The sequence below is a fragment of the Seriola lalandi genome, unplaced genomic scaffold (assembly GCF_002814215.2).
Source record: "Seriola lalandi dorsalis isolate HSWRI2012SDOR001 ecotype SW California unplaced genomic scaffold, Sedor1 jcf7180002054923, whole genome shotgun sequence".
NCBI classification, from domain to species: domain Eukaryota; kingdom Metazoa; phylum Chordata; class Actinopteri; order Carangiformes; family Carangidae; genus Seriola; species Seriola lalandi.
This window is the reverse complement of record NW_019525475.1, coordinates 1,082,584-1,154,672: the sequence shown is the minus strand read 5'-3', so window position 1 is coordinate 1,154,672 and position 72,089 is coordinate 1,082,584. Positions and strand designations below refer to the sequence as shown.

The 72,089-nt window shown below is 42.2% G+C and overlaps 2 protein-coding genes across 2 annotated transcripts; both read left to right on the top strand.

Annotated features, from left to right (window-relative positions):
- The first annotated feature begins 5,536 nt into the window (after window positions 1–5,536).
- On the top strand, window positions 5,537–11,008 carry LOC111673628 (patched domain-containing protein 3). Its single transcript, XM_023431459.2, has 4 exons — window positions 5,537–6,262; window positions 7,558–7,679; window positions 8,669–8,814; window positions 8,989–11,008. Exons 1-4 carry the CDS (start codon window positions 5,543–5,545, stop codon window positions 10,557–10,559), a joined length of 2,559 nt encoding a protein of 852 aa, XP_023287227.1. The 5' UTR covers window positions 5,537–5,542; the 3' UTR covers window positions 10,560–11,008.
- A 3,728-nt stretch (window positions 11,009–14,736) lies between these two features.
- On the top strand, window positions 14,737–70,534 carry gpr158a (G protein-coupled receptor 158a). Its single transcript, XM_023431504.2, has 11 exons — window positions 14,737–15,880; window positions 28,014–28,119; window positions 43,498–43,600; window positions 46,491–46,717; window positions 48,373–48,441; window positions 58,243–58,352; window positions 59,928–60,166; window positions 61,876–62,014; window positions 64,457–64,562; window positions 65,319–65,465; window positions 66,127–70,534. The coding sequence occupies exons 1-11, from the start codon at window positions 15,003–15,005 to the stop codon at window positions 68,005–68,007; spliced, it is 4,005 nt and encodes a 1,334-aa protein (XP_023287272.1). The 5' UTR covers window positions 14,737–15,002; the 3' UTR covers window positions 68,008–70,534.
- The last annotated feature ends 1,555 nt before the right edge of the window (window positions 70,535–72,089 follow it).

The following is a 72,089-nucleotide window of genomic DNA, read 5'->3' as shown; positions in this document are numbered from 1 at the left end:
GCGCCATCCATAACAAGAGTCCAGGAATGAATTCTGTCTCTGCAGCCATCAGTCGAGTCATTTAAATCCAGGTGCTGCCTCAGCAGCCGCGAGGAGAGCAGGGAGGAAGATAAGTTTTCATAGATCTCCAGGATTGCTTATGACTGCAGTTGTGAAAATAGATGGAAAGTCGGGCCAGATTTGACAAAGCACTTCGGTAGCATGCCCTCTGATCTGGATCACTGTCTCTCTGTGCCTTTGCCAGAGCTGAGGAAGAAAAGGAGTTTGTCATTACTCACACCCATATGGCATAGTTTAACATCTCATTCCAAAAACCATGGGATTAAAAACCATGGGTTCTTCTGTGAAGGCTTTCCATGAGAGTTTGGCTTGCTGACTTCTTTGGTTGATCAACTTCTCCTGCACCAAACTTATTGCACAATATTGTCTAAAATAGAGGTTTCCAGGTTCAGTCTGAGGGGCTGGGAGAAAAGGATACAGGATATAAAATGGTATTGGCCTAAATTATCATTTTACTGTTGAAACCCCAGCCCAGAAGAGTCTACAAACTTTTGGCCATTCTGTATATACGCCATCTTTCATCTCGTATCTTATATCACAGACAGTAGAAACTGAATTCCAAAAGAAAAAGAAAAAGTCAAGCTAAACCATTAACATCTACCGACAGATCTATTTCCAAAGCCTCATATTAAGACAAAGTGTCAAAAGTAGGATGTATGTTTGAGAGGTGAGTGCACCACGAAGTCCCGACTCTTGTCCTGTCAGTGTTCGTGCGAAGATGAGGGAGCAGCGGCGAGAATGCAGCCTCTGTGGTTTGAAGCGATCCATCGCTCTTGACAGAATCAAAGACCTGAGCTCTGGTGTTATTGGGCCTGTGGCAAACAGATAGAGAGAAAGAGAAAGGTGCCGCGGGACATGGAGATAAATTATGACTTTGGCTGCTTTTTCTTTTATTATCTTTGAATCACTGCAATATTTTACAGTCACCCCTCTGACTGTACTTTTAATTTGTTTGTGCACGTTTTTCCACGCTGACAGGATAACTGATCACTTTTTTTTTGCTGTGCATGAATATATTACATAGTGCATGGTCGCATGCGTTGAGTTCTTTGTTCCAACTCTGCGCTTGTTCTTTCCTTCTCTCCCTTCCTCCCCTCTGTGTCTGTGGTTTGCTTCGGCTGTGAGCGTTGGCCTTATTAATCAAGCTGCTTGGCAGGTGAATGTGAGGAATGGGTGGGTAAGTGTCTGAAGGAGGAGGAGGGTAGCAGCGTGCAGGTGCATGTATATATGTGTGTGTGTGTGTTTGAGTGAGAGAGAGAGAGGGAGAGAGCCAGCTGTTGCTCAGCGCCTCGCGGCCCACGGCTGGGTGAGCAAGGATAATTGCAGGTACCAGCCTGTTCCCATCTCTTTAATGTGAACCTGTGGCATAATGGAAACCGTTCTCTCACAGAGGAGGGAAATAGAAAGGAGAGAGGAGGAAATTAACGCATCGGAGGAGTTTGGAAAGAAGATCCGGTGAACCGGATTGATTTGAGGTTCTGCTCCCAGGAACACTGACTCTATAGATTCTTCTCCTTTTTGTCTCTGCTTGTTGAGACTCCGACGTGTTTGGCAAAGGCATAACTTTAGTACACAAATGTGGCTTTTCAGGGTTTCACAGTAAAAAGGAAAACTTTAAATGATGATGATGATGTTTATAACTTATATAAACACATCAGTATATTTTACTACTTTTTCTACGATTTCAACAGGGTCTCCAACCAGATATTGCAGGGGTTTGTATCCACCATGTTTTCTGCAGTGGCTGAAAGGTGAAGACACACTTCAGTATGATGCAATTCAAAGCAGCTATAGTGAATATTTGTTATAATAGCACTGTATGAAATATTAATGTGAAAGGAGCTGCTTGTTTCACATTCTCAGCTCAGCACTGAACAGCGGCTAGGCACAGTTAGCGATTAGCTGGTGAACATAGCGCAGCATTTAGCAGCTAAAGAGTCAGATATTTCTCCAAATGAATGATAGTCTCGCTCTGTAAGAGAATTCCCCATATCAACTTAAAAGGTGATGATAGGCCAAGTTTGTTTCTGCTGCCTAGCCTGTAGCTATAGCCATGCATGGGCTGTGTAAAGTGTAAAACTTGCATTGAAGTTTTATTGTATTTGTATAGTGTATTTATTATTTGGTTTCACAATAATTTGTTTTGGGAGTGGCTTTTTTTCTAAATGGCCCCATTGACTGAATGGGAATGAATTGGATCATCCAGCTTCATTTATCCTTAAAGAAAGTAATTTGCATTGGTTTCAGAGTAATTTTACTGTTCTTTTATGGTTTAAGCAAATGCTATTTCTGAGGCTTTTCCATCCTGCCAAGAATAAAACCCACAGGGGGAACACAGAATCCTTGTCCATCTTGGCACAGAAAACAGTCACATTTAGAAATGTTAAAAATGTTGGCATGAAATACTGGCACTAAATATTGGTGCTGAAGTAGAGGTAAAACACTCCCCCACCACTGCAAAGACCCGAGTTAAATTGTTGGTACTTGGCAGCAGTTGCTTCTGCCTTGGCCGGATGTTCTGACAAAACACCATTTGCCAGTGTTCAGGTGGGAAGCCAGTGAGGGAGCATTTTTTGGTTCAGTTCACATGACTGCACCCTCACAAGTTCCCAGAGGGGTGAGCCATGGCAGGGACTGTGGCACGCTGGGGAACTGGCAAAAACATAGGTGGGAAGAGTATGAAGGAAGCACTGAAGATATCTGTCGCTGTATTATTACAGTCTCATATTATATTAAGGGGTTGAACATAAACATTGTGCAGCTTCAAGGGTTTACGTCTCTATTTTGAGCCAGGCACTAATTAAACCACTAACTAACAGCATTCTAATATTTTTATAAAATACAACATATCTTTATCTATCAACAATTTATGCACCATTTGTTTTTGTATTTTCATTAGATTCGCAGGTTTTTATTACATTAGGAGGAACTTATTGGTACATTTTGCTGTGACTTGATGCTCTTTTTTTAATGATTTTATCAGCTGCTACAGGATCTGCTTCATCTTGTCTAAATTTTAATATTAATATTTTCAGAGGAAGGTAAGAGTTTCACACATAAGACCACTGTCAGCACAACTGCCTGCACATTAAACTCTGCTTATATAAAAGCCTGGGGCTTGTGCCAAATTTTTTTTTTTTGTCATTAAAATTGTCCAGAAATGAAAGGAGCTTCACGTCTGTAGAAAGTTAAAAGAGAAACGTATTTCTCTCTCTTGTCTGTCTTAATTTCCTCCCAGTGTCTTCAAACTCCATACTCATTTTTGTCAGATTAAGGTACACTGATATGACCTTATGTACTGACAAACAAAAAGAAGATATAAACATAGTGTACTGTAAAACTTTAGAGCCTCCTACTTTACGACCGTCTGACCTTTCGTTATGAATTGAGCTTGTCCGGAAGGAAGCTGGCTCCTCAACACCAAAGCAACTAATTGAATCTGATCTGACAACACAGTGTAAAGAGTGTGCGTGTATCTGTGTGTGCAGATTCTTGTGTAGCTTTTTTTAGACTGCTTTCTTATCAAGAGTATTATTGCATAGTGAAGTGTTTTTCTCCATTGATCAATGGTTTCTTTCTGGGAGCAAGTGCAGAACAATCAGCCAACACATCTCAACATCATGTTCACCCGAGGCTTCCAAGCTAATTACCTAAGACATTGATTTGCACCCCAACATACCTCTGTGAAGTGTGAGGAGGAGGAGGAGAGAAAAGGAGATCTAATGAAGGTGTCATCCGGAGCTCGCCACCACGCGATGATTGTTATTGGAGTACAGATTGAGCTCATTTACATTTTAATGCGAACTCAGAGAAGAACAATGTGCATCTGTATCTATCTGCTGTTGACAGTCTTTGATAAGAGACAAAAAGCACTGATTCAATTCAAGGTGAACAAAATAACCCAAGGGTCCTGAAACAGATTACATGTAACTGACGCCTCCATCAGGCTTCTGGCGACCGTCTGCCAGGATCTTCTTCTCCTCTCCGTGATGAAGGAAAAAGAATCCATTTCTTACTCGCAGAATGAGAAATCAATGACCACAAGATGGATCTGTGTGAAATGAGATATGAGCTTTGTCTCGGAGGACTCGCCAGGGCTCAGATTGACAGCTGACTGACAGGGGTTAACTGCCAGAGAAGGGCTGACTGGCTTGGAGGTGTAAAACTGACCCTCTCGGACTCTCACTCCAAATATATAGTGGAAGTAAAGGTTAAAATGCTGCATGTTGAGGGCAGGGTTGATCCACCGAGGCCGGCCGTTGCTGAATTCCCAAGATATTCTTGTAATTGACCGTTCGCTCAGAGACCTCACTGTCGCTAACCCTGACAAGCTTTCTGTTCTCCTACAGCACATGTGCATTTTACAGTGGAAATGGCAGCTAATTTTACACTAAATGTTATTTTCAGTCAAAGGTAGACAAAACATGACTCATTATTTGGCTAAAATGACAACTGTTGCTGGCTGCATATTTGATCAGCTGCGGCTAGCTAGCTTTTTAAAGCTAATGTTAGCACAATGAAGCAATCTTAAATATGTACTTGATGGCTGCATAAATGATATGCTAAAAAAAACGAGGGTATAAGGCTGTAGGTACCCCACAAACCAAACATGTGCTCTTGGCCTTGGTTACTGTGTTTAGCCGGAATTGCTAACAGGTGCACCATATCTTTGACCTGATAAAAACATTTAATCCAACTTTTGCACTGGTGTTTTTGCTAAAATACACCTCACCCCAGCCTCTTAATGCAAAGCTGAACAGACCTGCCAGGCCAAGTTATGGTTGCTAAATTGAAAGGGTTTATAAATCAGTTCCCAGAGTATTCCTATGATTCCTAATTCCAGAAATCTCCAGTGAGTACTTCATCAAATCATCAAATTAACTGTAGTGTTTAAAAATTAGTGTTTGTAACTTAACGTATACAGTAGTTGAACTTCATCCCCAACAAACATGTTTTGTAAGATTGTCAATATTTTATTACCCTGCATAGTTATGTTGTCTTCATAAGCAATGCCAATCGAATGGCAAACTTATTTAGTTACATAGTTACTTATGTTATGACACACCTGTGAATGCTTGTATCATAAAGCTATAAAATGTCACATCTTTGCCAGTGATTTTCTGTAAATTATAATAAAGTCACGTTTTTTTTTTTTGCTTCATATCTCTGTTTAAGACTTTGAATTATCTCCTACAAGTTTGAGTTATCTCCAAGTTTTATCATTTTACAGCCACTGAGAAGCATGAGATCACCTCTAACACCAAACAGGCGTACTTCTCCATGTTGTTTTTCTTCCAGGTATAAGGGTAATAAAGGAGCATCGCATTGGCTAATGAGACTTCAAAGGAGATCACTGTATCTGCACCCTACGGCCTTTCAAAAAAAAAAAAAAAAAAGGTATGTAGAGAGTGTTGTAATCTGCATAGCCTTTAAAAGGATGCAATCTCTTCAAATCTGTACTATCTGTCCTGCACGTCTGAAGATGGGCTGCAGACGCACAGACTGCCTCGCCAAGCCTCTGTCAGGCCTTTTTGAAAAACTCGGATCACTTGTAGGCTCCTGTCCTTTTTATTTTTTCGTAATTCCTGTTCTCCTCTCAGCAGCACTCAGCGGAGGCTTCATTTTTCTCAAAGACAGGGAGGACAATGACCTTGAGCAGCAATTCACACCCACAAAAGGACCCTCAAAGGCAACAAGAGCTTTTATCAGGGAAAACTTCCCCTACAATGACTCCATGTTTTCAGGTGACAGGCTGTACGACAAGGGCAACTTTGCATCCCTCATTGCAGTGTCGACCGACAATTCAAATGTCCTGGCGAACCCTGCGTTTGAGGACATCATCAGACTCAACAATAAGATCCTCAATATCACTGTGGACGATGGGAGACTGGGATTCAATGAGTTGTGCGCAAAAGCCAACGGAGAATGTGTCTCAAACGTCATCCTGGAGATCGTTGGCGCTAACGAAGCCAATCAAACCAGCATCAACTACCCTGTATCTACATTCAGATCCAGCTCAGTGTGTATGGGTTCTGTTCTCGGTGGGGTCATCACAGATGCCAGCGACTCAGTCATTAGTGCTCGGGCTGTAAAACTCTTTTACTACTTGGAGAATCAGGGAAGTGCATCTGAAGCCTCCAAATCATGGCTGAGAGGCTTTAAAGCACTCTTATCGGACGAGACGGACAGCAAACACACTGATGTATGTATCATTCTGCTACTAATATACTGTATTTTCTTCTTGCTGAAACATCCTGGGATTTCTTCTGCATGTGCTATAAGCTAAAAGTGCATCTACTACTGTACTGTAAGTGATGGTGTAATGGCCTTTTCAGTGCCCTCTCCACACACCACATATTTTATTTAGGTTAGGTTGTAGATTTAGAAAACGTCCCATGAGGCTTTGACACTGTACCGGTGGCTCAGACTCACTGGAACATGTTTCAGCTTGTCAGAGGAAGCCCATTAAGTTACAGATGCTCCGGGAAAATATGACTAACAAGGACAAACGATTGGACTTTAGCTCTCTCATTTAAAAGCACCGCATAGTTAATAGATGTTGACGCTTCACTAACGTAAGTGACCTTGACCTTCAAGGAAAAATCCACCTTGACACGAATCCAAGGCTTTAAAAACTTGCAATTCTCTCCAATGGGTATGGAAACTTCTGTAAAGGAGGTTAGCTATTAAAACACCACAGTGCTGATTCTTGCATGCTTCTCCTCTTGGCAGCTTGACCTGGTTTTGGAAGGAAAGAAAATCCACCTTTAATCAATCGGGGCTGTACAAGGACAAATATCAAAATGGAAAATATTAGCAAATATCAGCATTTATCCTCATTATACCACAATGCAATGCAGCCACAAGGCATTTGGATAGTTGTTTTGACCTGAAAACTCCTCTTGCTCTGTTTTATGTCCCATGTCTGTATCTACAGAATGAGCCTGTTTTATGTCTTTTTTTCTTGCTCTATGCATCTGCGTGTAAAATCTATAACCAGCACAATATAGTCATTGACCTAGTTTATGTCTTCTTCTGTACTGCTTCTGGGAATGTGGTGGGGTTTTATCCACCTAAGGGGGAGTTTATATTCAACAAACACACACTCCCTTATCCAAACACAATATGTTCAGGTGTGTGGAAAGTCTTTAGGGGAATTGGAGAAAATAACCAACTGAGGTAGATGAGATTAAAAAAAGATAACACGTTGATTATATTTACACCACAAAAATGGACAATATTAGCTGAGTCTCTATAATAAATAGAGTGTGACAAAATGATACAAATGCATTTTCTATACATATTAGTTACGGCCTTCCTGCTCCCGCTGGGTCTTTACACTTCCTTTTTGAGATAATGTTGCTGGCAAGGTTGCAAGCACATTGCTTTGTCCTGAAATCCAAGCTGTGTCACGCTGGTTTTATTGCGGTCATGACATCCATGTGTAAACACTGTTCTCTGACTCAAGTGCTCACGTTGGGCGTCTCTCTATTGTAGGTGTCTTACTACACCTCCAAATCCAAGCAGGAGGAGATTGACAGTCACACCACAGATGGCTTCCCTTTATTCCTCATCACTTATGCCAGTGCTATCACCTTCTCGGTGATTTCCTGCCTGAGGTAAGAAGTGATCAGTGGCTGTCAGACAGTGAGCGATTTCCTGACTGCAGGCCAAGTCCGGGACACAGATAGCTGTTGTTTATCAGTGCGACTTGATTCCGGAAAGCCACATACACGTTACACATGTAGTGATATACCAATTTTTAGCATGAGCACAATTATTCCAACTTAAAAATTCTCCATTTTAATTTAAAATTTAAAGTAGATTTAGAGGTTTCGGTTTATATTTTGTTTTCTGTAAGGTGTAGATTAAAGCGTTTCATATACAGTTTGTCTGCAACAGCTCGACTGTGAACATATCATAAACTACAGAGTTGTGCAATAACTTGAACATTAAGTTTCGCACACGGTAGGTAGTTTTAATGACACTATTAAACTGGATTACAGGTCTTGCTGTTATTTTGCTCCCAGAAGTCTTGTTTTTATTACTGTAAATTAAAGATTTGATGGTGGGTTTTAAAACTATTTTACTCTATGAAGAACAAATGGCACATTAAACCCTCTTGCAAATGAAAAGTTAAATTCATAAGAAAACAAAATGTGCTCTTGCTCTATTCAATACACTCAGGAGTTTTACTTGATATAGTGTTCGCTAACATTAGCAAACTTTACACAGAGGTTGCTGTGTAACTCACAGTCTTTATTTTATGTTGTTGATTGTTTGGCTATCAGTGCGTTTTACCATTAAAAGCAAAAGTTAACCTTCTCACTGTTCAGTGGTGATGTATAAGTGTACTCTGCACAAGGTGCGTCAGGACGCTGTGACATCACTGTTGGGTGTGGTTAAAGGTGCAACAGAGCACACCTCTGACCACAGCCGACCACACATCAAGTTCGTTCATTTGTGATGCTTTTGATGCAAATATCCAAAAATGAGTTGAGATGACATTCTGGAAAAATAGTCCATTGGTTACTGTATGCTGTTATCTTTATTATGTACGTGCACGTGTCTGTTTACGAACACCATCCTATCTTTACTTCCTTGACAGATTGGACAATGTGAGGAACAAGGTGTGGGTGGCTGTCTTCGGCGTCTTCTCCTCTGGGCTGGCTGTACTTTCCTCCTTTGGCTTGTTGCTTTACATCGGAGTGCCATTTGTTATTACAGTCGCAAACTCTCCTTTCCTAATACTCGGTGAGAAAAACCGGCCTTGGCCTTTTTTGTTTCATAATGTAGTTTGAGGTTGCAGATTGGACGGCAACATCCATCAAGTAAATTAAGTGCACACGAAATGCCTCAGTGGTCTTTTGTAGAACTTTAAATTGTTAACCACTAACTTTTAGCTTAACTCTTTTACAATTTTTCCAGGAATTGGCCTCAACAACATGTTCATAATGGTGTCCGACTGGCAGCACACCAACGTGGAAGACCCAGTGCCGAAGCGGATGGCTCACACTTACAAAGAAGCTATCATGTCCATCACCATCACAGCCGTGACCGATGTCCTCAAGTTCTCCATAGGCGTCAAGTCCGACTTCCCATCAGTGCAGTCGTTCTGCCTGTACACCAGCGCCTCCATCATGTTTTGTTACGTCTACACAATCACCTTCTTCGGAGCCTTCCTGGCTCTGAACGGGAGGCGGGAAGCCAGCAACAGACACTGGCTGACCTGCGTGAAAATACCATCAGACAATCCTGATGATTGTTCTGAGATGTATAACATCTGCTGCGTGGGAGGCGACTATGATAAGAACACTGGAGCAGAAAAAAAACAACCGGCGAGTAATTTCTTCAAGGATTACTACGGCCCATTTTTGATCAAACCTTGGGTCAAGGCAGCTGTAATCTTCCTTTATTTGGTATATTTAACCATAAGTATTTATGGGTGTTTCCACGTACAGCAGGGGATTGAGCTTAACGATCTGGCAGCTGATAAGTCCCACGTTACAATATTCAATAAGAAGGATAGGCAGCATTTTTCTGATTACGGTCCATCTGTGATGGTTATTGTAAGTGAGGAATTCCCATACTGGGACGAGACCAAGAGGTTCCAACTCCATGGATGCATAGAGGACTTCACACGGCTTCACTTTGTAGATAAAGATGTCTACACATCCTGGCTGGACTCTTATTTGTCATATGGACAAGAAAGATATTTAAACCTTGATGATAAAGATGAATTTCTGAAAAATCTTTTTCATTTTTTTGATTTATATCCTTTTTTAAAGCAAGATGTGAACCTCACCGGAGACGCCATCTTCGCATCCCGCTTCTTCATCCAGACTGTTGATATTACCAATGCCAGCATGGAAATGGAAATGCTTCACGTTCTTAGAACAACTGCAAGCAGATGCCGTGCAGCGTCTTTATCAGTCTATAACCAAAAATTCATCTTCATGGACCAGTACGACGTAGTGGTGAGTAGCACGATTAAGAACGTCGGCGTGATCACAGCTGTGATGCTGGTCGTCTCTCTCCTGCTGATTCCCAACCCCATCTGCTCATTATGGGTGACTTGTTCGATTGGTTCAGTGACTGCGGGGGTGACTGGTTTTATGGTGCTGTGGGATGTCAGTCTTGATTCCATATCCATGATCATTTTTACCGTCTGCATCGGCTTCACTGTCGATTTCTCAGCTCACATCTCCTATGCCTTCGTCTCCAGTAACAAACAGAGTCCCGATGACAAGGCTGTGGACGCTCTCTCCAATCTAGGCTATCCCATACTCCAAGGCGCCTTGTCCACCATTTTAGGGGTGTCAGTGTTGGCTACGTCCAAGTTTCACACATTCAGAACGTTCTTTAAGCTCTTCTTTCTTGTCATGTTAATTGGGATGGTTCACGGCCTCGTTTTCATCCCAATATTTCTGACATCAATCTCGTGCTGCTCAGATAAAGACGAAAGCGAAGACAAGAAATTGAAAATAAGCAAATTATAACAACAATTATGTTTTAGTAGTCAGGCATTTTAGTAGGTAGTTACTTGCAGATCCCATAATAAAAAATTTTCTCGAAATGACACTTGATTAGAAAGCTATTGAGAAGTGAGTATAAATAGGTTTTAAAGTATAAAACATATTACAGTTTTTGAACGTTAGAAATCTGAATTTAATACCAAAGAACTCAAATTAAATTAAGCCGTTAGTTAAAATATTTATAGTAGATGAAGATGTATAGTATAATGCAAGTTATCCTTTTTTATATACATTTTCTTGTCTTTCTCTTTATTGATGAGCTGAATGGAATGAGAAGCAGTAAAAGGCTATTTACTTATTTGGTGCTGTGTATTTCAATCATAGTTAATTGTAGGTTATGTCATAATAAACCTACGGTTCAATGGAGCTCTTAGTGTTTTATATATGACAATAAAGTTTTGTTTTATACTGAATTGTGTGACTACTTTGTGTGCTCTTTCTAAGCTTATAGTATGAAACTGGCATTTCAATTCATCAAATCAATTCAATCAAACCAATTTTGCATTAACATGTGTTTACTTACTAGTCTAGAGGAAACATTGCGAGTTCAGCATCAAACTTCATTCCTTTTGTTGATGATTTTGTTTCTATCACTTCTTTTTCTTCTTCTCGAGTTAGCATGCTAACCAGCTAGCCCTGGCCCATTTAGCCCGTTTTGTCACTTTCCAATACCGAGTCACTGTAGCGTCCAGTCTGCCCTGAAGAAGTAGTGCTGCTCAGAGGGCGTATTATAACCTCTTATTTTTTAAACACAACAATGGCTGAAGCTCTTGGTAAGATTGGTAGGTAAACAGCTGTTAATGCTAACGCTGGCTATGTAGCAATAGCAAAACTTACTAATAGTTCCTTTAATATACTGTTCAACTCCCAAAAACCTGCAATCATAATAAAATGGGCAATTTTTATGAGTAATGGTATTTTATTTTTATCGGCAGCAGTGTGAACAATTGATCACTGATGATTATGGAGATGACTCATAAAGTCATACTGTGAAGTCAATTACTCTTTGAACTGTTCATTAAATGATTATAATGACAACATGAGCATGAGCATTAACAATAAAATGTGTGAATGGGTTGCATCAAAGGAAATCTCTCAGATTATTTTAATACAAAATGCAAGTTAATGTACCAATAACGAACTTGAATCTGTCCTTTTTTTAAGAATATTATTTATATTTTATATGAACTCATCCAGATAATGTGTATCCGTGAAGATCAGATCTCCCACAATAATCACTAATCAAAACTTTTATAAACTTGTGGCAATAATAATCTAATAGTCTCTTCCGGTTATTTTCAAACTGTGTGTAATTAAGCTGCATCACAATTTATCAATTTCAGGAACTAGTCATGATTACACATTCGTCATAGTCTCCAACTGGCAGCGTATTAACATCAAGAACCGACTGTCCCTGCAGATGGTTCACACCTCAAAAGAAGGTGCTATATCTACCTTCATCACCATCATCATCATCACCATCATCATCATCATCATCATCATCATCATCATCATCCTGACTTAGTGATTATTTAGGATTTCACAGGGGTTTAATTTTTGTTCTCTGAGTCATTTTGACAGGAATGATCGCAATATTGTATTTCCTACACAATATTTGGAGCTTTTCTTGATGGAAAATGCAGGAAATAAATGGATCATGTCATATTTAACCTTACAACGCATAAGCACACATGCTCACCGACAACAGGCGTGTATAGGCACAAGATTAATGAGACATGAACAGCAATGACAATGAGAGACAGGAATAAGAATGCAGTGGTGGATCAAAATCAGCAACAGAGAGAGCCACTTTAAATTCACACATGCATATTTAATTATTAATAAGCTCCAATTCATAATGTCTGCAAACATGCACATATGAGTTTGATGCTTCTGATGTCTACTGATGCAGAGCTCTGCGCTGACTGACCAAAATTGAAAGCAGCCACTTTTATTTCTTCCACAATGCAGCCCACTCCTTCCGCACCGCGAGCAATCTGACTTATGAATGCTGTCAGACAGGCACGGACAGAAGTGCAGAGTCAATTTCAAAGTTTTCCCAATTATTTTCTTCAGAGTGTTGCAAGTAGAGCAACTGTTGGGTTTCCTGGCCGTTTGCTTGCACATATCAAGGTTTCAATATAAGACAAGCACACAGCGTCTGATGCGGCCGTAGGTTGGTCAAGAAATCCAGGAGGTCTTCAAGTTCCAACTTCGCAGCTTCCCCCGACGGCCCATGCAGCGTGCAGGCCGACTCCCAGCTCTGTCACCCTTCGTCACGCCTGTCTTCCCTCACCCTGCTTCCAGGACGAGATGCCTCAAGCCCACACAGCGTGACGTGACATGCCCCTACACCCAGGAGAGAAAGAGAGAGAGAGAGAGAGAGAGGAAGAGAGAAAGAGAGAAAGAGAACAACCCAAGAGCTTGAACTAACAAGAACGAGAGAGAGAGAGAGAAAGACTCTTGATAGCTCAGTGACAAAGTAAAGAAATAGATCACCTTGCCATCGGGATATGGATGTTTGGTTGCCTACAAAGACTACTTTGCTAGTACCATGATTAAGGATTGGTATGTTATAGTTTGCTTGGTGGTTAACTCTTTTTGTTACACAGCATTTGATGAAACAGAAAGTATCAAACTCTGTAGACACCTGAACATTACAAACATATAAAAATCTCCACTGCTCTGTTGTTTCTCTTCAGCTTGATTTGGTTTGCTCCCATTCAGCTAAAAGAGTGTTCATGAGGTCAACCACTGATGTTGATGAAGCCTGGCTCGCTGTTGGTGTCCCAGTTATTCCCAAAGGTGTTGGATGGGGTTGAGGTCAGGAAGTTTTTCCGCATACACTCTCAGAAAACCTTTCCCCTTTGTAGCTCTTGCTTTATGTCAGGGGGTGCTGTCATGTTAACACAGGAATGTTGTTGCCACCAGGTGCTGTAGCACTACGATTTGCCTTAAATGCCCTGAAAGCCTATTTTCTCAACTTTAAATTATGTTTTTTTTTCTTCTGTTTTGAAGGGGGCGAGGCTCAGTTGGAAAAAGGTGATGTCATGTTCTTGTGTGCACCAATCGGGCTTTGGCAACATTTGATTCAGAGCCTGATTATTGTTGTTTTGTTGTTTAGTTACTGTCAATCAAATGTGATCAAACCAACACCCACACAGTAGTGATGAATCAGAAAGATGCTTAAGCTTTGAAGCCAAATCTTCAGCCCATGAAAAAACAGCCCCAACCAAAAACCACATGGACAAACCTTTGACTACATATCTTGTTGTCATATATGCAGTTAAATAAGGCAAACACATCTAATTTTTTAAATTTTGTTCCTTACTTTTGTGTTTTGATGGTTTCCCAGAACAAAGCACATGAAAGTATGTGGACATGTGTGTCCGCATACCTTTGGCCACATAGTGTAGTATGTCTAATATAAAATAATACATGCTTAAACCCATTATTATTAGCACCTATAGATTGGAAAATTCTTAAAAAAAATTTTTTTTTGATCAAGGTTTGTTTTCAACGTGATCAACAGAGGGAAACGACTTTTAAATACCGACGTGAGACTTCGATCGATTGATCTAAATTAAGCCTTAATTCGGATAAACCAGCTGAGGCTGACTCTATCAGTTTCAGCACTGGACAGCTCCTTAACCGCTTCATCAGCTTCAGCACCGGACAGCTCCCTCACCGCTCCACCAAACGCTGCTCCGTGATTGACAGAAGAAGCGGCCATACGCGGATCAATGGCGCTTCTGGAGCCCTATGAAACGATGAAGAAGACGGGCTTTAAGGGCGCTCGGCTCCCGATGCGTCTCTTCGTGGCTTGTATAGGCTTACTTAATGCTTGTTGTGGTCGGAAGAGGGCGGAGTGCGTTTGTCAACCAAGTGAGAAGCTCCCTGACTCGGTGCCTCCTAAAAAAAAAAATATATATAAATATAATAATAACCTGCTCCCTTACCCCTCCCTTCCTCCTCGGCTTGATTCAGTCTATGTAGCCTACACGCAGAAGGAGAACGTCCGCCGCACAGCAAAGCCAAGACAGTCTTGTCTACAGTGAGAGAGAGAGAGAGAGAGAGAGGGGGAGAGAGAGAGAGAGAGAGAAAGAGAGAGAGAGGTGGGGGGAAACAGCTGCAAGCGGATACTCAACATCAACAAGCTGTATGAGGCATCTGTAAAGAAGAAGCAGGGATTTGACGAGGACAGCAAGGGGGTTCCTCACGTTTTTCTCTTTGGTTTCCAGAACTGAGGCGTGGAGCTTGCAAGAATATCCTACAAGTGGTGAAGCGATGGTTTAGCGGAGCAATTTGGTAGATTTTTTTATTTTTTTTACAGCACGCCCGCCCGACGACACTGTAATTCCGAGCAGCAATCCCACAAACATCTGTGGACGCTCTCTCTGGTGGGAGATGGCTGTTTTCCGGCTGTCGTTGCTGCTGCAAGTGGGATTTGTGATCGGATCAAACCATAAATACGCGGAATGGTCCGCGCATGGGGAAGATATCAGAACACAGGAGGCGATTTACGGCGCTCAGACGCACCGTCGGCAGCTGGCGCATCTCCGTGCGCCTCTTCACCCACCCGGGGAGACGGTGGAGCTGGCGCAAAAAATAGAGGAGCATCTCCCCAGGGTGGTCACCGCTTTTCTTCACACGGGGGACTCGACCACCTTAAAGCACGCCAACTGTTCGCGGAGGTACGAGCTCACCTCTCTGCGGGGAAGGTCACACGCCACCCCGCATTACTCCATGGGCAGCGTGCTGGATACGGTGCTGCACGCCACAAACTTCCTCAACATGATCTTGCAAGCCAACAGGTCCAGGGAGCACAGTCTCCGGCGAGACATTGAGTGGTACCATGCCTTAGTCAGGAGTATACTGGAGGGAGACGCCAAGATTCACCGGGCGGTTGTCACTTTCAGCGCGGATCCATCCGTGACGGGGCCCTCGGTGCTTCTCCAAGCCACCAGGGCCGGTGGAGAGATAGTCCTCCAAGACCTGTCCAGCACTGCCCACCACTATCTGCACAACCGCACAGCAGACACAGAGTGGTACCACGAAGTTAAAGAGAGGAAGAAGCCCGGCTTCCATAAGAGGGTGCTGAGCCAAGACTTCACATCAGTTGACAATTCTTTAAAAAGAGGAGAGAGTTTTATCCCGGACAAGACACATGTCAAATGGTCTGCGCCCTACCTGGAGTGTGAAAATGGGAATTTTGTTCCCCGGTGGCTTTTGACCTTATCAGCTGCTTTCTATGGCCTGAAGCCCAACCTGGCCCCTGAATTCAGGTAGGCACACAGATGGTTGAGATCTGAGCAGAGGTTTGGTGGTAGATAGGCTGGAAAACAAAAGTAATAGGAACCAAATTCCAAACACGAGCTCAGCAAATCATCATTTTTGCCTTCTGGCCATGAAAAAAAACCCTCTTGACACACACACCTGTGATGCTGTTACTTGTGTATAAGATTCATATGAGAACGGCTCATGTCAGTGTAAAGGTGAGTTCAGGGGGGTTTAACCACCACCACATCTCCACCTCACACATAAACCCATATAGGGCTCGGTAAGGTGATCATACCTGCCTGTCTTCACTCCCCAAACATACCGCAGCCTCCCACTGGCCTCCTCTTGTTAAAGGAGGAGGGGGGGGATTTTCTTCTCTCCTCCAGTCTGACAAGGCGGCGGGATGCTAAAAATAACTCTGGATGTTACTTGATGTAGCAGTGGTGGAAACCTCTGGCTACAGGCCCTAATTCATTTTTCAAACTCACTCGGCTGCGTGCTTTACTACTCAGGAAATGTCGTGTGTCCTTTCTTATCCTCTTCATTTTTTTTTTTTTTTTTTTTCCATGGGAGGCTGCAAAATCTGCGATGAGTCAGAACCTCCCTGAGATGAGACAAAGCCAATTTTAAGGATAAGGCAAAAGCAGCCAATTTCAGCAGATGAAGAAATGCTGAAATGTGTGTGATGTTTCGGGTGTTTTATACAGTCCATGTCCTAAAGCCACCCCTGCTGCAGCCTGCTGGTATAATGTGCCATGTTTATGCCAGTGGCCCTGATATGCACTGGAATAGTTAAGAGTTAATGCTCCATAGGATCCTGACCAACATCTTCCCAATGAATATTTAATCCAGATCTCTGGTTGTGTGTGTACTGCCTCCGATGAATCTTTAATTGATACACTCAAGTCGCTCACAGGCAGGCAGGGATTGCAAATGAGTCAAAACCTGCAGTGATTATACAGTAACAGGCTATCAGCTACCTGGTGTTATCCCAGACTAAAGCCTCTCAGAGCAGCTTCACACACTCTCAGTCTCCCGGTGAAGCAATCTGATAGCAAATTAGCCCATACACTCATCTGTTATACACCACAACTCCAGTTTAGAGTTTATTTATGAGGCAAAATTCATGATTTGGTCGAGCAGCTGCAGATTTGAAGGGATTGTGTTGGAGAAGCGTTCACAGCATTGCCAAAGGAGCAGTTTCACTGTCCATTTTCAACCCCTCCTCCCCTCCTCCCTCCAAAAGATCGAACGTGTGACATGCATGGGCGTTTTGTATTGTTTCACATCCCTGTGGAGTGGCCTGTTCAGTGGCACTAAAAGAAACAACCCACTGTGCTTAAAGGAGCGACATCTATTCAAGATTTACTTTCCTTTCTCCACTCAAATAAGGTCATTTGACATTATTCTTGTAGATCTATTACTAATGAAAAATGGAGAGAATAACACCAATATAAGACCAGTGCAAGAAGTATTTAAGAAAATAGTTCAACATTTTGGGAAATACACTTATTTGCTATCTTGCTGGGAGTTATAATACCACGCTCATGCGTATATACCGTAGAAATGAAACTACCTCCAGCAGACAGTTAGCATAGCTTAGCAAAAATACTGGAAACAGCTTGACTCAGTCGTTTAGTTTTTGTACAGATATAAAATATGAGGTGTCAGTTAATGAGCTTTAGAGCTGCTGGTAGACAGATTATTCCACCTTTAGACAGAGCCAGCTGTTTTCCTCTGTTTAGACGTTATGCTAAGCTAACAGGCTTTTACCATACAGACAGCAGAGTGGTATCAATTTTCTCATCTAACTCTAACAAAGTAAATATCAAAACTCTTGCTTTCATGTCAAGTCACAAAAGTGGAGGATAAATTAATACAAGCCAATCAGGAAATCAAAAAATAGTGGAAATAAAAGAAAAAAAGTTGAGGGAAATATTGCACAGATATTGGGGAAACCATAAAGTGGAGCCCCTCCCACCTTTAAACACATGAGTAAAGTGGCTAACATGCTGTTTCCTTTCTGGTAAGAGTTAGAAGAGAGAATTGTTACGTCTGCAAGGTAAATATTAAGCTGCTTATCTTAGCTTATCTTAGCTTAGCTTAGCTTAGCACAAAGTCTGCTGAGCTCCTTGTCTTTATAGGGTCACATACAATGATTTAAGGTCACATAAAACATCTGTCGGCACTTCCTCTTGTCCTTTTTGCCAGTTTGTTTTTCTCATCAGCAGTGTTTGATACGCTCGTATCAAAGTAGCAGTTCAGCTGATCCTGCGTCCTCCCTGTGCCCCAGCAGCCTTCCAGATAGGAAACAGGAGAGGAGGGGAAACGCTAGGCTAATATAGCTGCCTCAGACATCAGCTCTCCTCCGTTTCCCTTCCAGATGAATACACAATCAATACCACAATGAATTAATAATGAAAGATGTCGAACAACAACCCTGCATGGGCCATTTTGATTCCAGCCTTTTAACGCTTCAGCCACTTCCTGTTTGGCGACACAGTGCTGCAAGAGGCAAGGTGACTTGTTTTGAGTTTTTATGCATCATGCATATGGGGACGAAAACAAACAAGTCTGTTTTTCTACCTTTTTTTTTTGTGTTTGTTGAACACGCAGGCGCTAAACAACTACAGTGACTTGTTAGAGCAGGAGTGTGTGGACATGTGTTTGCGATAGATCGACCTGTTGTTTCTGTGAAGGTGTAAGAAATCGCACCTCTCACACTTCATCTCTTCTCTTCCCGTCTGTCTCTTCAGCTGCACTCGAGGCACAGGGGAGGCAGCTCAGACCACACACAGAGGACTGGCTGTTTTCAAGCGTGCAGTGTGTATCTGTGTGTGTGTGTGTGTGTGTGTGTGTGTGTGTGTGTGTGCCATTGTTGAAGGCTGAGACATTCTTCTGGATGATACTGTACCGTCCTAATTGGCAGATCACTCCAACTTCAGAAACAGAAACTCGTGCCTACACAGACACACAAATGCAAAAGCCAGTTTGAGCAAACAAAAGGGAAGGAATGTGAGGTGGTGTGTGTGTGTTGGGTGAACAAACACCTTTCACAACACAGACCTTAATTGCCTTGAGGCTGAAACTCAAGCAGCAGCAGAATAACAAGGCAAACTAATTGAAACTATCTAAAAAACTGTAAAGGAATACATGTATTTTTCAGCATATTTCTCCAAAGGCCGAACAGGTTCTAATTAGATGGCACACTCCTCTTCATTTACGCTTGGCTTTGCTTCCCGTTTTGCTCTACAAGCAGCAAGAGTCAGGGCAGCCTGACTGCTGTGGGACGCCCAGCCGTCTAACGGAGCGGGAGGCCTGGAGCTCCAGGAGGAGCCAGCAGCATCTGCTTAGATGGACACCATCCAGAAATAAATAGGAAGGAAACCCCACAATTCCCGGGGCTAAGTGCGATAATATATGATGCTAAACTGAGATGAAAAAGAGAGAAGGAGGGGGGAAAAAAAGGCATCCAAGAGGAAAATTAGTGGAGATTTGGAGCTAAAACAGTCAGTGCGTTGACTTCATGGCAGGAAGGATAGGTTTCCACTGAGTGCAACCTGAAGCAAGTGAGGGTTAAAGATCCCCAAGGTGCTCCCTCTCTCACCGCTGACGTCACTGGGACTCCGCTGCTCAGTAAGGTGACCTGTCAATACGAAGCCTTCAGCCAGTAAATGTCAACGTTACAGAAAATCCAACTACACAGGCTTTCTGGCAGTTTTAAAGTGATATCATGTCCCTAATAATGCAGCTAATGATGGGAATAATCTCTGTGATTTAATAGCGTTATACTGATGCAATCCAGTTGCCTCTCAAAGGATTATAAATCTGTATCATTACTGTAGGTTTATCCTTTAGTAATCTGGTGCTGCGGTATGACAGACGACGCCTCTGTGCTGTGCTGGGTTTGGAAAGTTTAGAAAAGATTTGGAAAAGGAATTTATTTTTCTATTTTCGGGTTTTAATTTAAAATTTTAAAATTTTAATTTTTTTGTATGTGGACAAAAGGTGTCTGCAAAAGACAGAGAAACTCACTGTCATCTCCCAAATTGTGCTAAACCTTCAAAGTGCAAAATATTACATAAAATCAAAATTGTGAATAAGAACATACAGCACACATAAGGACGATGCAGCCTTGTAACTTAATACCACTCCCTGTGTCCTTTTGTCCGTTCAGAGTATCTTGCTCTAATATTTCCATAGAGGGATAGAGTTCCATCTTATCCTGCAGCTACTGGAGGATTTTTAGTTTTTAAATGAAGTCAAAATACAGAACAAAGCAAATTTGAATGGAAAGTAGGTGCCCACTTTCAGGATAAAGTTGGACAGTTGAATTGTAAGATGAATCTATTGATGTTTAGGACATTATAGGGTGGAGATGATGAGAAGAGCAGGCATTAGTTTGCATTCAGAATTAAACGAGAACTATTTATGTGACGTACTTGTCACCAGCTCCAGTCAAAAAAAATAAATTAAATAAATCAGCTAACGTTTGCCACAAAAACTGTCAGGTTTCCTTTGTCAGCAGCTCAAATCAATGAATAGTGCTTTTAATGACAAGAGTGTCAAGAGTCCAAAACTGTGACAGAAAGTGCCAGCTCGCCAAAAGAAAAAAAAGAAAGTCTTTATTCACTTTCTGTGACAGCTGCCTCGCTACAGGCGCTGTGTCTTCTTTGATGACCAGCGACAGAACTCAATAAAATGACCCAGGTTGCACTGAAACGCTGGTAGACAAGCAGCATCCTGCCCAGCGGCTAGACTCACATTAGCTTCTGCTCGTTCCTGTCAGCTTAATGCATTTCCATCACATAAGAGACATTTTCCTTGGACGGGCTGCACAGTCCTTGCATTGTGATTGTTCCATGACATAATGCGCGAACTGTGCCCTTCTAAAAGGACAGCAATGTGTTCCTGTCGAGACACTGGGGCAGGAGGAATGTGCATGGAAGTTCATCTGGGCGTGCAGATCTTCTGGCTACATGGATATTGTTTAAGCTTGTGCCAGTCGTACATGTTCACCTCTCCTTTACATTATTCTTGGTTTATGTGCACACGGTCAGTGTAACTGGAGATGTCAGAGCTTATTGCTTTTGCTTCAGAAGAAACCGCTGGATGCAAACATGCACCATATAAATCCACTTACACACATGAAATCTTTACATAGCCTTGCAGACGACTCTGCTTTATAACTTATGTGCCGTGTTTTTGACAATTTACTGTGTCATTAATTAACATTATGCTCTAGTTACTGTCAGTCATGTGACACCGGTGGAAATATCCATCAAAAATAATTACAATTTAAACGCTGTAACATCAGTCATATGTACAGTATATATACTGACAAGGTTTCAGGTTGATTTAGTCCCGCCCCCCGTCCCCACAAGTTGACAGGATTGGTTCTTTAAGTTTGTGACATATGAAACCCAGGCTGTCTGAATCCGTTTTTATGAGGCTGTCATTGGTTCACTGCAACTCCAAAGTAGAAATACTCAGCATATGGCTTGTTTGATATAAAAAAAACATCATGTGGATGTTAACAAGATTAAAAACTTGATTTCATTGGAGAGGGGTTTTAATATAAATGGTATTGCATATGGAAAGCACTACAAACTGATTAGCTACATTGCTCATATCAGCCTCATATTATCACACTCTGTAGTCTTGTGTGAGATAGCTTACAACAGCTGTTAGTAGAACAGATTCTTATTCTGTACTTGATCTGGTATAAGTCTTAACCACTGTGCCACAGCAATGGATTTACTACGAAATGAACTATGACAAAAGTATGAAATATCTGTCCTCACAGTATTTTTATATGTCTCTTTGGTGCCACGCTTAGTTGAAATTCAGACTTTAGCACAGCTCCCTGTGCTGTGCAGAGGCTAAATGGGCTAATCAATCTCAGAGTCCATTTTCTAGGCCTGAATAGAGACATACAGCTCAAAGCGTATAGACCTGACATTCAGAATTCATCCATGAATACATTAAAGAGTGACTCGCAACAAAGAGGACACATGGAGGCCTTCATCCTGAGCATGTTTTCATGAATATCCTTTTGTAGCTTATAAGCAATTAGCCAGATACATCTACAGTCAACTTCATAATGCTGCGGCTAACATTAGCGCAGTCTGACAGGTCTGTCAGACAGACCCGAGCCCCTGTTGGTGGGATGCTCCTCTTTTTTCTGCCCTGGCCTTTAGACCCACAAAGAATGGAGGATGAAAGGAGAGAGCACTCTGTTTCCTGGGGCACCACCATCTCCTGCTCTCTGTGATAATCCTGTCTTTATGCCCGAGGGCCTTGATGGCCACCATGATGCCTCTGCCCATGTTCCTCGTTGCCACTCACAAATTGCGATCTGGTCTTTGTGTCATACGCTTATTAAGTCGCAACCTTCGTTTGAGATCCAGCACACTTGCTCTTTTTTTCTTCCTTTCTTTTTTTTTTTCACAAGCTATTTTATACGCCATATGTCCACTTTGGCTGGGATGCTAAAGATTGCCTGGAGAGCTGGAAGCAGAAGAAAAAAAGAGGAGGCTATTGTGGAAAAAAAATAGATTTTTTAATTGTATAGACTCTCACTTTTGCAAAAGAAAAAAACCTCAGCAAATGTTAATGCTTGAGCTGCCATTGAAACATACATTTTTATGAATCCTCCATCATAAACAAACGGTCACATTCTTGTGTCGTGTGTTGCAATGGACTCTTTCCTGCCCTTATTACGTAAAGAGGAGAATTGAAACGGAGGTAATTTCTCAACAAAACAACCGGCAGTGCAGTGGAAAACAGCGAGGTCAGTTTGCCCCAAGGCAAGACCGGAGCAGCAGTTATTAATAACAGAAGTACAGGCAGAGAGAGCGTTGCACTTGCCCGGTGTCCGCTGGGAGCCAGGTACAGTAAACCAGCTACTGTGCACCTAGAGAACATGCCACACCAGCAGTATTTGTAGATGTGAGTGTTGGTGAGTGCATGAAAGTGAGAGCTGGATAAATATAGACTACTAAATGATGTCATGATGGTACTTTGTGTCATGTTTTAAACAATAATAGGTAGCCTTTTGAAATGTTTGTCAGTATAATACAAGATGTTTCTTTGTATAATAATTTGCCAGTGCTACAGTGGGTTTATATGCACCTTAATGAATCTGCTATAAGCCTTATAGTTAAATAATTTATTCATATACTTGATTACAATTGTGATCTGCAGTATACCCTTTTTCTTCCTTTTATACATGGTAATAAGTAAGCAATTATATGGATTATAAGGTTGGATCACCAGCTGGGCAAAACAGGCAACAACCCCAAGGTCCCAGACCTACAACGGGGACCAAAATGTCCCACAAGAGGAGATCTAGGTTGGAGTAACTGGACTTGGATAACGCTGATTTATTTCATATTAAGTTTAGAGCAACGGTGTAGGTTTGCCTATGGACGGTTTGGAGTGAAGTCATATTAGATCATTATGACACCAAATGCTCCAACTGCCCCGCCAAATCGTCCCTCTTCATCCCAACATTTTAAAAATAACAAGCATTTTCTGATGATCAATACTGTTATTTCCTTTAACCGACGACCGATAAAATAAATTAACTGAAAAATGCACTACTTTGATTGTGATGCAGCCGCCTGGCTCTGGTCTGTAGTCAGCACTCTGTGGTCTGGAGGAGAGTCCCGCCCACAGCACGATCTGATTGGTTATACGTCACGAGTACTAGCCTATCAGGCTAATGGCTGCTGTGTCCAGTGACGGTTATAGGTTTGAGCAACTGCGGTTAACGAGCGGAGTCGTGTGTCGAAGGTAAGACAGCAGACGTCACTGAAGTTTTGATAAACACCACAATCCTCTACACTGAAGATACAACAACACTACACTCTGATGATTAAGTTCACCTGATGATTCAAGACACACCGAGCAAGAGAGAGAGAGAGGGAGAAGCTAGCGCTAACTGCTAAGCTAAAGTAACTAGCTTATCTGAATAGCACATAAACAGCAGCTGAATTAGTAAAAAGTCGCTAAAAGGAGCAGAGAGCTGTGAGTGCTGAAGCAGAACTAGCGTGAGTTTAAATGTACAGCAGGTAGTTAGTCACTGTGATGAAGAAAACAACAGCATTAAGTGTGTTCAGACCGAGCAGCAATAAATGCTACCAGTAATTGAAACTCCAGAGACTGGAGATGAGACAGTACACTGACGTCAGCACGTCAACAGCCTCTAACTACTGTTAATGAAAAGACAGTAAAGTAAAATCACTGTGTAAAAATGTTCTCAGACAAAAATACAAGTGTCTCTGAGTAAACCTGTTGCATTTTAAAAGGGGAGGAGTAAAACATCTTATTTGGTGATAAATATAATAATATATGATAAAACGATTAAATTAAAGAGCATCTTTAGGCTGCCAGGTGTATCAGTTCACAGGTGAGGACAGCACCGAAATCAACCAATTAGTTCCGGTCAGGCATTTTGCAGTCTGCATACAACTGATAATTACTAATATAAACTCAGTTGTCAGTTTATTAGGAACATCTAGATTAAACTGATGTAGTCCAATACAACAGTCCTGCAGTAAAACCTCCTTCATGAATGTTGTAATATTCAGTTTTTGAGGAGGTAGTGTTTGGAAATGTATTGCATTATACAGAGGTGTTTCTGTTATTTAGCCTGCTTTTGCTGATATAAATGGTGTGGACAAAATAATAGAAACACCTTGATGCCACGGCGAGACTCCTCCTGCACTTATACCATTGCTTATTTGCCACAGACAAAAAGAAACGATGTGTTCAAATCACCATCAGTGGTTTAAAGTTTGTTTCTTGTCATCTTAAGCTTTGTTTGCGTCTGTTTCACCAGTCAGCATTAGCAGGCAATATGGCCACGAAACTGTCGCTATGGTTACCTGCTAATTGGAGAGCAGGTTAAACTCTTAACTGGAGGAATATATTTGTGGTGTCTCGTTATACGGTTTTGACAGACACCTGGCAGCCGATCAGAGGCAGGTTTTTATTAAGAAATATCAGACTGTGCAACATCAATGCAGCTTTATGGACATCTTGACTTGATATAGCAGCAAACACATAGGTGTAACTAATAACACTAATCGTGTCCTCATTCTATCTCAGCTTCCCTAAGCCGTGACGATTAGCAAGCCTGAGCTGTAGCATGCTCGCTCACGGCCTTGTGATTAATGTTATTAATTACACCTGTGCTTTTCCTGCTATAACTTGTCAAAATGTCTGCCATTAAAAAAAGGCCTATTATAGATCAGTCGTGCTTTTTTTTTTTTCTTTTTTTTTACTATCCTTTGTAACCTTCTGCTTTTATAATTTCACAGTTTGTCACATTTTCAGTTTTAGTTTTCTGTCATCTCTTCTTCCAATTACAATAAGAATGAACTCTGCCTCTTTCTCCGTCTTCTTCCTTTTCTTCTTCTTCCCCAAACCGATAAAGCAACATTGACAGCATCCTCTGCCACTTTCTGCTTTGTGTGTTGTTTAGTCACCACAAGAGATGGTTTGACTAAGGCGTAACTATGGAAACCACACTCTCTCTGCTCACAAAAATCCAGCAGTAGATGGGACAAGGTGTTTACATGCCTCAGTGTCACAGCTCCAACTCATTGTTGGATTACTCTGGATAAAAATTGATATTTTAATTATTTAAATGGATGTGATGCCCGATTGTTTGGGTAATGATATAATGTTTTTGTTCTCGGATGAAGTTTGAGATTGAGCTATTGCTGCTCATGCTAACTTGTTCTTTGCAATTACACTTTTGTGCTGAGTTGTAAACACATTACTTCCTATGAGCATGTCTTGGCTGTTTGCGACCGTCGCCTAAATTATATGATATGTGTATGACATCTTCGTAGTTACAAGTGATCAGTACAGATCTACTAAGTGATATGATGGAAGACCATAGTGGGCCGTTGACAACTATTGCCCCATGCACTTATCCAATCCATCAAAACTGCAACACAAGTAGAATGAGATGTGAATAGGGCCGTTAATTCGAGAATATTTCCCAGGTAATAACGTGTCTCCATTAATTTCTTGGTGAGACCACTGAGGGCTCTTTAACAAAGCCGCACCGGGGCAAAATCCATTAATAATACAAATCATCGCACCCTAATTGAAGCCTTATTAGTCAATGATCGCTGGTAGAAAGTTGTGGAGCTAAAAGGGGAAATCATCCTTGAAACAAGACTGGCATATATCCTTACTGTACTTCAAGACTAGAGGTCTAGACAAGCCTCCCTCAGTGCTTTTAATTGGGATATAAATCCAAAGTTATTAGTGACTGTACTCAGCTTTTCTCTTTGCTCTCCGTTAATCCTAAAACAAAATAAAACCCATGTGGATGTCGATGTTCAAACAAGCATCACAGGAGTTAAAGGTCTTTACAAAGTCAGCCACTGATTTATTTTCAGTGAAGCAGCTGCAGGTTTTGCCTGATTAAACAGATTACAGCAGTGATTCAGTTGCTCGATTTGGAGAGGATCACGCTGATCAAACCGTCCGAGGGTATTTTTGGTGACTTCTGTCCAAAACCACACAAAAACATGCAGCTTCTCCTTCTGTGTCACACGTTTGTCTCGGCTGCTCTTTGAACAAATGTTTTGTATCTGCATGAGATGATGAGATCATTGCGAGAAATTTGCACACAGTGAACGCAGGATCAGAGAGAGATGTCTTTTTTTTTTTTTTTCATCGCTGCACATTATCTGGGTGTCATGACACTCGTCCTCCAGAGCTGTAACTCTGGAGAGTCGTACAGCGTGTCTTCCACAAAGTTTAAAGCCAGTATAGATTTTCTAACAACACGTCGCCTCAGGCTCTGCTCCATTTTTAAGTCTTCCAGGAGGGAAAGCCTGAACGTGGGCTGAGGTCGCTGAGAGACAGCGCAGAGGTTCTTGTTGAGCTGCACATGTCTGAAATGCATTAACCAAACACAATAAGATTTTTTTTTTGTATATTTGCTTATTTCTCTTGTGTACACATGCAGTATACGGTATACTGTATCCGGCTGTTGGTTTGTCCTGCTTGCTGCAGCTGTTGGGTAGAAAAGACATCCGAATCAGAGAGACCGACCTTCAGATTCGCAGATCCTGACCTTTCTCTTCATAGACCTTTAGGCAGCTTAAGTAAGTGTAAATCCTCCGCAGCCCTGTTAGAAGTTCCTGCCTGGCTCAGCTGGCCGAAAGACTCCCGCCTTCCTCAGCTACCTTCGCTGAGTGTTTAGTTGTGTTAAGTAATCTATCGGCAGTTTACAGTCTTTCTGTCTGACTTTCAGATGCGCAGAAAAAAAGGACATTTGTTATACAGTTTGCTCATGCATCCATATTCTTGCCTTAAGTTGCATTATAGCCTTTTATTTGTATATATTGAGCTATTTTTCTCTATCTTTTACTGTACAACCACCTTCCTGGGGGGTTAACAGAAGCAGATTGTGTCCATGGAGTCAGTCAGCAGTGGGCTACAACTTTAACCGTCTGCTTTTTAGTCTATATTTGTTTACTTTAATTTTTTTGTTGAAAAACTGACACCATTAAAGGTCTCATATTTGCCTCATATGTCGCCCTCCGTGTCCCCGCTTCAACTCTCCAAGTCTGACAACCCGTGGTCAGAAGATACTCTATATACCTTACGCTGCAGCATAAATAGAAACATGGGGTTTTCTATTTATGTCAGTACTTGAATGAAACAAGACACTGAGCCTTACATTGTATCTGGCCTCATGTCAGTGCTCACTAGTTCAGTGGCTTTTGTTTATATTAGCGCTGCTGCTAGAAGTTGTAGTAGTGAGATATTATTGTTGATGATTCATTTTTTTAATTTAGAAAAGTCTCACACTTGTATGGCCTGTCACTAGTTATTGATTTCTTTAGTTTTTCAGCATATATCACTCTTTTTGAGATTTGTTCTTCGTGTTTCTACCACAATATTGACAATAATGTGCCTATCAAATTTATATTAATAGTTCAATCGTAAAAGTCTGTATTTGAGGAAACCTGAAAAGAATATTGTAATTTTTCAAAACCTTTAAGAGAGTACAAACTGCGAAAATCCAATATCCTCCAAATACACTTTTCCCTGATGTTCTTAATTCTTCAGCAGCCGTCCTCATGATGTCCTCCTGTCTTGCAGGGGTGTGGTGCGAGTGGACATTAATCTGCAGGATGTTGATATCGACCAGTGCTCCACCGACGGCTGGTTTGCTGGAACCCATCGATGCAACCTGACCACTATGGAGGTGAGTGTGTCGAACGTGCGGATTAGACACAGGATTGATTTGCTCTGGAAAACTGAACTGTAACGTACATGCGTTCAGTCACATGTCCACGAGGCAGTAAATGGAAAAGCACTAAATCTGTACTGTTTTGTGATGGATGGATGGTGATCTGATTCTTCTTTAATGGCACTGTTACGACCTGCTACCACTTAACTAAACACTATAGGCTTTTAAATTTATGTGCATGAAAATGCCCTTCTAAGCATCTCTTTTCAGCTTATTTAACTTGCTTCCAAAGCAGATCAATATTTATCTGCAAAAACTGATAATTACACTTATTTTTGTGTTTATATTAAAAGAAATATATACAGTGATAGTTATATCTCTTTGTAAAGAATAACCTTATGAATTTATCCTTGTCAAGGATGTGAAGAAGTAAGTTTAGGTCACTGCACCTGCACCTCATCTCTCAGTTATTACCTCCATCAAAGTTATTTTTTTTGTGAAATATGACGCGTTTGTCTCTTGAAACCGAATGCACAGCTTTTCGTGATACTAAGTGGACAAATGAGTTCAATTGGACCCATTAATTTGTAGTTTTTTTGTAGTTCACCATCATCGTTTTACTCATTAGTCAGCTAGCAGAGATACAGTCTAAAGACTTGGTTCCTAATCTCAAGAGTCTGTCTACAAGGTCAAGAAGTAAATGTAATTTAAAATGTAAGTGATGTGAATGTTGGAGAGTTGGACACTGGCAGGAGAAAATAGCCCCGGCAATTTTCATACAGATGAAAAATAGCCTGTCTCAAGGTCCTGGAACATGTGGGCTGAGCTTGTGGAGAAGATGATAAAACTCTCAGCGCTCTGCTATTTTTAAGACGATAACCACATCTCATATTCTGAGATGGGGAAACTTTGAAGCTGAGCCAAAACAGTAAAGTTGTGGAACCAGACAGTTAGCTAAAAGATGCTATAACGCCTAATAGCGGGTGATAATTCTTTATGAGTTTGTCACTATGGGTGACCTGTTTTACTGTATGTACAAGTAGATTTCTTGTTGGTGTAAATATTTTGATCATAGCTGCTTTTATGGATGTGCATTCCCTGAAAAGAAAAATTAATTGAGAGAAGCTAATCTTCTCCGCTTCCATCAACAATTAGCCGTTAGCTTAGCAACCTGTAGTACCATGTTATAAGGGAATTTGCAGCACAAACTTTTTTATTTTTTTTAATTTTTTTTTAAATCACTAATTATTAATACCATTGTAACCTTTCTGCTGTGTAGCTACGGTAGCAGCTAGCTCACTGGTCGATGACTTCTTACCTGCTGTTTCAGCTCCATCGTTAAGAGTGATAGATTCTGAAGAGGTGCTGTAGATCAGACTGCTTCATAATGCATGTGATGTAATGGATTGCACTGAGCCTCTTTGAATAATTAATCATTCTCTTTGTCTGAGTACTTCCACCTCTCCATGGACAGTCGATGGCAGAGACATTTGACATAGTGTGTGTGTCTCTACGTGTGTGTGTGTGTGTGTGTGTGTATATGTGTGTGTGTGTGTGTGTTGGGAGGCAACAAGGAGACAAACACATTGTTACTGGTATAGATTTTTAGCTTGGTTTGCAAAATAATGATCTCTGTGTGCTTACAGTGCAGGAGTGTGTTAGGAGGATGCTTGCTCACAGCTGAATGATGAAAGCTGTCGTGGTCATGGCATGTTGCAGGATACGTCTTGTCTTGCATGACAGCTTTATCATGAGGGAGTGCTCATTACCATCATATGTGCTAGAGGAACAACATAGATAGGGAGAGGTACAGAGGGAGGAACATACATTGACCAACACTGATTTCAACCTAGTTGTTATCTTTTGTGAACATGTATGGCGGAGTTTGTATCATAATTCATAAATAACACATGATCCCCCTCACATAATATCAGTCTTGCACAAATAGGAGTTACAGCATGCCATCTTCGTATCCGTTACAGCTAACAACCTACCTTCCTGGCCTTAGAGTGCACAACCAGGTAAATCAGAGGTGATGTGGGAGGCTGTTGTTTCACTAGCTATGAATAGAAAGCCCAACAGCGGTGTAATCAAGTCTTGTAGGGCTGTATCTGTGTGGTAATGTGATAAAAACAGCATTGAGAGGGATGCCCTGCATTTGCAAACAGGGATTCATTTAGTTTTATTGCTGTATTTTTTTCCCAGTCAGGTATTCCCTCTGCATGTGCACAAATTTGTCGGTTAATGGGTTTCTTTGGGGCCATTTAAATAAAAAAGACAATAATTTCAAGCTGCTATAGATCCGTGTTAAGAGTCGTTTCTTTGTTTTATTGGAAACAAAGCAGTTGTTTTAGTTGGTGTTGGAGCAGCTTAGTTACTGAAGTGTTTCATTGACGTATTCGCATTTCCACTCCACCCTCGGATGCTCTTTACAACAGCATTCGCAAGCAACACTGCACCTTCCGCTTGGACTCCGCATTATGTTTTGCATGTGCAACTCCGTCGGGATTTATCCAACATCTATGAATTCCTTTCAGCACACAACCACCGTTGTTTTCCTTCGTCTTAGCAGCGTTTTTTAAAATTATTATTTATTTATTTAAGTGACACAATTCCAGCAATTGGATCTGACAAAATGCAGTCGTTCCAGTCAGCCAGTCAGTCAGCCAGTCAGAGTCGGCTCCCTGGCCTCCCCTTACATGCTGCCTCTCAAGCTGCTGTTTGCCCAGCCAAGCATGCAGGCAGCCCAAACTTAGATGGAGGCAGATGCTATGGATGACTGATTCACCAGGCGAGCAGAGGAAGGCGAAACAAAATGAAGCTCGGACCGTTGACGAGAAAAATACAATAACCCAGCAGCGTGGCTATTCGACACCTGGCGATGCAGTTTTAAAACCCAACAACTGTTGTACAGTTTTCCATCAGTCTTTCCCCACTAATTGTATTTACAAAACCCTTTTTTATTTAATTTTTCTCCCCTGTGCTGCCATAGTCAATCTAAGCTAAGAAAAGTCCAACCCAAACCCAGTAAGATTTCAGATTTGAAGCGTGATGTGTGTGAGTTTGTGTAAAACTTAGGAGCCTGTCAGAACGGAGATATATACCATTTCCATATTGTTGTAAATCAGTCGTTTCTGCAAATAGGTACTGTATATATTACCATCAAATTACAGGAACTTGCATGCAGTGGAGAAAACCAACCAGCCCACGCTCCTGTCCAGGACAATATATAGTAATCAATGTTATTATCAGCTCTGACTGCAGACGGGTCGCTGCATGATTTAAGCTGAGAGCAAACATTGTATTTCTTTGATTAAGTGCACGGCTCTGATTTATACCAATCATGCTGTATCTAGATAAATCATTACATAGCCAAACATGGAGCCCACGGATTATCAGCTACAATCTTGACTTAATTTCCCGCTGAAGAGGTGTATACATGCTGTTTGAGGTTTGACGTTTTCTCGTCTCTCATCTCTCACTAATGGCACTTCCATTAGTGTGTTTCACCGTTCTTCAAAAGTCGAGGACTTTGCCGCCCTGGGGGCACCTTTCATACGAGAATGTGGCTGTGGATGATGATGAATGTTTCAATCAATTAGCTTATTGCTCAGAACAAGTGGTGGGACCCTGGGGGACTGTAGCTCGTGAAAGGCAGTGACACATAACCTGAATGATTACTCCAGCTGGCACGACAAGGACTCCTGACTCTGCGCTGTTTCTTGTCGAGGGCTGCTGAGTTAGAAGAGCGAGGGTCAATGTATAGAAGTGAACATTTCAACGTTTGATCATAAACACAGGAAAGTGCTGTGAACTTTTAACTTTATCGAATGTTTGCAGTGGTGGGGATGACGATGTCAGTCCACCGCTTCGGCCCTGATTGAAATATCTCAACAACTATCGGATCGTGTGCCATAAAATTTGGTGCATTCATGGTCCCCCAGAGGACGAATCCTTTGGTGACCCCTGACTTCTCCTTTTGCACCATCATGAGGTCGACATTTGTGATTTCGAGTGAAATATCTCAACAGCTACTGGATGGATTGCTATGAAGTTAGAAAGGGACATTTATGTCAGAATGAATTGTAATAACCTGAGTGAACTAACTTCTATCTAGCGACATGCTTATGTTTTCCTTTTGCATTTAGAGCTAATTAGTAAATATTTGCATGCTAACAGGCTAAGCTAAGATGGTGAACATGGTAATCATTGCATCCGGTAAACATCAGCAAGTTAGCATTGTCATTGTGAGCATGTTGGTATGTGAGCTGCTCAGTTGCCTGACGATAAAGTACTGATTCAGTTTTCAGAAAACATTTATGAAAAATTCACTTTGTAAAATGTATTTTTTGGATTCAAACTTTTTCAAATTTGAAGCGGTACAAATCGAAATGTCAGTCATTGGAGCATTAAAGCTAACAACGGTAAAGGTCTGCCTGTCCACTCCAAAACACTTTGTTTAGACGACACCCACACACACACACACACACACACACTCAAAACCACTGCATGAAAGCCGGATGTTTGATGTTGTTGGTGTGGTTTATTTCTGCCTCTCTAATGCTGAAAAGCTCAAGCTCTGTCTGTTGAATCACGGTTACATCTTGACCTTGGTTCTCAAGGTTGTCCTGGCCCAGCCCGCTATCATCTCAATCACACGCTGATTTCTCCGCCGTGTACCTTGTGCTGCTGAATTAATAACGCCATCAGCGTTAAACAACTGCCGCCGCCTCCTGCTGCTGCGTCTGCTCTCACCCTCCGCCTCTCATTCTGGTTTTTCACTTTCTCTGCTTCACTCTTACTTGCAAACAGGCAAGTGTGCACCATACACAGTTGTTGTCCTCTTTGTTAGGACATAATTTTAACTTGCGTTCATTCCCTGGAGGCTGACCTGAGCTCAAACCATGAAGACTACTGTATATTCCTGATTCCAACACTCCTTCTAGCCTAAGCCCATAAATAATTAACTCGGTAGAGACCACATTTTGATTGTTTTTGTCCCCATGAGACTGTTCATTTTCATTCCCACAATGTCTGTATACTGTCAGTCTTCACCCTTAAAACAAACTGTTTACCTTGTGGGGACCAGCATTTCTCCTCAGATGCACAAGCAGATTTTTTTATCCCCAAGATGTCAATGTTTATCAACCTGAGTTTTGTCCCCTCTATAAGACTGTGTGTATTTGACTGAAGAGATTTACATTTGTGTCCATGCAGTGTAACTAAAATAATTATTTTCTTTATTAATCGATTATTTATTCTGTCTATAAAAACATCAGACAAGAGTGAAAAATGCTCGTTATAATTTCCATACAGCCCATTGGTGTCATCTTCAGGTGTTTGACCAACCAAAGATATTCAGTTTTCTACCATAGATAACAAAGAGAAGCATACACATATGAACAAGTATAACAGGGGTAAAAAAAAAAGAAAGAAAGAAAAACAGATGATTGGCATTGACCCCAGTGGTGACCTACAACCTGAGCCTTTCATGTCGTCACGCATTGTTTCTGTGATTTACATCTCATTGTCTTTTGTCCTACAATCTTTACTTTGCAGCTGCCTTCAATTTAGAAAGATCAGACAAAGGCCGTGTATTGTATTGGCAGCCATGATAACAAGTCCTTTATCCGGACGCCAGTGGCTGCAGAGAAACATGCATTTCCAGGACGCCTGCACAAAGAGCGTAATGTACAACTGCCTGCACCTCTTTTCCTTGTTTTGCTTCATTCACTTAACCTAAGAAAGACATGTGACGCGCTGAATTGATGGGATTCATTTTTAAAACACTTTGAAAACAGACTGCCACGCTGGAATTCATTCATCAGCGTGTCACAGGACGAAGATTGATTGGAGCATCAGAAATGTTGCCTCATTTGCATGCAAAGGTTGTAGGCCTCATTCGACCCCATAATGAGCTGTTAGAAATCATTTTCTGTGAGAAACTGACTTTTCCAAATGGTGAATTCACTGAAACGCTATTGCCAGTGTTCCCTTAATGAAAAGCACTCTGGGTACAACATTAAAAGCAATGACACATGCTCTTAAATTTTATATTCATATTTACTTTATATAATTAAATGCTTTTGAACCAGTTCCTCATCTAAGGGTAAGAATGTGTCCCAGAGTTTTCCTATAAAAGGACCTTCCTTCTGTTTCAGATTGAATTGAATTTAAATTATTAATTGCTTGAAACTTAAGCTAATTGTTAATTACTGTCCTTTCTTACAAAAAGGAGAATAAAAATTGCGTCCTTGTTAAATATTAAGCGATGAATATCAGGAGACGGCTGCACAAAATACATTAAGTTAAGTCTTATTTAGACTTAAAGATTAAAAACTTAAGATTGTTCACTTAAGTATTTAAGGTGTTCTCCTAATCTTGTTCTTATACTTAAGGAAAGTTGGATCCCTCTACTTTCTGCAGCTTAATGATTGCCCTATAGTTTTATGCCATATGATCTTTCCGGTCAGTTACACTCGAGGTATTTCACAGAGTTTAATCGCCCTTATACGTCTGCTGAACATTGTGGTGAAGTTCCTGTCAAAACAATGAGAGGATGAGATTTCACATCTTTAATGTTACCGGCTTCTTAAAACTTACGGTGTTCAAGGAATTGATTTTTTTATTTCTATTTTTTAATGCACCGTTTTGCTGTGTTTTCTTCAAAGTCATACACACGAATTCTTCAGATAACGCATAGTTTCGTGTCACATCCAAACACGTCACTCTTCACTGTAGGACTTGATTTTTCACTCGACATGCTGTCTTGCTCAGAAAACTCCCCGAGTCCCCCGCTTCCAATGTGATACATTAGCTGAGCAATGGTGAGTAACGTTTATCTGCTTGTTTCTCTGACAGCTTCCCCATCCAAGTGTTCCCTCTACACTCATTCGAGAAAAAAAGTGCTTACCCCTTCATCTGTGAGGCCTGGCCGCCGTAGTCTCAGATAAAAATAGCAGTCTTTTTAGGATCTTGGGAATCCCCCCACCCCCCCCTTGCCCCCCTGCTGTTAGAAACACAACAGGGATTCCCATGAGGAATCACGTGTCAAGAATGGTTTCACACCAAGCCCATGACCCTTGCAACCAGCTGATCTCGCTGCAGCAATTTGGGTGGAGAGAAAGGGCTTGAAGCATCCTAATTAACTACGTTCCTTGCTACGTTGCCTATTAGAGTATGTTCAGGAGCCTATAAATAGGGTAATTGCTAATTATCTACAGTGATCGCACCAAAGCTGTGATTATGCTTCAGAGCTGATAAGGGTGCTTGATAGGAAGGAAATAGAATACTGCTGTGCACCAGCAGACTTAAATTCACCCTTCAATTTTAGCAAATCCTTTTGTGCTGGGTGAATTACGCAGCATTGTGGTGATTAAGCTGTCTCAGTCATCCAGGTCACGCTTGTCCAAGAAGGGTTGCATCGACAGACTGGACTTGGTTGTAGATGAAGACATTTCACCTCTCATCCATCTACAGCAAAGCCTCGATTCAACCCTCCTCCGGTAGGAAGTAAGATCTACTCAGGAAAAAAAAAAAAAAAAGGCAATAAATGTGGATTTCTTTCCACTGTAGAAAGAAAGATTAATGAGTTTCTCAAGGATAAAGAGGGATGTAGATACGTCTGCAGCATGGCAGATGGATGGACTGATACATCTTGGAAACAGTTTGTAAAAGTTTTCATTGTTGGACTCTCCTCTCTTCTGATTGGCTCACCGACCTGTTGTTATTAGAGCTCCGGAGAAAAGCCTGAGAGAGGAGATGTAAAACTACTCTGAGATTAAGCGTTTTTGGTTTTTAAAACCCATAAATATATCCAAACTATGAGACCTCTAAATGTTTTTGTAGCAACACAAACAGTAGCATGTCATGTCTGGGTCACAATACTTGAGAATATTTTTTATGTAACACTTCCTGTTTCATCATTCAGTACCCCAAAAAAATATGCTGTCATCCAAGGATACATGTTACTCATTTTCCCGATAAATGAAACCACTGATATACAAAATTCACATTGGACACAGCGACGATGCTCCGTGTCCCGCGGCCCGGCCTCCTCAGGGTTGTTGGAGATGGAAACATCAAGGCTGCGGGCTGTTGGCCATATCGCAGAGGGACGATAGATCACAGGACACTTCTGGTTTTAACATTGGCTCCCGGCCCTCGGCAGTGCAGAACCTTCCTTAACCACTGTCCCGCTAATTGGCTCTGTGGATAATGGTGAAACTCTGAATTTACATGGAAACACTTTGAAGACTTGAATACACTCGCCCTCAGGCAAAGTCTTACATCCGCTCTGCCCAGCTGCAGCAGCAGCAACAGCAGCAGCAGCACACCGTAAACCCAGGCAGAAAGCAAACACTCGGAGGAGGAATGTAGAGGTAACATTTGTCTAGGGACCCATGAGATTGGATGTAAAATGAGCACCGCAGCATGCTTACAGAGGATAGAAATAGGCAAAGAAAGAGCAAGGGACACCGACGAAAAGATAGAGATTAATAGCGGCTATGTTTACTGTCACAGAAGTTACCTGGCTTCACCCTGCTGTCTACCCAAGGTGCTTAAAACAAGACGGGTTGGAACATCCATCCGTTTTACATCACTTATTTGGATCCAGGTCACGGTAGCAGCAGCTATAAACATGATGGCCCAGGCATCCCTCTCCTCTGGCACATCCTCTCGCTCCTCCAGGGAGATCCTGAAGCCAGTTGGGATATATAATCCCTCCAGTGTGTTCTGGGTCTGCCCACAGGGTCTCCTCCCAGCTGGACTTGTCTAGGAATGTCTCCACAGGGAGGTATCCAGGAGGATCAGATGAAAGAGTCGTCTGTCCTAGTCTGAGCTTCTTCAGGTGTCTTGGCTCGCTATGGAGAATCTGAGATGTGAACAGGTTATTAAGGATGGAATATTTTACTTTCCCCCACATTCAAAGGGTAGTTTGTGTATCGAATAAAAAGTGACACCCTTAGTCTGAACTATGAACTCACAAACGAGCAGAAAAATGGTTATTTGCAGTTTGCTGTATATGAGGAGAGTCAAAGTGTAGGGTCAGTGGACCGTCCTTCATCACCCGTGACACGTTGCTCCCCGGACGCTTCTCTGAGGATGTCTTAAAACTTTGTGCACGATTATGCTCATGTGCGTCTGTTTTGCCGGCCACTGCAAGTTGCGGGAGTCAGCGTTACTGTGCATTTTATTTGTGTGAGCAGGGAATAAATATGTGCACGGCCAGTTCACTTTGACACTAACATAAGCTGTGAAAATGATTATGAAAGCAATATCCCAGTGGCGTCTGTTGTGTGCACTAAGGAGCTGTATGTGTTTACTTGTCCCAGCTTGATGGCAATGTTAAGCTCCCTCTAGGCCCGAGTGTTTATCTCACTGGTGTTTAGGCTCTGGTCTTTGGACGGCGCCCAAAGCGAGGCCCAACTGCCCGGGCAGCTCTGCTCCGGCTAACTCCTGCTGGTTGACCTCGTTTAAAGGCCTGGCTGGCTGTCTCGCTGTCCCTCTGAGCGCAGACACACAGCCATCCAGCTCTCTGCAGTGTCTCTGCTCTCACTGTGTATAGGCTGTGTCTGTGTGTTTTTGTCTGTATGACTGAGTGAGAGTGATGCGAAGGGCTGCAATTCTGGTTTAAGCCAGACCCAGGACCAATTTATTTATCCCAGTTCCTGCTTGACATCTTAAAAAAAAATAAAATAAAAAAATCAGTACGATCCCAGCCTGAAGCAGATATTTTGACGTCAAAAGTCTCCCTGCATTCCCTCTTTCTGTCACGTTTACTCTCGCCCTCTCTCACACACACACACACACACACACACACACACACACACACACACAGCTTCACACAAACCGTGATATACTTTTCACAGTCTTGCTCCTCTAACTTATGGGCCCATCCATCATGAAGCATTAACTCGTGAACCAATGGGACCTACTGTACTCTTTATATTCTCAATGACAGCCAGTTAGTCAGAGGACAGGGTTAGGTTATGTCATTTACTTAATATAAGACTTAATACACTTTATAATGTACTTTAATGTGGTAATTCTTTTTCTCCACTACCACTTCTGGACATGCAGCGAGTGGCCGTCCAACCAGGAGTTTATTTATTTGTTTAGATGTAGTTGTGGATTTTGGGATATAGTAATAAACTAGAAATAAAATCCAACCATTCTGAGGGTACTTTTTGGACAGCTCCTATATTATATTATCTTAATGTAAAACAAGCATTTATTTCATTTATTTATTTACAAATTTCACTGGGCCAAGTGTCATGGAAAGAATCACAACAGGGTGTTTCAGTGTTTAACACAACACGTACAGCGCGTCGTGTTTTTCTCTCTCCCTTTAAAACAAAACCAGCTTGTCGTCTAATTTCCCTGGTGCCTTCACACAGATCCTGAGCTGGCAGTTTACAGCACACTGCACACACGCATGCAAACACATGCACAGACACAACCGCACTGTATGTGCAGAGTAAATTGCCCTCAAGCCAAGTCTTCTCCTTCTAACCTCCTTTCTGTGCATCCTATAGTTCAATCTGTAATTACTGGATGATAAGCTTTCCTCAGGGTTTATGTTGCACTCTGTAGGATCATTGGAAATATCTACAGAGGCCTATTAGTGGTTGATTAGGCACTGTGCTGGACCGGAAGAGCGTGGGCTTATTTGAGAGAGAGGGAGAGTCCTCGGCAGGCCCTAATTAGCCTGAAGAATTGAGCTAGCTCCTAGTTTCCTGGTAAGGTGGAAGACGCCTGGCCTCTGCATCAATTAGTGCTGCTCTCGGAGTTGGTTTTTTATTCCCCTGCCTCATGTCACAGAGAGGTGATGGAGGAGAACTGCTGTGTTTGATGTCGGCAAAAAGAGAAAAAACGAAGAGCGTGTGCAGTGGTTCCCGCAGCCTCATGTACATTAATGCAATGATGCACTGTAGATATGTAGCTACACTGAATTTAATCTGTATCTCATGATGTAATATCATGCACGAGCCACGTCTTAAATTTAGCTCAGTTTGACATCTGTCACACACGAGTACACGACACAATAGAGAAAATGTATTTTCCAAAATAAAACCTTTCATCAACCACGAAGAAAGTGACACTGCTGCACCAAAATGAGTAAATAGAAATGTCCCAGGCTTCTCCATGCTCAAAGCTAATCCACATTAACTGTCAATGTGGAGTTCAGAGGTCACACAGTAGGGTCAGGGTCAATGGTATGGCTCCCAGAGTAGCCCCCAAGTTATAACGAAAAAAGAGGGAGCCAATAATTGGAATCTAGTAGCCATCACTCAAACAGCACCACCAATAAACTACAATGTCTATAAGATGGTCTGCTTTTAGATTCTTAGTGTCATCTGGGGTCAAATACAGCAAAATGAATATGAATGAAAGTAGAGTGATTCACTTTCCCTCTATTTACAAAAGCATTACAAAATTAGATGACACAGAAAGATTTAGAAAACATATTAAAATGTATATTATAAAGTCTATACCCATGGTAAAAGAGGAGGCATTTAGATTTCACTGATTCTATAATTAAAAAGGCCAAAAGTATGTGGACACCCAGCCACCCTCTCTCCTCACTTCCCATCATCTCTCTACTGCCACTTCCCATTTCCCTATCCAACATTTTAGTTACAGGCCTGTCCTCAAACTTTTGGCACAAAGTTAGAAGCACACTATTGTGTTGAACAGTGGCTCACAGGAGGAATCTGAGGGTAAGTGAGATGATTCACAGGATAGGAAAGGCAAAAAAAAAACGTAGCAGAATGTAGTTCAGTTATACAAGATGTGTTTTTCTGTTTTTTCTAATATCTAGTTTTGCACATTTAGCCACGTAGAAATAATTAAAATGGAACTACCTGGGTGGATATTAAGGGGTCACTAGATTTCCCTTAATTTGAATTATAAAGGGTGTAGTCCAAATTATGAAAAACAGCCCCAGGTGAAGAGTAAACACTGGGACCGGGGTGTCCGTATACTTTTGGCAATGTTTTATTCCCTCCTCTACTTACTTCAGATCAGTGCAGAATTGGGGTTCTGGTTCCTGCTTTGCCACCAAGACAGCATCAATGATTAAAATCTGATTTCATGTTACAAACAGCACTGGTGTAAGAGATTTCATACAAGCCAGAGACAGAGAGAGAGCGAGAGAGAGACAGAGAGAGTGAGTGTGTGTTGTGTCTATTTCTGAGTCCTGCGGCCTGGTGTAAGTGCTCTGTTGCAGGCAGACCACGCTGGTCTGACAGCGTGACGCACTTCGATAAAAAGGCTCTCGCTCGCGGTCACACACGTCACCATGGCAATTAGCATGTCAGAGTGTGTGTGTGATTGACAGCCGCCACAGCTGGGATGTAAACAGCAACGAGCGGTGCTGGTGGGGAAACCTGGGGTGCCGGAGACACCGCAGTACAACCTCTGGGTGTCTCTCTCACATGTGACTGTCATAAAGAATGAATGATGTAGATTGCATTTACTTACCTCCACACCCACAGGTGATGTGGGTGACACCATCATGTTACAGTTAAATTATCAGTTTTAAAGGGCAACCATGTCAGACCTTATCAGAAGCAACCGTTAGAGACTGTGTGCAGTCAAACGCATTATTCCCAATCATATAGACCTAATTAATTATCAGTTAATTCGATGTGATTTCTGCTCTCTGGCAGCACAGTTGACGCCTTCAGCTCATTATGGAAAGAACAATATGGCCGCCCGAGTAGCTATCAACAGAACATCATCAAACATAATTAATAGCATATGTCAGGCATATAGAAGTAGGTCACTGCCTGTGTGTGCTTTATTCAAACTAGTAGGTTGTCTTGCAATCAGAACAGATGTAGCTGTATGTTGTGTATATTTGACTAAAATCTACTGTAATGTATCATATTAGACCTATATAGTATTTTATAATGATGCTGGTTAAGTTTCAGAGACCAAATGGTTAATAGATTAATAAACAAAAAAATTAGTAAAAATGAATCAATAATGAAACTAATCCTTGTTTGCAGCCTTATAAAATGAGTTGGATGCATTTTCTTTAAGACCCACATTGTTTACATCTGTATTTGGGAGCATGCAGCTTCTTTCTTCCTTGCATCTTGTTAAACTGTGAAATAATATGATGCTATTGGGAGGAATGTTAATCACATTGCTCGCATACTTGCACTTATAGCAGTCAAAGATTCCCCAGGGTATCTTTAAATTGGCTCCTTTATAAGATTAAAAAAAAAAGTATTTTCCTTTTTTTTTTTTTTTTTTAATTAATATTTTTGGGAGAACTTTCTGTGAAAAGAAACTAACTCTAAACAGAAATATTCATGCAGCCCCACTACTACACGTCCCCTCACATCCTCAGAGACAGGTCTGGTTCAGAAGCTTCATTTTATGGCCCATTGATATGAGTCTGGCTCCAGGCTGGACCGCTGCCGCTGAGATCACATGTGACTGATGGCAGGTAGCTGGGAGGCAGGGCTGCGCCGTCTTGGCTGCTTCCCCGTTCAACATAGTCCACGTCCGAGTCGTCGCATCAATCACCGCAGCAGGCAGGAGTGCAGGATGCACTGCCAGGGCTATTCCTGGCTCTCCCTGTCACGCACATGAAAAATACACACACACACACACACACAGAGACACACACACACACACACACACACCTGTCTTTGACTGTTTGTCCTGGTGTCTCTGTGCGGTGGGCATATTAACAGTGGCAGGCAGTAGCTGCAGCATGCTCCACCTGTCCTGAGGAGACAGCTATTGCGAAATCAAACATGAAATCAGTTACCTGACTCACGTTGCAACACAGTGCTCATTTAAAGCTTTTTTTATTTATTTTTTTTATATGAAGGAATGCACATGTCAGTAGTTTAAATCAAACTGAGTGGACCATCTATTCTGCACATTCATCCTATTTGCACAAATAACATGTAGCCCACACTTTGACACCCACAGGATGTGTTGAATTACAGCTGCCTGTTGTTTCCTAAGCGGTCAGTGAGAACTACATTCAAGGTTATTATTCTTTTCCATTACACAAAGTATTTTGCCCCATTGTTGATATGAGTGCAGATTTAAAATATCACATACATATAAAACAAATCATGGTGGACGTGGATATTCAAAACATCTTTGTATACTATATATTTTAGATACATACAATGAAAAACCTCTTGTCTTTTAGGTCGTGTAGGGATGACACACTGATAAAGTCAAGATGGGAAAGTGCACAGGTTTTACGATCTTAAGATCAAAAGGCAGTCGAGGAGGAGGCGTCTCCGACAGATTACTGTAGTGCCACTTTAAATGCTTCGTTCTCCTCGGTGGAATTTGTTTGAGGAACTTGTTCGCTGAATAGTAACCTGGTAATTACCTTGTGCTTTTGAGGCTCGGCCCGACCTCTCCAAGGCTTTGACTGGGGGGGTGGGGGGGGGGGGGGGGCTACACTCTCTCAGACTGAAAAACACATTCAGACCTCACCAAGGACCTTGAGAGACAGTCAAAAATAGCTGCCTCTTAAGATGTGCAGAGTCCAGTCCGCTGTGAAGAGCATCACAGTGACTGGTGCTTCATTTAGACACCGCCACTGGCCTCGCCTCGAGATCTCGCAGTCAGGTCACAAACACTTCATAGCGTGTCAAGTGTCAGCTGAAGTACCGTTGCTATTCTGGGCCCTTCGTTCGTTCCTTGGGATTCATAAGTCATTATCATCTCCGCTTAGAAAAACTTGCTCACGTTGTGTGGGGGGGGAGAAAAAAAAAGAAGACTGTTATATAGTTTGAGAAACAGAGAACGAGTGAGAAAAAATAAATTGAAGGTTTGTGTCAATGACCTGAATGTGTTCCTACAGAAGAGAAGATGGAATCTCATTTCCCATAAGAAATCGAATTAATGGTTCCGCTTTAATCATGCAAAGAAGTCTGTTCTTAATTTAGACATTAATTATATCTTGTAATTTGGCAAGCAGCACGCAAAGTCTGCCCATGGCTGCCCCCTGACACCCCTTGTGTTTTTCCTGAGCAGCCCTCAGTCTGTTTCCTATCAGACTTTCAATCGAATGGAAGAGGCTTCGCTAATTTAATATTGAACGGCGAGAAGGTGCGAGGAATCTCACAACTTAAATAATTATTGAACCCTTGTCCCTCTCACAAAACATTTGATCTCACACTCTGCTGACTAAATTTCAGCTACAGCCTGTACTTTTGGTTCAGTGTTGGCATATTTGAATTGCTTTTTTATATATTTATGGTTTCTTATCAGTCAGTTTGAAATCCTTTCAATGTTAATGTTGGATTTAAGTGGCTTATTTATTATCAAGGAAATACGAGTATAAATTGCATTTTCTCGTCTTCGTGTCGTTGATGTATATGTTTGTTTGTTTCCTCCTCACAGTGTTTGCCGATCCACGGTCATGGATTCGTCTTAGACAAGTACAAGTGCCACTGCAAGAAAGGATTCTACCACCCCAACAGAGTGGCTGTCAACGGCTTTACACGTGAGTCAACGACAAATAAATGACGTTTTATATTGATCACAGGTAAACAATAGTATTTTATTACTGTGTCGTTATAAAGTGCTAACCATTTTTCTTTAATATATATAATCAATTTGAGGCTCCATCGATGTGCCTGAAAGCAGATTATGTCAAGATCATATGACACCAGGAAAACTGAACTGGCTTTGACAAAACAGTTTACATTTAAAGGGTCCACTCTGTTGATGAAGTCCATGCGGTGTGGTTGAAAGCCCTGGAAACACCTAGTAAATGAGCCTTCGGTTATTATTTTGTCAAACTGTTCTTGTTTTTTATTGGCAAATACCTTAAACCCCGACAGCTGCTGACCCCAACTGTACATTATTTCCCCAGGCATCCACAAACCAACCAGTACTGTAGAGTCCTGAATAGGCACTTTTCAGAAAATCTTGATAATTGATCAATAATTAAAAATAATTTTTTAAGCCGAATTGCCAAAATTCACTGGTACCAGCTTCAAAAATGTGCATATGTGCTGGTTTCTCATCTTTTCTATAATAATAAATTGAACATCTCTGTGTTTCTGCCGCTTTATAAACTGAATAATCAATTGATTATTAGATTTTGACACAGGGTCTACAAGATGGAAGATGGAGGACCTATAATAGTTGATAATGTGCGTCAGTGGTGCAAATTTATCACTAATTTGAGATAAATTAATTAAAGATCACCTTTCTGACTCAGCTTCAAAGTTGACCATCAGCTGTTAGCAGCAGAGCCATATCTTCACCTCCTGTATTACATTATATAACATCCCAGTTTTATAACTGTGCTAATGAAAGGGACGCGTGCTACTGCCCTGTCTGTAAATTGAAGTAGCCTCGGTACCTGGGGAGGCTAATCAGGTTCAAGATGGGAAATATCTTTTTAATGGTAGTTACTTCTCCCAGTTTATTCTGTCTGCTGTGAGTTAATTAAAAAAGGCTTTTGCAGACACAGAACCCCAGTGGTTTTCACCTGGCCTCCATCACTCTCTCCGCCGTGCTTTCATTTAAATCCACTTTCCCTCCCGTCTCATCCCACTCACACCTCATACACCGTGTTCCTCTTTGTCTATTTCAATTTTACCCTCTTCTCGCCCCTTTTTCCCCTCACTTCCTCATTTTTACATCGTTTTTTTTTATTTTTTATTTTTACTGCGCCCATTTTTTATTTTATTTTTTTTAACCCTAAAATATTCCCCTTCATGCGCAGAGAAGCAAAAAGGCTCCACAATTTGTTCCTCAGCTTGTGCTGTTTGCTGAGCTGCGTGTTCGTGTGTGCAAGTTTGCATGAAAGCTCAGTGTGTGTGTGTGTGTGTGTGTGTGTGTGTGTGTGTGTATTCGAGAACACAATAATAGAGAAGAGAGGCAAGCCTGTTAGTGAGGCGTACTGCTGCAGTCTGGCCCACCATGGGGCCAATAACAAGCCTGTTAATCCACAAGGGGACATCCTTGACACTCCTTTGCAGAGAAAGCCAGTGCAACTCACTTTCCTTTTGTCTCCCAGTGATCTTCCACTGTGGATCTTGCATATAAATACGAGAGAGAGAAGTTGCTGCATCTAAGCTTCCTCTGACTGTCACTCAGATGTTGGTGCCACAAACCAGTGAGAATGAGCTAAAGGATATGACTCACAGCTACGGAGATAAGTAGTCCTTTTGAAGGGATCAATGATGTGCAGAGTCATAGCTTTGAAAAATAGGCCAGTTTCTTTTTAAAGGCAAAAATCCCTGCAAATCTCTGAGACAATGGCTGTTTCCAATAAAGCCTCTATAAAAGCTCCATATATACGTCCACCATTTGTTATCTAGCCAACCATATGGGCATCTCTCAGGGGATTTCTAAACAAACCAATAACAAGTCCACTAGCTTCTTGCTGTCCCCTGAGTTTGGCTGGTTATTTATTTTTTTACCTTAGTTTACCGTAAGTCGGTGTGACCAAACTCTTCCACTTGTCACTCCTTTAGGAGCAGTTGGTGGTTTAGTGGCCTTCGATTTTCTTTTTCTTTTTTTAAGGATTTCAGCCAATCTGCTCTGTATATAGACTCCCGCATCGTCCCCGTCCTTGTCAGGATAAAATAACTGAGTGCAGACATGCCTCTCTGCGCTCTTTTCCCACAATCATCAGCCTTGTATGATATGCCGGTGACTGAACGAGGTGTAGCGGTGTTGACTTTTCATGTTCACACATATAGATCCATCTCCCGTGTGTTGACACAATGTCGATGAATCCCTGTAAGGTCAGGGAGGGATGAGCGTATATATATACTCGGGAAGCTTCAGCCTGTCATAGAAGAACTTGATCTCCTTTATCTTTTAATACAGGACTCAACAGAGCAGGAGGAAAATTCTGAAACACGCAAACTTACAATCTGTTTCTATTCTCTGTAAAAATAAATAAATAAATAAGAAAAAACTTGATGAACAAAGTCTGAATTAACATTGTGGAAAAAATAGAAACTGCATGACAGCATGTGATACCTCTGGAACTGCAGATTTAAAGGTCAGAAAAGAAACAGAAAAGTTTTCTATAAGGAAAAGGTCTTGAGATGATTCACGGCTCAAAGGTGACAGTAAGTAGGATTTATTTGCCCCAGAGTCGTGTCGTTCCAAAGCCAGGACTGAAATACCACTTCAATGACACCATCAATCACATTTCAACTTCATTTGATTTCATTTTATAATTGATGTTAATAGAATAAAAGTAGAATCTGGGCATTTTAACTGTTTATCCATTACTTTTAGGTAACTTTTTTACAACCTTTTTACCCCTGGCAACTGCGGACATAAAATAAATCTGCAGACTATTGTTCGCCTTGAATGTTTGGAATTAAACACCTTATTTACTCCACATTCTTCACTTTTAACAGGGATTGGGAAAAAGGGAAAAGCTGCAGAAAGCGGTCCCAACGCGGACGAGGGGTCCTCCAGCGACTGCCTGCCGTGCCAGCAGGGCTGCGCCTACTGTAAGGACGACACCCCCTGTGTGGCACGAGAGGACGGCGCTCTTCGCATGGCGGTGCTCTCCTTCCAGAGCCTGTGCATGCTGATTGTCTTCATTAGCATGGTGCTCATCTACCATTTTCGCCGGAATAAGGTAAGCGGTATGACGCGCCCATATCAGAGATTAACATTTATATAGTTAGTAATAGTCAGGACTCGACTTGTTACTGAAACACTAACGCTCTGGTTTTTCTTTTGCATTACTGCATTAGCCATGTTCAGCTTTTAGGGGATTTGTTTTGTCACCATAAAGAGCAAAAGTTTTAGAAACTCAGCAGTGCAGACGAGAGACCAACACACATCCAATTCACCGTTACAACATTGTGTCATTGTGTGTTTGATGTTTTCTGGGCCATATGGTCATCAAAGCCTTTTGGATGAATAAATCAGCGAATCCATATGTGGGTGGTCACAATAAAGCTTTGAAATAATTTCAAACGGCTCAGACACCACAGATCAACTCAACGTCAGCACCTTGACAACGACTGTGAAAAGCACTTAACTCTGATTCATACATCAGGCCACTGACCAATTTAACTTTTACAGTTTAGACAAAGACACACAAGTTTCTCAAGATAACACATTCATATCATATTATTTATTTTATTTTAATCTAATCTATCTTTATTGTGAAATGTGGCAGTGAGAGGTTGATTTGATTTGTAGTTTCATACTTGGCTGATGATGTCATTCATTGATCGTCCTGCTGCTCTATCACCCACACACACACACACACACACACCTGAAGACGCTGCCATTATATCAGTCTGAGTCAAACAAAGTCTCGCTCCCATTAATAAAGCAGATGAGAGTTTTAGATACTCCAGGGCTTTGTCATAATTTAAAGACCATTCATGTAATCCCCATTAATCTCGTCAAACTAAGTTTAAGAGCTTAGTTTCGGAGCTCTTCACAGACTTTCTGATAAATAAAAACACTTCATTTTCTTAAACAAATTCATTTTGGTTGCAGATTTAATTTATTCTTTTCATATTTTAAACAAGATTAACATGAGGCTAGTGGTTTGTGTTGCCTTTTGTGTGTATTTTTAAACGGCTGGCACAGCTGTCCTCTGCCCTTTTGAAAGCCCCCTCAAGCATCTTGTCAATTAGAGGAGAATTCGTTGTTAAATATCTTCCACAAGAGGTGCACAGATAGCGCCTGAGCTGGTGAACCCGGCTATAAAAAGTCCTCAAGGCAGGAGCTTTCATTGTGCTTTGTTCTCTTTCAACCAGCGAAGAAGAAAGCTACATTCCCTCCTTTTAAATCCTCCAGGATTATTACAATATCCTGCTGTTTTAGACTTGTTTAAACCTCCTGCAGTATGACGGACACTTAAAGATACATGTGTAGATTTTGGAGATTACAATGCTGCAAACCAACACCATGAACTACCTTCTATACTTTCTGCATAGGATCTTACATACATACATGAACATATAAATTAAAGCTGCTGTAATCAATGTTTTTATATAAACAATGGATCAAATGCTTAACTGTGATGTAAACTGTGATGTTTCTCCAGAGGGAATTATCACCTGACTTTGAAGTTCTCCTCAGCTTTACAATGTGTTTTAGTGTCTTTCAGCTAATGTGTTTTGGTTTTAGGATCCAGTATCTGTAAATAAGCAACTGTTTGCTAACACGTTAGCATAATAACAAGTGTCCAAACAAATCAATTAAAGCATGTTTAAGATATGATGGATAAATTAGAGGTGTAATGTTTGTCGTTTATTTCTCTTTTGTCAGAGTATCAGAGCATCAGGTCTAGTCCTGCTGGAGGCCATCCTGTGTGGAGCTCTGCTTCTCTACTTTCCGGTATGTCACTTTCGTGTGTGTGTGCGCGTGTGTGTGTGTGCGTGTGTGTGTGTGTGTGTGTGAGTGCTTACGCTCGCGCAGACTCTCATCCTTTCATGTGCTCATTTCTTGACGTATTGGCTGATAATGTTCATGCCGCGCTCCTTTTGAGCATCGAAAACAAACAAAAAATTCTTCTCCTTGACTGAAGGTTGGCATTCAGTCTGACCTTCAGTTCACACTGTCGCTCATTCATCTAAAACAGAATCAGAGCTCCGAACAAAGTTTCATATCTGCAGCAGCGGCACAGAGCAGGATTGTTTGCCTTGTCAGATAGTGCAAACCTCGGTTCATAAATCAAACCGTTTGGGTGTTTTTTTTGGGGGGGATTTTTGACAGCAGTATGGAGCTGTGATAAGCAGGGTTTTCACAGTCAAGGTGTGCGTGTGATGAAACAGGACTGGCAGAGACAAACATCCAAGGGCTTGTTGGTGACCCCCTGCTAACTGTACACAGAGCTGGCCAATGAACTCAGCAGCCTGTCAACACGACCATCTGTTGACCAGCCACTCATGCTGCTTCATACGGACCGCGCTCATTCAGACCGGCGCGGAAAATAAACTCCATTAAAATTTAAATCCTTAACCTTTTGAACGTTTGTCTATCCTCGACACTAACTCCATCAGACCTGCTGGTACATAATTGATTAATGACTTATCAAGCAAAAAAATCAATTGACCAGGAAAGTAAATGATCCTTCAATGAAAATGGATCCACCATGTTACACATATATTAGTACACATGCACTTTTCATACTAGCAGCCTTTTAAGGTTTTACATCGTGATAGTTTCCTTTCACTTTATTCGACACTGAGATTCTTGCTAATTCATATTAGAGTGTAATAGATCAGTTCAATTCATTATTATGTAATCCTCCAATCAGTGAAAATCAATCAGTGTAATTTTGCACCAGTAAACAAAAAAACAGAAGCCTTGACATTGTTTACCATCTTCTGCAGCACCTAATTATTCCTGCAGATGACCAGACTCTGTCCAACACCCACATGCCATTGATTTACATGAATCCACCATTACGTCTTCCTCCTCGGCGCTCGGGGGGCATCGGCTAATTGCAATTTAGCTGCAATCATGTGGAGCTATATGCTTAGCAAAGCAATGCAGGCTACGTGTAATTAAAGCCAACTGATTTAGAGCCGGCTAATCAATGCAATTTGCTGGGACAAGGTCCTGGAAAGTAATAATGTTTGAAATCTGCAGAGTGAAGGTAAGCTGGGGAGTCAGGTTATCGGTTAGTGAATGAATGAATAGGAGATGATATTCCTGTATCTTGCTGTTGTGGCGATGGCAGCGGATGCTAAAAATAGAGGTTGTACAAAGGGAACCTAACTTTGTAGGTTACTCTCTAAACCCTGCCTTGTTTAGAGATTACACTTTCACTGCTCAGTGTTGGATTACTCCATACCGCCGTGCAGAAACGGGTCGCCGTGAAACACGACTGATCTCGTTTTGATAAAACATCTCGGCCTGATCATGTGAAAACAGCATCTCCCTGCATGCCTCTGCGCGGCGCGCTAGATTGATCTCCACCCTGATGCATTTCCATGTCTCCCCTGCGAATGAGCCGCGGCTGCGAGGGTGAGACGCATCACTCCCAATCTAAATATAGATTCAGAAATATTCCACCGCCGCCGCTGCTTCTATTTTAAATAATTCCACTGTTATTAAGCAGCAGGAGATATATCTCATCCTGCTCCCATGGCATTCTGCTTTGTGGAGTAATGCAATTTTTTCCCCTCCTTTTCTCTCCCGAGTGTGTCACATGCAATAACTTCAGCCACCACCCCCCACCCCACCCCCCTGCTTCTCTCCTCACCCTCCTTGCTTTGAAATGAAGGGGGAGGACGGAGGTGCAGGGAGTGCAGAAGGAGAGAGAGGCAAAATTATGGCAGTGCCAAAGCCGGCTATTTCCGTCTGGCTGTGGAGATGAGAGAGGGAGAGCGGACACACATTTGTGTTTCACAATGTGATCCGGGGGGGGGGGGGCTCAGATTGGAGCTAAGTGACAGAGTTTGGATTGCTATTGCTACCTGTTTTTCAGATGTCACCAGCCCCCTTACGGTCGGGCGACGGTAATGAATCACGAGGCGTTGCATTGTGGTGCCACCTGGTATCAACTTATCAAAAGACACTCTGATTGGTGGAAAATGCCAAAATAACGAAACAAAAAGGGGGATTAATTAAACATGATTCTACTCATTCTGTTTAAACTGCAGCTCATGTGTCACAGTAGCTGGGAGAAGAGACAAAATCGTCCTCTTTTCTCACAGTTACAGTCCAATTACTCGTGTTTACTTTACCCGTATCCGACAGACCTTTACTTTGAGAACGTATTCAAGAAAAAGGTTAAAGGTTTATTTGATGTGTAGTCAAGGTGCTGCAGTGAGCCTGTAACAACCAGGCTATTCAAATGCATGTAAACACACCATATGAGACTTATCTTCCTCCTCTCTCCTTCCCAACCCATCTGTGTGTGCACCAGTGCAGTCTGCCCCAGAGACGCCACTAAGTCGTGGTTCTCTCCCTTCATGCTCTCCCCCATGTGAGACATGTCACGCCTCCCGCTCTGCTGCTTGTGCATTCATAAAAGTTAACACATACGCGAAAGTGGTAATCGCCAAGTTTCTATTTTTAATTCCGCCGGCACCTTTTGTGCTGTAAGCGTCTTTGCTGCAGTGTTTTCCTCTGTTAATCCTTCAAGCGTCCCGCTCAATAAAAACCTCTTTTTTTCGAACCAGTAGTCTTAGGGGTGCTGTCCCGCCCCCCCCCTGCCCCGTCCCTCCGTCCGTGTCTTTCCACCTGTCCACTCACAGCATTGTCTTGGTGCCAAGCTGGGGCCAAGGTGGCACTTCAGCCCATCGTGGGGCGTCGCCATGCATGGCAGGCAGGCAGGCAGGGCTTCACAGCACATCAGGGGGCTAATGAGAAACAGTATGGCCAGGGGATAATGTATCCTGACCTGACAGGCCATGAAACACAGTCTGCCAGCCATTTCTCTCCCTTGCTCTGCTCTGCCTTCCATCCAAGCTGTTCTGACACTTTCAATCTGACTTAAGTGGATCTGGAGGGTTTCTGTGTGCATTTGCAACCCCTTCTCTCTCTCCCCCCACCTCCCCCCATCTGCTTCCTTTCCTCCCTCTGCAAAGTGCTGAAGAGTCTCCCAAAACATACGGTCACCGAGTTGAAGTTGAGGATGCACTGCTGCAGCTGGAGTGTTCCTTCTTGTCTACACGAGCCAAGAGATGGAAAAAGCAGAAGAGATCGGAAGGAGAGAGAGAGATAGCATCGACACATGTAGGCAGGTTATTCCCTCTCTGATACGTCCCTTTGCGTATCCCTCAAGATCTAGTCGGTGATGGGGGGGGGGGGTTGTGGGAGGTGAGTCCTGTCTTTCGCTGTGCAGAGGGCCGAGCTGGATGTAATTTACACCCGGCTCACCTCGGGGAGCGGCGGGAGGAGAAGAAACCATTACCTCCCTCCAGAAAGCTGCCCTTCCCGTGTGGCAGTGAGTGTCGGCTTTCATATAAAAATGGATCCATTGCTATTACAACACCCCACCTCTCCTCTGCTCCCACCACTCACCAGCGCTCCCTCCCACTCTCTCATACTGAAGGTGTTTTGTAGATTTTTAAAAAAGAAGAAGAAGAGCAGGAGGATGATGACCAGAAAAAGCGGGGCATGGGCGGACCGGATGGCTGTCACTATTTCATGTCAAAACATTAAAAGTAGCACGGGAGCTTTGTTGTGACAGAATGATTCCCGAGGCTGCGCCATCCCATTCTCCACTCAGATGGAGACAGACACACTAAATGGCTGAAAGTCATTTTTCTCCCCTTTTTAGCTGGAAGCTGTTTCCAAAGAAACTGTGATAACAAAAGGCTGAAATTCAGCTCCGTCTGTTCTCCTGACTGGTGCCGGCCAACGTCTCCGGCACTCGGGCTTTAGTTGTTTTCAAATCTACAAACTGACGTGTTTATACTGCATCACAGACAGATGACTAATATATGATATTTTATTTTGACATTTTCATTCCAGTAAGTGCTCTATTAGTATGAGGTTGCGCCTCTAGCCGTCACAGCTGCCAACCCTGATAATAATTCAACATTCAAACCTTAATTTTGAAAATCTACCAGAGGCATTAAAACCATTTGGGTCACAGCATCAGTGTCTTAACTTTATTAAGTTCTGACCACATCTGTTTATAGATTAAATGAATGTGAGCAAGTTAAGTGGCGGCTACCTTCAGGTGTGAATCAGCAGGAAAATACGTTTTGGGGGCTCAACAGGAAATGGCTTTATGTCACAAAACAGACGGTTGAAGGTTTTCAAAATTAGTGAGAGTTGCAGGGCTCATGGGAAACGTGGTCTAAATCCTTAAAAACATTAGCATTAACAGCACAGCACTGATAAGAGATGACAAAATGACAAAGGTCTACATTTTTTAACAGGAACTCAGAGTGATTTGTCACAACCTGAATCAAATGACCACAACTGTAGGAGCCGCCAAACGTGTATTTCACCCGTGTTGTTTATTATTTGTTTAGGTTACAAACAGGTCTCACATCCTACGTGATCGATAACCTGCGAGTCCCTGACCTTCGCTGTGAACGGGGATCAATCCCTAAAGCTTTCACCCTCTTCGTCGCTGCACTTCACACATTTACATTTTTATTGTCTGCACATTACGAGTTAATTACACACGGCAGCTTTTTGGTGTGATCCTGCTAACTGCTTTATTCTAATAAAAGAGTCCACCCACTTCCTTTTTTATTTTTTTAAAGTGTTATTGTTTGAATATCTCCTGTTTGCCCTGGAGCGAGAGCTAATTATCTAAAGCAGTCTAGCACAAAATGATTTGTGTGAGCTCTGTGGAGCATCCGGATGGGCGTCGTACTTCGGTCGTGGGTGTATTATCGTCCTCACATGAAGCCTTCGGGGACTCGAAGGCGGCAGAGTTTGGGTTTTTGTTACTTTGAAGTTTGAGGCACTAACGCCGGCTGTGTTTACATTTCGTCGTACTCCAGTTAAGGTCGTTTATCTCGGTCGTTTGTCGGCCAATTGTCTGAAGAAACCGCCGGCGTGTGTCAAAAAACCTGAAAAATCTCGACCTTGACTGTTGCTGATCTCACATGAGTCAAGTGTAAAACAAACACAAAACAAGGAAAGTGTCACGCGCTGATTGTGGAAAAATTTGTCCTTTATTAGGAAGCTGGCAGGCGCAGTCAGTTATCGTGCTTCGCAGTAATCATTATTGCTAAAACACATGGGTACGTGTTTGATTTTATGCTGCTTTTTCTCATGTGGGAATTTCCTCTCTGAGAAACTTTAAAGGTGCCCTCGGGAGTTTCTTTTTTGTAAACAAACAAAATTTACATTCAGTGTTTATACTCACTAAAAGGCATTTTGTGCTTCCTTGAGGCCTGAGAAAAGTGCTGAATCTATTTCCCTCCTTCATAAAATATTTTTTATTTGAATATCTTAATATCAAAATTTTGAAACCTGCATTATTATTATAACATTGCTCCATGGTGTTACAAGTGTTTGTTTGTTGATATTGTCATTATTTATGACCATACCTATGTGTGGTACAACCAGCTTTACCTCAGTAAAATTTTATTGATAGCAGTGAGCGATATGCTAGCTAGTTAACATGATAACAGGTTTTCTTTTATCTTTTTTAATAAAACTTGTACGTCTCTTTCTTTTCCAAATGAAACATTATTCTTGTTTTTAATTATGGTCGACTAAATAAAGTTGTAAGAAGTAACCATGCAACAAAACAAGTCAGTTTAGTGTGAAACAACATAGCAGCTGACTTCACACTTACTCTCGAACCCTTCTCTGTCTCCTTAGTGTTTTTTTCTGACAGTATAAAAGGAACAATAAGGGGCGGAGACTGTCCACAATCCTTTGCAAAGGGACAAAATAATCAGATAACTGAAAACCAAATTAAAAACACAGCTTCAGAGGCAGCCAACATCAGAACAGCTCTCAGGAAAGCTGCTGCTCGCACCACAGCTGGCTGGCTTTCGTCAGCGTCGCACCAACAGGGACACACTCTCTCGCGGGTAACCAGCCCACTGACGCTGTGTGTGTGTGTGTGTGTGTGTGTGTGTGTGTGTGCGTGTGCGTGTGCGTGTGTGTGCGTGCGTGTGTGTGTGCGTGCGTGTGGAGCCAGCTGGTGGGCGCTGAAATGAGAGATGATTAGGAATGAAAGATAACTGCAAATTAAGTGACCGAGTGTTGATTGAACGTGTAAGTGGGTGTTTGTCTGTTGTTGTTTTTGTTGTTTTTTTTGACTCCTTATTTCAGCAGAACATTGATCACCGTTAGATATCCTAAACCGTTGGATCCTGCATGTTAAAGACGTAAACCTGTCGGGACACCTGTTGCTGTTCTCAGTCAAGCTGTTCGGTAACGTGTCCTGACTTGACTGAGAGGAGCTGATGTTCCCGTCAGCAGCCGCCGCGTCCCGTCGTTCTCCACAAACAAAACACTTCACCTTCACCCACCTTCTTCGTCACTGTCCTGCAAGTCACTCTTCATGAGAGCATTACTGAAGCCTCTGATGTGTGTGTTATAGCATCTGCTGTCAGGTTAATGTCTCTCCCGCAGCAGTCCGTGGCCATTGTTAAGAAAATGGCAACTCGAATCAAAGAAAACATCAACTAGAACTTCCACAGAGAACCAGTTGTTCATGATCCATAAGCGTTCATGCCTCCGTGGTAAATGTAAAGCTGCAGCCAGTTAGCTTAGCTTAGCTTAACTGTGCAGAGGTGTTAAATTCCACCTGCCAGCCCCTCCAAAGCTCTGTAATGATCACGTCATGTGTGGTTTGTTTAATTTGTATTGGAGACACTTGAAATTTAAGAATAAAAAATAACATTCCTACATGTAAATCCCACTGTTCTGATGTTGTTGAAACCCTGAATAATCATCAAGTTTTAAATGGTGGTAGGTTGCGAGCAGCGCTCACTCAGCATTTCCAGAAGCCTTTACTCATGCTGTAACTGAGACGAGACGAACGGGGGAGAGAGGCAGGCTGAAGAGTAGTAAGTGTGTTGATAATTGTCTCCTGGATATTGATGTCCATTAGAGAGGTACGCAGCACCCTGATCCTCTCAATCCCTTCACGGGCACTCCTGCACACACTTGGATGCATGTCAACACACACACACACACACACACGTACGAGAATAACACCCGATCCTTTTCCTTTCCCACAGCGCTGAACCCTAGATTCCCAGCACTTAGCATTGATTATTAATGGAAGGTTTCAAAAGAGAAGGAGGGGAGGAGGGGTAGAAACTGATCTTACTTTTTATGCACGCTGGCGTTAAGAGAAACCTGACGGAGGGTCAGGGCCAGACTTTTCCCAGAAACCAACCCGATAGAAAGTGAGTGGCTAATGAATTTTACCTCAGCATCACGTGGTCGGAGGGTCGTAGCAGTGTTTGAGGACAATGATAAATGCACTAAAATATAAATGAAGTAATAAAGTATAAAGTATTGACATTGCTTTGAGCATCAATGAGGACATAAGGAGGGATGGGAATTTACCTTATTGTATCAGATGAGCTGGGGAGAGCAGAGAGTGCAGGGCGAGCACGTTGTTGGTTTTGTGTTAGTGGAACTAGAACTTGAGCTTCTTTATTGGGTGTTTTACCACCATGCATGTTTATTTCTCGGGACAGGTGACAGAAATGCCAGTTAGAGGCAGGTGGCACCAAATCACGACACAGATATGTGTGAGCTGCTGTCTACTTCCTAGTTACCGGTTAACACCGGGGACAGGTTGTGTGTTTTGGGGAATGGTACCTTCAGTGTCTAAACTGGTGAACAGGTTGAAAACTTTTTTCGTGAGACTCATTCGCATCGTTTGGGACTGGGCCTCGAGGGGACAACACCTCCCTGTTTACGTCTCCTCACAAAACAACACACCAGCTTTAAACCGGCACGTGACGGAGATCCAGCTGCTATTTTGTAGTTTATCTAAAAAGGAGTCATGAGCTGTGTTTTCCCCTGGTGCGTTTTTACTCGTCTTCCTGTGCCCTCTTCTGTCCCCGTGGACCCAAATGTGCGTCAGCAAGTTGCTCAGCGCCTGCCCGGCCTGCTATCTCTTTATCGCCTCCTCTCTCTATTTTGTATTAAAAAAAAAAAAAGAATGAATACACTGAGGAGCAGCCACACATTGTTATTTAGATATTTTCTTTAACCTCTCTGCTTGGGGCGAGTTTTGTTGTTCCTGCACGGTCTGAAACGAGGCTTTCAGAGGCTCCTCCATCCTGCGAAGACATGAAGAAAAAAACACCCTGTGTGCATTTAAGATTAACAACTGAGCGCTCATCTTCTCGTTATTTGCTGCTGTACCACATTCCCCTTTGCAAAGCTGAATCAACCGGAGCAAGCTTTGTTTGAGTCAGAAGTTGGGTTTTTTTTCTGTGTTCGGTCGGCCGGGCGTCTTCCAGCAGACACGAGGATGTGGGCCACCCTGTCTCCCATGGGGTCCTCCGTGTCCCTTAACTGACTCGAACCTAGTGAGCAAAAATATCCACATGCCTGCGTCTTCGCCGCTGCCTGAGGGAACGTATTAATGCCTCGGCTAATCCGATTAACATTAACAATCCCACAGGGGAAATCGCTGCACATCTGCAACGGACAGATAATTATGTTGCCTCAGATGTTTGTTTCTTTCTCTTTTTTTTGTGTTTGTTTTGGCGCTTTTTATGTCTTTGGAAGACGATCAGTGTTTTTTGTCTGTTTTGTTTTTTGTTTTTTTTGTCGGTATGGACGGGCAACATTTCAGTGTGTTTCTAGGTCTTTGTAGCAAACACGGGCGGATGCCCTCCCCCTTGTCTCAAGGGCAAGCGTTCTGTGATGTTAGCAGCGTCAGATGGAGTAATGCCACAGATGGTAATGAAATGTCACTGCACTTCTATCATATCTTGTTTTAACTATAATGGCCAATGCAATTCATGAATTTCCTCAGGTATTAAATTCCTTTAGAAAGTGGCTCAGCCGCCATTAATATTAGTGATGGTATAGTCATGGCCGCACTGGTATCTCGTTAGTGTTTCTTCCATTACATCTGAGACATCACACACAGCACATGCCAGTGTTTCTCATGCTTAACTGCTGTATTATGCACCGACTGCACATTTCATTAAGGACTTGTTTACTCGTATGACTCGTGAGGACATCACAGCAGTGGCTGCACACAGGTGACGTTTTTACAGCCGTTCAGCAAGAGGAGTAAAGTTGAGAGGAGGTTTCTCTGGAAGAAACAGCAGCCTGACAGAACACAGTGTTGAGGAGGAAATTGTAACTATCCAGCTAGTGAGGACAGTGTGATGCAGCTGAAAGCTCCAGAAGACAGTGAGTTGGGACTTTAGCCAAACTGATATTTCTAAAGTCGAGACTACAGGAGCAGGAAGTAGGAAAACACTGACGAAGTCAGTGGAAAACAACTTTTTAAGTAGGTTTTGAGGAAGAGAGTGAAAAAAACAGAAGCAGTTATCTGAAGACGGAGTGAGTTAATAAGTGATTGGACATACAATGAATTAAACAGCATGAACCTTCTCAGCAATCTAACATGATATCAGAGAACTGCACGATCCAGCAGCGACTTCCCACGACTTTGTTTTAAATTTCCAAATGATGGAGCGGCCCGTTGTCGTCCAGATGGAAAACGCTCTCAGTTGGGCGTCTCTCTGACTTATGTTTGCTCTTCCTGTCCTCTTGCAGGTCGGGATTCTTTATTTCCAGCCGAGTGTTTTCCGATGCATCCTGCTGCGATGGGTCCGAATGCTGGGTTTCGCTACCGTCTACGGGACACTGACTCTCAAGCTGTACAGGTAATAACACACCCACCAACTCTGAGGACACACCTGCACACATACAGGATTATCCGTGTCCCGTGGTTTATTCTGGCATGTACCATGTCATATAATGTTTGCATGGAACATGAGTTACCTGGTTACTGGTGTGATTCTTACTCGTGTGGTTATTGCAGAGTGAGCAGTATTTTTTCTTTTTTCTTTTTAACAATGACAGTGACAGACTTTTAAAAGTAGATCAGGAGCAAATTACAACATATTTCTTCCTCTGATTGGCGCCCCCACCACCCCACCCCCCCAGCTGGTGGTGCCCTAGGTGACCTACGCCGGAAGCTCTGTACACACACACTGCCACACGGGTTGCTTTGCCCCCAAATGATCTGCATATATAACGTAGTAATCATGGTTGGCAAGAGACAAACCAGGAGACGAATGTGTGAGAGCAGAGGAAGGGAAGGGACCGCCTCAGGATACAGCGGGGGTGAGAGAAGGGGGGGGGCTTATCCAGCACTGAATAGCTGATAATGAGACAGCGGGTTTGCTGTATTTAAAGTAATGTGCTTGAAATTGTTCATCTGTGGGTCTTTTTGTCAGGTGAATCTGTCAAAAAAAAAAAAAAAAAAGGCCTAATGAAGATGCTGATTAAGAGGATATGGTTAATGCGAGCGAGAGCCGAGTAAACCCTCAGAGGTGCGAGTTAACATATTGCTCAGATCAATTTTTGATGGGGGGGGGGCTCATTAGTTGGGAGCGCAGTGGACACTTCATCAATGTGCGTGAAGGGCAAAGCCTAAGAATAGCTGTGTCACACAGAAGAGCGAAGAGTAACCGCTGTAAACTACGATGCATTTGATAGTTGAACTGTTCTGCTGCGTTGCATTACAAAGACTGAAAGAAAGAAAAAACATCCAGACTCAGACACTTACGTTCTTTTGCAAACTGCTCTTTTAGAAGTTAGTCAGCGCCGATAACAATGACGAACTACTTCCTCTTTTTGCTTCTCGGAGACAGAAGTCATTATTTGCACAACCACAAAAGCTCCTTGTCTGAAAAACATAAAGATAGATCTTTTTAAGTCTCTGCAAATGTGACCGAAGCTGCTGTTGTTTTTCTGGCGAGAACAGTATCAACGTTTCGGTGTCAGACCCTCACGATCACAGAACAATCCCGCTGCAGATTCACCGTTTTCATACTGATGTTCTACAATAATATGGTTAGACATCAAAGATGGCAGTTTCTGTATCTGTATCTGTTGTGTTTTAGTAAGAGCTCTTAAAATAGATTTCCTCTTTCTCTCCAGTGGCTGTTATCACTCGTGTAGGTCGCTTGTCCCTTTACCCTACGACCTGTCCGCAGGCGCACCGTATTATTTGGTTTGGTTTAGCCAGGTTGAAAGAAAGAACTTCTTTAAGGTTAGACATTTTAGACATTTTTTAAGTGCAATCAAGGCAGGTTGCAACATTGATGATCCTCAACAATGCAAGACAAAGCAAGGGTGAGATTTCCCTCTCATGAATCCTGTTCTGACAGTTTTTCTTTAAAATGCCATTATCCACAACGTCGATAGTGTAGTTTCTCTTCTGCGTCCCGCAGGGTGCTGAAGGTGTTCCTCTCCCGGACAGCCCAGAGGATCCCCTACATGACCAGCTGGAGGGTGCTGCGTCTGCTGGGCATCATCCTGCTCATTGTGTGCTGGTTCCTGGTGGCGTGGACATCTGCCGTCTGTCAGAACCCGGACAGGAAGTCGGCTCTCATCGACGTGGGCTACACGCCCGACGGGCTGCAGTTCAGCATTTGCCTGCTGGATCGCTGGGACTACATGATGGCTGTTGGTAAGCCCCCGTAGCTTCCCTCTGCCTCCATAGGGTGTTGTGATTAGATCAATATACGCTGCAGTCTGTGTGTGCACCTCAGTGAGAAAACAAGGGTTATTTGAGGTATTCATGGCATAAAATCAAGAGTGATTTGTCTGGCGTGATACATTTGGAGTTCAAAGCGAGTGAGGAAGAGTGAGTGATGAGGAGAAGTTGGATGAGTAAGACAGTTTGCCTCCATCCACATTTGGCAATGTTCTCATGTTTCCCAAAAGAAGACATTAATCCTCTCCACCGGTGCTACACTTTTGGACGTTTTCCTGTGTTGTGCGTGGCGGAGAGGGCAACCAGCGGCAGATAAAGACGGATGAGGAAATCAAACGACGCTTGGAGGGGAGCCGCATCTCGGCGTTGAGGAAATCTGCATGCTGCTTTTACGCCTGCTGACTCAGACTTCATGAGAGAGAAAGCGCGGCCATTTCTGACTTCTGGGAAAACAGATGGACCCCCGGCCGAGCCGCCGTGCTGCGATACTGTATGCTGAGGCCAGATTTTCTCTGTTCATTAGGAAGTAAAAATAGGTTGGTAATAGGGACGCGCGGGTCGGCTCTGACGTCACCTTCCGCACAGGTCATAAATTTAACGCGCACTTTCACGATGCAATAAATCTTTCGGCTTTAACACTCCACACCTGCACACACTCGGTCAGGTCTCTGATTGTGAAACATTTTACTGTCTTCAAAAAACAACATGTGAAAGCACAGTTTGAAACTAATAAAGATTAATTGTTCTTCTACTAATGCCTCAACAAAACTGTTCATTTAATCTAGAATATTACATTAGACTTAATCATATTTCTGTTAACAACTTATTTTTTTGGTCAACTAATTTTAATGAATGTAATTATTTTCTCAAAATAAGTCAAATAATTTATAAACGGTTCATATTGTTTCATTATTGGTTAATAAATTGTTTACTAATGCTTTATGGATGAGTAATAAGCCATTAGTAAGAGCAGTGAGAACAACATCGGCTGGTCTTCATCATCCTCTTTCCTCTTATTAATTAATAAAAGGTTTCACATTGAGTCATCAGCAGAAGTCATCTGTTAAATGTGAAGCTGACATTAAAAGGTCCAGATGTGAATAAGGACATAAGAATTATTTATTACACATTAATAGATTTCAAATTTTCAACATAAGAATATTTAAGAATTTTCTCGATGCAGATTATTTTTTCCTTCATTTTACATATTGTGATATCCACATTAAAAAAAAAAAAACTCTTCTGTTAATGGCTACTTGCGTCTGATGCTCATTGTTGTTCCCACTGTGAAGAGCACGTGTGATTCACTGAGACCCGACGGCTCCACAGTTCAAGCACACGACACCATAAATGTCAAAAAAAGCAGCATGTTTATTGCTGTGGAGCCGGCTACCTGGGAGACGTCACATGGGGTTGCCATGGCGGTGCACAGGGATTCATCTATTGTCCGGAGAATACAACCGCAGCTGTTACGAATGAGTTTGATAGCTTTTGTGTGAGCGGGGGGGGCGGGGGGCATTTTCCTGCAAACCTGTATTTGCCCCAGCTCCATGAGAGCATTGAACTGTGAAGTGGCTGGTTGGTGGGGGCCTGAAAAGCCTGTGTGCACCGCATCGAAATGATTTTCTTGGACCGTGTGTGTGTGTGTTGTTCACCACTTCTCTCTCATCCTTGCTTCACAGCTGAGTTCCTCTTCCTGCTGTGGGCGGTGTACCTGTGCTACGCTGTGAGGACGGTGCCGTCGGCGTTCCACGAGCCTCGCTACATGGCCATCGCTGTTCACAACGAGCTCGTCCTGACGGCGATATTCTACGTCATCAGGTAACACCTCCTGCCACCACAGACATCTGGACTCCTCAGGGGGGGGCGTATGTGAATTAAAATGACACGCGAGTTAAAGGGCTGGTTCCTCTGAAATTACAAACTGGTATCAGGCTGTGCAGATGGTGATGTTTCATTTACATTTATATTTACATTTACTCATGTGGCAGGCGCTTTTTATCCTAAGTGACTTACAAGTGATGGTTAAAGCGTTGCATAAGTACTACATCTATTTAATAAGTGCAAGGAGATCAAGTAAAGAAGTGCTAGTGAGGCTTGTTAAAGTTTGTCCCTGATGTTTGAAATCTCTGCTGCAAGTGAATTGAATTTCATTTGTGGTTCTGGTTTTGTTAAAATAATGTTTTGTTTTTAATAATTTTCATCAATTTCGCAACATTTTGTCATTTTTCAATTCAACTCTATTCACCTCTATTGTTTTGATGTGGAGACAAAGATATAAGATAGAAAAACAAACATTTAGATATCACTAGTCAGGCTGTTTTGTGTAAGTTGTGTGAATTGACCTTTTAAACTAAAACAATCCCATCAAACTCTTTCATAAATATCGTTTCCTGGCAATATCTTAATAGACCTGGTGCAGTAACCTCCACATCCACCTGCTCTAAGGAAGATAAAACGTAATTACCAACAGATCTGTCCTCCTCAACATACAGATGTTAATAATATACGCTGTCCCTGTCAAATAAAGTAATAAAAATATAAAGATGCTGTCACATTCACCAGCTTCATGTTTAATATCGCCGTCTCTTCTCGCTGTTGTCACTCTGACGTTTATGTCCTCTGCTAGATTGTCTCATTTGCATCACATACAGGCTCGAGCGTGATGCTCAACCCCTCTGTTCATCTGGGAGTGTGAAGTGAAATCCGCCCTCTCCCTCCCGTGTTCATGTCAAATAGCTGCACCGTGCAGTTTATAAATGAGACGTTTCAGCTGACACCGCCACAGCCATTCCTAGCAGGAGTCCCCCACTTAAATGAGAGCTCAGCTCCATCACATTATTTACTAATGAAGCATGTCAGAATGATTTATGTATTTTTCAAGACCGCATAAACAGCTAGAATTATTGGCAGCCATATTCCAGTTATAAATTAACATCCATTGCCAATAAATTGCTTATCGTCGACGTATAGTCGGATAGTTTCTTGGAATAAATCTGAGTTTTTTAACAGTTTTGACGGTATGTTGAACATCTGGCTCTTTGTGATTACTCTGCCATCTCCTTTAATGGGCCTCTTCAGCCCTTGTTGTGAGGCCTGCCTCTCTGCAGACGAGATTTTGGACAGTTGCCTGGTGTGGCGAGTTGATTCTGACTGGCTGCCACCAGAGACCACGCCGTACACCGGGGCTTGTTAGAGGCATCCGGCGTCCATTTGTGTTACTCAAACAACCTGCCATTTGATCCCACGGTGGCCAGTTAAAGCTCAGGCTTCCTCTTTCTCCGTGATAGGCTTCAGGTTTTTAGCCGGGTCCAGGTGCGAACGGTGATGTCGAGAGAAAATGCAGGGGATGTATCCGCTGGGAGTCTTTGCATGAGCGATGGCGAGACGCCGCAGCCTAAGAGGAGTCAGCACGCCAAGGTTATTAAATCCTCATCTGCACAGAAACTCCTCACAAAACATGAAGGAGGGAAGACTTCAAAGCTTCGGGACATTTCATATGCTGGACCTTTGCCGTCATTCATGCCTCGAAGCTATTACCACAGTAACTGTTCGTTAATTAGCCATTTGCCAACTTCAACGACGTAATGAGCCTGCTAGATGACATTTGCTTGGATAGAGGCTCTCCAGCGGTTGAATTAGCATCTGACAGGACTCGCCTTCATATCCTTAGTGCGCACGAGGTCTTGCTGTGCTGAAAGCCTGTTAGTTCGTTTTGAATAAAAGGCTAGAGCTACTCTTCAAACCACTATTGTTTCTGTTGGTAATTATCTCATTTTCCACCAACTGCTGCGCCACAGCCAGCCCCGCGTATTACTGTCTGATGTATAAATAGGCTGAATCTTGTGACCAGATCAAGGTCACTTCCCTTTTTATTGTGAATCCAACTGAAAGAATGAGGGAAATATTGTGTCCTTGCTGTCAAAAGGATCACTCGAGTGGAGGGTTATATGAGGCACTGGACTTGACGCCCAGAAGAAGACAGTGTGTAAATCTACTTTGAGATTCAGATTGGAGCCAAGAGAGACAGACACCAGCAGACTTAATGTGTTTTCAGCCAGAGTTTGACTGCAGTAAGAATATCACAACATCATTTAGTCATACTCAACACTAGTTAACATGTGCACACGTGCAATTGGACAATCAGCCATTATAAAGGTTTTTTGTTGTTTTTTTTAGGATGTGTTTATTAACAAAACATCTGGATGTCTCTTGTATCTGCACTATGTGGATTCAGTTTCTTCTTTTCTTGCACCATGACAGGTTCACTCTCGCTCCTGAGCTCCACCCAGACTGGATGCTCCTACTGTTCTTCACCCACACACACTTAACTGTAACAGTTACACTGGGTCTGCTGCTCGTTCCTAAGGTAAAAGTCATTTTTCTTTTTTGCTTAAATGAGAAGTTAAATTTTCTTTTTTGTTTGTTTGTTTTTTTGACACAATGCTAGTAAATACAACCCTACAATTAAACAAATGCTAAATTAGATTGTGGTTTTCTTATTTCCAAATAAATTTTATTTCATTTCGTTTTAATTCACTGTAATTTATGCATTTTTTTTCCTCTTGGTACTGTTCATTAAGTACTATAAGAAAATTTAATAAATGTTTATAACGCACGATAATGTAGTTATAAGCCGATATATGGGCATTTGTAACAATTAAAATATTGGTCAATATTATAAATTCTTCTTTGAACACATAATTTAGATTTCTACAACTATGACTTGCTCTTTTGTCATTCATCATCTTTCATATTATTTATATTTATATACTAATACACCAGCCTCCACTTATGGACGCCCACAAGAAGGATTATATTTGTTGACATATACATTGATAAACATTAATATCTGCCTATAACTGTGTCATGGTGCTTGTTATAAACTATTTTTAAAGGTATATATTACACTTATAAATAGTAAAATAGATTGATTTAAAGTAAAGAGATTGAGAGTGCGATATTAAGTGTGAACTTTAGATCACCGTAGTTGATTTCAGGTCAATCCCACAACTATCCTATCCTGTTGCTGTAAATACCTAATATTGCACCGAATGTGTATTAATCCTCAACTGAAAACAGTTTCTTTTTTTTTTTCTTTTTTTTTTTTATGTCTTTCCACCAGTTCCTGTTCGCTGGCACCCACATGAGGGATGACATCGCCTCTGAGGCCTACGAGGACGAGCTGGACATGGGTCGATCCGGATCGTACCTAAACAGCAGCATAACGTCCGCGTGGAGCGAACACAGTCTGGACCCCGAGGACATTCGGGTAAGAGGCGTTTCCGTTTGCCTTTTCCGTCTCCACTGTATAACACTGGTGATACCTTCTTTTTGAATCCTCCCAAAAATACTGAGCCATGGCAGTTCTTCATTGCAGACACCAGACGAAATGGGCCATCTCAGTTCTATTAATGGCTGTGGCGTAAGATCTTGTGACAGTCTTTGGGAAAAACGTACCAACGTGAGCAGAGATTTCCGTTTGTCTGTTAGAGCTGAAGAAGTCTCTCTACCAAAAAGATTTGGGCACCCCTATTTACCAGAGGGAGTGGTGTTATGATGACATCATGAGCATTCAGTGTATCGGATGGGGATAGCGACAGAAATACAATAAATTTAAAGACCTGAGCTTAGAGGCTGTTTCAGACCTAACATTAAAACACACTCCGTTTCCTTATTTGACGCTGTCCAGGACTGTCCTGTCTGCTTTTATTTTCTCAGCACGCATGTGGTATTCCATAGTGCATCATTCAACAGCTGTTTGTAGTCACGTGTCATGGATTTGTACTGCATGTTCTCTGTGCAGTAGAGTGTGTGCTTCTTCGTAACAGTGCTGCAATTACCCTGTAACGATACGGGAGTTTCAACAAGAGACTGATCACTTTTGTTTTTTGTCTTTCCCTTCTTCGTTCTGTTCTGTCGTGAATGTGTAGGAGGAGCTGAAGAAACTCTACTCACAGCTGGAGATTTACAAGAGGAAGAAGATGCTGGCAAACAACCCTCATCTCCAGAAGAAGCGCAGCTCCAAGAAAGGGCTGGGTCGCTCGCTAATGAGGCGCATCACCGAGATTCCCGAATCTGTGCACCGGCAATGCAGCCGCGAAGACAAGGAGGCCGGGGAACATGGGAGCAATCGTAACAGCATCTGCATGTTGAAGAAAAACCCTTTCGACCCGCCTCACCCAGGAAAACCAGCGAAGGAGGAGACGCTGAAGAACAAGGTTTTCTCCCTGAAGAAGTCCCACAGTAGCTACGACCACGTGCGCGACCAGAGTGAAGACTCCAACAGCTCGGCAACGGACAAGATGGAGGTGACCACAGCCGAAGGCTCCCTCCTGGATACACTCATGGGCAAGAAGCTGGTCAAGAAGAAATCTAGTGAGAATATAAACGTCCCCAGTGAATCTACAGAATCGGTTCCTTTGGTCTGCAAGTCCGCCAGCGCCCATAACCTCACCGCAGACAAGAAACCGATTCACCCCAGAGCGTCCATGCTGCAGAAGTCGCTCAGTGTCATCGCCAGTGCCAAAGAGAGGACTTTGGGCTTGGCAGGAAAGACCCAGAGTGCAGAGGACAGCAATAAGAAGAGTCAGCCAAAGAGCAAAGACACAAGGGCCAGTGCAGAGCTGGATAATGAATGCCAACCCAAGATGATTATTAGCCAGTCGGTTGAGTACAAACAGAGTGCGGCGAAGGGTAGGATCATGAAGCAGCCGGTGAGCGGCAGCGAGCCTTCAATCTGCTCCGATCCAGCCAAGGGAAAGGACCTCTACGACCTCTCGGAAGTGTGCCCTTGGGAAGTGGAAGATCTCCCGACTCCGTCCGAAAACAAGGTCCAAAAGCACGTATCTATAGCGCCGAAGGAAACCACAACGGTTCACGGAGGAAGCACCAAGGGAGGCAAATCTCAGCAGCAGAAGCAGAGAGCGTCCGATCAGTCGCCATCAAGTGGAAGGAATTCAAAGGAGATTCAGAAGACGACTGCTGTTCGAGCTGACGTATGTCCGTGGGAGGATGCAGGTGAGAGTAATGCTAGTCAACAGGAAGGGTCAAAGCAACAGGTATCCAGTCAGGCTAGCCAGCTGGCTAAAACACAGCCGCCTCAGTCTGCAGTAGAAAGCGCCAAAACCCAGCGGGCAGACGTTTGTCCATGGGACTTCGAAGAGGCTCAAAAGACAACAGAGTTGGCTCGCTCGCCGGATATGACAAAGCAGAGAAAAGGTACGTCTCCAGTGGATGGGAGAGGAAGAAGTTCCCTTTCGGATTCATCCAAAATCGGAGCCTCACTCCAGCTACCACCTCCAAAAGCTGATGTGTGTCCCTGGGACTACGACAGTGCGGCAGTATCTCCGAATTCTGAGAGGACGCCGAGTCCGTCTCGAGGTTCCAAAACCACGGAGTCCCCTTCGAAAAAGAAGGGTACGCTTTCCACAAGAACGCTTGAGACAGAGAAATCAAAAGACGCTGATGATGAGAAAAGTAGAACAAAAGCTAAGGACAAGAGCAAATCTTCGGAGAAACACGCGAGCCAACAGAAAATGGCGGATGTTTGCCCGTGGGATGTCGAGGGTCACCAGGAGGTGCCGTTGGTAGAAAAAAGGAAAAGCGCAAACGTTGGAGCAGCCAAAGTGAAACAGGCTGAAGTGTGTCCGTGGGATTATCAGGAGACGTCGGATACGAAAGGTACAGACAAAAGTGCTGCTGCAGTGAAACAGAGCAGTCCGAATCCCAAAGGCGGGATTGTCAGCGCCGTGAAAAAGGCAGATGTTTGTCCCTGGGACTTTGAGGATAGCACATCAAGCAAGAAGGCATGACACTAAACCTTAATGGACCACTGCAATTATAGTTATTGATGTATACTTTTTTTTCCACTTTGAAATCGTTAAATATTACCTTTTACTATTATTAGTGCGGTGACTTGGAAGAAAAGTTGATCAGATTCCACAAGTTGCCTTCCTTTCCGAGGTTTTTGTTCCGGTTTTACCTATTTTGAAAATAAGTAAAATGTACAAAAAACTAAACAAAAGTCATGATGAGCATTCCAGATTATTCCAGGAAAATCCTGAAGATAAATTGTAGACGAATTATGCAACTTTTGATTCAGCCTTTTCACTTCACGAGCGACTTTTATCTCATGTTACATGGTTCTCAGCATCACCGACATCATCACTCCTTGGGACGAGGACGCGACGTGACGTTAGAAAGTTGTAGAGGAGAAATTAAAAATATTGTTTTGTGTAAGAATAAGAAGTAAACTAAACTACAGAAGTGAAAGCCAAAGATTAAGGGAACATTTACAAAGAGGGATGTTGGTCTTTAGGCGGTAAAGTTAATTTATTAGTTTGTGTCCAAAGCTTGGCGCAGAGGCAAGGACACAGAAGGGAAATCAATCTATAGCACTTTAGCCAGCCCCATTAATTAAGAACGGAGGACGGGAGACTCTGTTCTTCTTGTACATTTCGTCTTCTTATTTTCAACTTCATGGCATGATAATCACGCAGGATATCACACCACACCAACCAAAATTAGACATGTTTTTCGTTCTTTTTTTTTTTTTTTGTTTAGATCTATTTAATTGTAGTTCTCGGCAGATTAAAAATGCTTCCAAGTCTGCTGAGATGTACTGTATGTGCCTAACTTAACTAGCATTGTCTTGTATTAGTCTGAAGTAAAAGCAAGTGGCTTCACCTTCAGCATTTTGTGACGGTGAATTATATAAACAGCATGCACAGCCAGGTGTGGAGAGTAGTCGGACCATAACCCGGCTTGTCAACGAAGGCAGTTAACGTGTTGACGAGTATATAATGTTGTTTTACTTTTCTTTTCTGAATGCCAGTCACTCACTCTCCTGCTTTCATGTTTCCCGAAGCTCATTCAGGGCGGTGAAGATCATATGAGCAGCAGCAGTAACTTGAATGTGTGTCAATATGATTCGTGTGTAAACTGTTTAAAGAAAAAAAGAAAAAAAATAGTAGGGACAGAGAAATTCTGACGGGCTACTGGGAAAATTATTTGCACCAGCTTTGTTTATGAATCCAGCATGGGTCTATGTGTTTGGCTTGCACCAAGTGTGTGTGTGTGTGTGTGTGTGTGTGTGTGTGTGTGTGTGTGTGTGTGTGTGTGTGTGTGGACATGGATTTAAAGTAAAACTTCTCTGTCTCAAACACCAAAGTCGAAGATGAACATGCCACCGATTTCAGTTTAAAATCAGCGGATAGAAATCGCTGTTTTAAAATAATAATTGTGGTTTATTACAACTTGGGTTTTTATTTTTATTTTTTAAGTTTTTCCACCATCATTTCTATTGGTGACAGTGACATTGTACTCATCAAGTTAAATGCTCAGACCTGGGTTGGTATTTCTGTTAATTGATTGACAACACCAATTACAGCTGCATCAATGTGTTGGTGGCCATTACTCTGAAGCTCCGCCCCCATTCTTAATCCCGCCTCTAAAGATCTGATTGGCCGATAGTTTCTCCAATGGGGGGGAGACAAGACGCTTCTAAATAAAGCCAGTAAGATATTGGCTTGTTTTGTTTTAAACGGACCAATCATATTTTTCTTTTCTTGTCAGATTTTGTTGAAGCAGTTACTTTGGTGAGTACAATGATATCATAACTGAAACCCCCCCCCTCATATTTCAAGAATAAGTATTAATCTGCTGTTAATTCATGTTTTTTTTATTTTCCTTTGTGAATTGAGAGTTCACAAGTAGCATAATGCATGTTCTTCCCTGTTTAATGCAAACTAGGCTGAAACCCAACTGATTGATTATGCTAATAACTTTAGAACTAGACTTAGCAATGTGGTTATCAATTACTAATTTGACTAAACCTTTTGAAGGTTTTGATTTGTTCAGTGTTTTGTATCAAAATGTCTAAATATTCATCATGCACTATCCATCCTGGGATTACAGTGAGAAAAAAATAATAATTTCCCACTTATATTCAAAATAATACCTGTTGATCAGCTGACAATATTTGCAGCAGTGTGAGGAGAACTACGTATCAATATAGCATCTACAGTACTTTATGGTATCTCGTGAGATTTACATGGTATCACTGAGTGTCGTCACCGATTGTAATTATCTGTATTTGATGTCAAATTCCTCTTGACAAAATATACAAGCTCTGTAGGAGTCCTTACTAACTGTGATTTAAAAAAAAAAATAAAATAAAAAAGTCAGTGCTCGTCAGTGAGAATTTTAACCAAGTCCTCATTTGATTAAACACTCTAAATTTCTGTAGCACAGAAACGATCCAGTGACAAATATTTGTAGCTGCTCTTATCCGACTTTGTTTAACGTGCTCTACAGCTAGACTCCATAAACGTGATTTAGACGCCACGTCTTATATCTGCCTCCACCGACTGAGAAATTACCCCTGCTCCTGAGCTGCGGTGGGTGGAGGGTGGTGGTGGAGGAGGGTGGGGCCCAGTCTGAGATATTTCAAAATGTGGAGTGTTTGCCTTTCAGCGTGAGATTTGTCATCACCTCTGCTTTATGAGCTCCTTTAGGAACAGTGTCTGAGAAGAACTGCCACCGCGCGTGGATGGATTGTGATGCCTCTGTGGATCTATGTGATATTTATGAAACCAGATGTTAGGCGTCATCCATCACATGCGTCGCGGTGGCGGATGCGGGATCCTGTTATTTGGGATTTCCTGACCTCTGGTGCGACAACAACAACAAAAAAAAAACATTTCTGTTTTTTCTTTAAAAACTGACTCCAGTCTTTTCGCAATCACTGCCGCATTAGATTTTACTGCCCTGGGTGATGAATAATATGCTGTATATTTTTATTGTCCTTGTAGGAAAAGTCCACATGTTCTTCACGACCTCAGACTGAGCTCATACAGGCTCTGAAGCAGCTGTGATTTGGGTAAAATTCAATATATTTATTTAAATAAAAGCGCCAGTGACAAGCAATATTTTCTAGCTATTTTCAAGCAAAGAAAGGCGTCAATACACGTTTTTATTCAGTGATGTTGATTTTTAACTTTTACACACGTGGCCCGTGAGATTTTACAGATCGGTGAAGGGTGGGAGCTCAAAGGAAAAACACACTTATAATTAAAATAGTCTTAGAAAATACTTACACAGTGCAATATCCCACCATTATACGAAGGATTACGTCACTTTTTCTTTTTCAATCAACAATCAACCTACTCTGTTGTTGAATAGCATAACTTCAGGTGGTGTGCTTGTGCTGTAGCGTTCAGCCGGTGTGTGTGTGTGTGTGTGTGTGTGTGTGAGTGTGTGTGTGCGCGCGCGTGTGTGTGTGTGTGTGTGTGTGACACCGTTGTACCATCTCGACATATAGACGACACTGTGTCCCGTAGCTCTTTTTCTTTTTGTTTGTCCCCCCCGGTGGGATCTCGACCACGGTGAGTTCTGTTCGGCTGCTTTCATCTTTATTAAAACACCTGACTTCTCTCTCTTCTTCTTGTGACCAAACCAAGTCACCCGATGGCAAATACAACTACTACTATTGCTACTACTACTATTCAATGCTGTAACGTCGTAAATCTTGCTCTTGTGGCTTCTGCATGAATTCAAGAAAAAATTAGTAGGACCGATGTTTCACTGCCCTTGATAGAACAAAAAAAGAAAAAAAAAGGATCTTTTATGGACTGTTACAAGTTGTATAGTGAGTGATACTGTCCCTAACCCACTGTATTATGTGCTTGTTATAACTATTGCTCTATGACAAGCTTATAGCATCAATATATGGGAATATTTGGTAGATTTATATTGTGTTATATTGTGATAGCATGTACATAAAAGATACCTCCTCTGCAATAAATATTTATATGAAAATGAACTGTGTTCACTGTTTGTTTTTTTTATTGTTGTTTTTCTGCTGTTCCAGCTAGAAGAAGAAAAACCTTGAGAA

Bases quoted from the DNA above. Each gene is read 5' to 3' on its own strand.
- LOC111673628 (XM_023431459.2), top strand. From the start codon at position 5,543: ATGGGCTGCAGACGCACAGACTGCCTCGCCAAGCCTCTGTCAGGCCTT. The intron at 6,263-7,557 runs GTATGTATCATT...TCTCTATTGTAG, and splicing joins CGGACAGCAAACACACTGAT to GTGTCTTACTACACCTCCAA. The intron at 7,680-8,668 runs GTAAGAAGTGAT...CTTCCTTGACAG, and splicing joins TCGGTGATTTCCTGCCTGAG to ATTGGACAATGTGAGGAACA.
- gpr158a (XM_023431504.2), top strand. From the start codon at position 15,003: ATGGCTGTTTTCCGGCTGTCGTTGCTGCTGCAAGTGGGATTTGTGATC. The intron at 28,120-43,497 runs GTGAGTGTGTCG...TCCTCCTCACAG, and splicing joins GCAACCTGACCACTATGGAG to TGTTTGCCGATCCACGGTCA. The intron at 65,466-66,126 runs GTAAGAGGCGTT...GTGAATGTGTAG, and splicing joins TGGACCCCGAGGACATTCGG to GAGGAGCTGAAGAAACTCTA.